Source organism: Melospiza georgiana, chromosome 19 (genome assembly GCF_028018845.1).
Source record: "Melospiza georgiana isolate bMelGeo1 chromosome 19, bMelGeo1.pri, whole genome shotgun sequence".
NCBI classification, from domain to species: Eukaryota; Metazoa; Chordata; class Aves; order Passeriformes; family Passerellidae; genus Melospiza; species Melospiza georgiana.
The window spans coordinates 7,485,937-7,547,650 of NC_080448.1; the positions used below are offsets into that span (position 1 = coordinate 7,485,937).

The 61,714-nt window shown below is 54.7% G+C and overlaps 4 protein-coding genes across 4 annotated transcripts in view; 2 read left to right on the forward strand and 2 right to left on the reverse strand.

Annotated features, from left to right (window-relative positions):
- Positions 1 to 21,547, reverse strand: part of SRRM3 (serine/arginine repetitive matrix 3) — a 31,149-nt gene extending 9,602 nt beyond the window's left edge. Inside the window, exons 1-11 of the mRNA XM_058037817.1 lie at positions 21,449 to 21,547; positions 11,741 to 11,970; positions 8,072 to 8,173; positions 4,533 to 4,667; positions 4,344 to 4,424; positions 3,948 to 3,977; positions 3,470 to 3,538; positions 3,138 to 3,173; positions 2,449 to 2,499; positions 2,246 to 2,350; positions 1,214 to 1,385 (exon numbers count right to left, since the gene is read on the reverse strand). Coding sequence (XP_057893800.1) covers positions 1,214 to 1,385; positions 2,246 to 2,350; positions 2,449 to 2,499; positions 3,138 to 3,173; positions 3,470 to 3,538; positions 3,948 to 3,977; positions 4,344 to 4,424; positions 4,533 to 4,667; positions 8,072 to 8,173; positions 11,741 to 11,964 — 1,005 coding nt within the window. The 5' untranslated portion in view covers positions 11,965 to 11,970; positions 21,449 to 21,547. The remainder of the gene's footprint in view (positions 1 to 1,213; positions 1,386 to 2,245; positions 2,351 to 2,448; positions 2,500 to 3,137; positions 3,174 to 3,469; positions 3,539 to 3,947; positions 3,978 to 4,343; positions 4,425 to 4,532; positions 4,668 to 8,071; positions 8,174 to 11,740; positions 11,971 to 21,448) is intronic.
- An 8,600-nt stretch (positions 21,548 to 30,147) lies between these two features.
- Positions 30,148 to 39,497, reverse strand: MDH2 (malate dehydrogenase 2). The gene is made up of 9 exons (XM_058037823.1): positions 39,357 to 39,497; positions 36,303 to 36,471; positions 35,484 to 35,567; positions 34,470 to 34,579; positions 33,820 to 33,945; positions 33,106 to 33,183; positions 31,950 to 32,049; positions 31,382 to 31,533; positions 30,148 to 30,448 (listed from the first exon to the last, which is right to left on the reverse strand). Exons 1-9 carry the CDS (start codon positions 39,414 to 39,416, stop codon positions 30,317 to 30,319), a joined length of 1,011 nt encoding a protein of 336 aa, XP_057893806.1. The 5' UTR covers positions 39,417 to 39,497; the 3' UTR covers positions 30,148 to 30,316.
- A 150-nt stretch (positions 39,498 to 39,647) lies between these two features.
- On the forward strand, positions 39,648 to 52,458 carry STYXL1 (serine/threonine/tyrosine interacting like 1). The gene is made up of 9 exons (XM_058037824.1): positions 39,648 to 39,772; positions 41,473 to 41,534; positions 41,969 to 42,122; positions 42,581 to 42,637; positions 43,505 to 43,650; positions 44,959 to 45,104; positions 46,114 to 46,208; positions 47,817 to 47,926; positions 51,721 to 52,458. The coding sequence occupies exons 1-9, from the start codon at positions 39,670 to 39,672 to the stop codon at positions 51,850 to 51,852; spliced, it is 1,005 nt and encodes a 334-aa protein (XP_057893807.1). The 5' UTR covers positions 39,648 to 39,669; the 3' UTR covers positions 51,853 to 52,458.
- Positions 52,459 to 53,319: 861 nt separating this feature from the next.
- TMEM120A (transmembrane protein 120A) lies at positions 53,320 to 60,566 on the forward strand. Its single transcript, XM_058037822.1, has 12 exons — positions 53,320 to 53,422; positions 55,601 to 55,719; positions 56,146 to 56,262; positions 56,645 to 56,704; positions 57,348 to 57,443; positions 57,683 to 57,772; positions 58,078 to 58,143; positions 58,254 to 58,315; positions 58,495 to 58,587; positions 59,207 to 59,271; positions 60,301 to 60,369; positions 60,449 to 60,566. The coding sequence occupies exons 1-12, from the start codon at positions 53,348 to 53,350 to the stop codon at positions 60,560 to 60,562; spliced, it is 1,026 nt and encodes a 341-aa protein (XP_057893805.1). The 5' UTR covers positions 53,320 to 53,347; the 3' UTR covers positions 60,563 to 60,566.
- Positions 60,567 to 61,714: the final 1,148 nt, after the last annotated feature.

The following is a 61,714-nucleotide window of genomic DNA, read 5'->3' on the forward strand; positions in this document are numbered from 1 at the left end:
GAAATGGAAGTGTATATTACCGTTTGGGTTTTTTTCAAATGGGAGGCTAAAGAAAAACACAGATGGGATTAAAAAGAAAAAAAAAATAAAAAATAGAAACCAGAGAGAGAAAGAAAGAGAGAGAGAGAGAGAGAGAGAAAGAGAGAAAGTTGTTGGAGAAAAGTCCCGCTGGTGCCGGGGAGCCAAGGGAGCTCGGCGGCCTGGGCGCTGCTGGGCTGGGCAGGGGAGAGCGGGGCCAGCCCGGCACCCGACCCGCCCCAGGCCGAGAAGAAAGCAGAGAGGTGCCCCGAGAGCCGGGCAGGGTGCTGCTGCTGCTGCTGGGGGTGCTGGGCTGGGGAGGGTGAAGGGCACGTGTGGATGGATGTGCACCCCGTTTGCTGGGGTGCACCCGGTCCTGCAGGTGTTGGGGTGTCGGTGTCGGTGCTGCCAGCCCCAGGATCTCAGCTGTGGGAATCAAGCTCTCTGGGGATCTGTGAGTGGAGTGTCCTGCTTTCACTCAGCCCCCCTCAGCCAAAGCAGGCTCCTCACCGTGCCAGCTCTGGTTAAACTGGGGCTGGCGCCTGGGTTAGGGCTTTGCAGCACTCAGCAAAGGAGCAGCCTCTAAGGTTTCACCAAGAGTTTCACCTCGGGATGCTGAGGCAGAGCTGGGGATGCTCAGCTCTGATGTCACCTGCCATGGGGACCTCAAGGTCCTAAAATCTGAGCATCCAGCATCAAATCCCCTCCAAACCCTAACTAGGCCAGAGTGGTTGAGCACTAGTGCTGGCCCTTGGCACTAGGGAGAGTTGGGGTTGGTGGGCAAACAAGAATTTTCCCGCTTTGGCCGTTCTTTGGCTGCTTGGGATCAATCTCAGGGAGGTGCTGAGCCCGGTGATGACCCTGGCAGGTGATGCTGGCCTGCCAAGCCATCATCCCGGGGGGAGTGACATCCGCAGGGCAACGTGTGGCTTTGGGGCAGGGATGACCTGTTGGCTGCCCTGATTTCTGCCCCAGGGCAACGGGCTGGCTTCCCCTAGGGAGATCGTGCACCCAGCGCGGGGTCGGTGAGTGCTGGGAGGGTGCAACCCGCACCCCACATCTCCCCCGTGTGCTCCGGTTGGGCAGGGCGGGGAGCAGAGCGAGTGGGGAAGGAGGGCAGAGGAGAGCAGGGGGGCAGTCCTGTGGAGGGAGGAGGGCAGGGAAGCGAAGAGTGATCCAAGAAAAGCCTACGTACATCCGAGGGCTCCGGGAGCGGGGCGCCGTGGCTGTGGCGGCCGTTCTGGGCGCTGCCCTTGTGCCCGTTCTGGTGCGGCGAGGCCGAGCGCTGGGGCGAGGGCGAGGACGGGCTGCGGCTGGAGCGGGCGCTGCTGCCCTTGGGGCCATCCTGCCGGCGCTTGGGGCTCACCCTGAGGGGAACAGCGCCGTCAGCTGCCGGCACCCCGGCCCCGAGCCCGGCCCCCCCTTGGCCCGGCTCTGGCAGAGCCGCCGGCTGCAGCGCCGGAGCCAGAAATGGGGTGAGAATTGGTGCTTTGTGCTGTTTTTAGCTAAAAATTGAAACCCCGGCTGGGGACCATGCTCCCGAACCTTCCAGAGATGCTGCAGCACCATCCTACTCCCCTCTATGGCTGTCTCAGGGGTGTCTCTGCCACCTGCCTTTACCCTCCATCCCCTGAGGTCTTCAGCGCTGGGACACCTCTGCCACCTGCCTCTGCCCTCCATCCCCCAGAGCCCCCATCCCTGGGACACCTTTGGCACCTGCCTTTACCCTCCATTCCCTGAGGTCTTCTCCCTTGGGACACCTCTGCCACCTGCCTCTGCCCTCCATCCTCCAAGGTCCCCATCCCTGGGACTCCTCTGTCACCCACCTTCCACCCTTCATCCTCCAAGGTCCCCATCTCTGGGACTCCTCTGCCTCCCACCTTCCACCCTTCGTCCTCCAAGGTCCCCATCCCTGGGACTCCTCTGTCACTCACCTTCCACCCTTCATCCTCCAAGGTCCCTATCCCTGGGACTCCTCTGTCACCCACCTTCCACCCTTCATCCTCCAAGGTCCCCATCTCTGGGACTCCTCTGCCTCCCACCTTCCACCCTTCATCCTCCAAGGTCCCCATCCCTGGGACACCTCTGCCTCCCACCTCCTGCCCTGTACCACATAAAGCTGCCATCCCAAGGACAACCCTGTCCCTGCCCTCTACCCCACAGTGTCCCATGGAGGAGTCTGGGGCTGGCTGTGCTGGTGGGGACGGAGGTCCCGGGCTGTCCCTACCTGCCCGGGGATTTAGAGCCGCTGTCGTCGGAGGAGAGCGAGGCGCTGTGGGAGCTGCAGGAGCTGCGGCGGTGCGAGCGCCAGGCCGGGGACTCGCTGCGGGACCTGCGGAGAGGGCGGCCGGGGCCGAGGGACAGCTGAGCGCCCGCGGGGACACGCAGGGACACAGAGAGCCCCACCGCCCCCGCCAGCCCGGCTCTCACCTCTTGCGCTCTTTGTTTTTCTCTTTCCGTTTGTTCTTGGGGCTTCGGGACCTGCGGGAAGAGCCGAAAGCTGCAGATGTGGGAGAGGGGGCAGCGCCTGGGGGTGGCTTTCCCAGCCCCACAGAGACACCCAGGCTGCGGGAGGAGCGAGGGGAAGGAGCTGCCTGGTCTGGAGCTGGGCTCCACTGGGGTTCAAAGCGTGGTGGGGATCCCAGATGGATTTGGGGGGACTGTGGGGTCAGGTGCAGGTTGGTGAGACCAGGCAGGAGAAAAGAGGGGGACTGGCTCTGCTCAGCATCTTCAGGGCTTGGGACTATTGTCACCCTCCCACCCTCCCTGCACCCTCCCTGGCATCCTTTGTCTGTTTTTCACACCTTTCACCCTAAAATACCAGTGTTGGCAGAGGGCATCATCAGAGAGCAGGGCAACAGTCAAGGTTTGCCCTGGCCATGACTGCCTGGGATCCCTTTTCCTCCCCCAGGGGACATTTGAGGTCCCACAGTCAGCCAGAGTGGCCTTGTGCCACATCCAAGGGCAGAGGACACACAGCAGTGTCCAGCTATGGGCTGGGGAGGTTCATCACGATGGGCAGAGGGGAGGGGGCAGCAGGAGGGGACAGCAGGGGTCCCTGGCAGGGGAAGCTGGCAGCTGGTGGCACTGGGGTCGCTCCTGGTGGCTGTCACTCTTACCTGTGTCTTCTCTTTTTTCGTGACCCCGACTCAGACCTGAGGGATGAAGAGGAGGCAGAGATGAAGGAAATACACTGATTTGGCCAGGGGGGAGCAAAGGCTGGGCAGTTTCCAGGCATGAGGAGAAGGACAGGGGGATGGCCCTGAGGTGGGCTGCTGGATGGGGCAGGTGACAGTGGCTGTGAGGAGGTGATGGCCCCATGAAAATCATCAGGATCCATCCCTATCCACTTCTAAACCCCACCCCAGCCCAAGGGCCTGAGCAGCCCCAACCAGCCCCTCTGTCCCCAGCCACCCCTGCTGTCCCCAGCCTGCTGTTGTGTCCATCCTACCTGTCACGTCTGTGTTTCTTTCCAGTCTTCTTTTTCTTTTCCTTGCGGATGGGTGAAGCGCTGTCACAGCTGGAGGGGAAGTGGGTGCCCTTGAGCAGGGAGCAAGGCACTCCCCAGTCTCTTTCCCCTGGCCCATGGGAGCCTGCTCCCCCCACCCCCAGCCACATTCCTTCCTCTGGACCACCCCATGGGATGCATGAACATCACATGGCAGTTATTTCCTGAAGGATTTGGGCTGGGGGACAGAAAGGGACTTTTGGCAGCAGGGCTCTCTGGCTGCCTTCAATTCTGGAATGCCCAAATCCTGCTGTGTCTCATTGCCACCTCGTGGGCTTTACTGCCTCCAGCAGGAGACAAGGTGGCCAATTCCCAGGGGGATTTCTGAGGGGGACAGTGGGTGGTAGAGGCCAGTCTGTGCCCAGTGGCCTTGCAAGCCCAGAGGGGACCCCAGAGCCCACCCAGCCCAGTGGTCACTCACCTGCGCTCTGAGCCGGGTTTCCTCTTTTTGCTGCCATGGGAAAGGCAGAGAAGAAAGGGACATTAGGGACAGCAGTGCTAAGTGTGAGCTTTTGGGCAGATGGACCCTTCACAGAGCCATACCCTGCCTGGTGCTGTGCCCTCTAGCAGCAAGCTCCTTCCCCACATGGACCAGGCAAGGTCCCAGCAGTGCATGCAGTAGGTGTGTGCACACATATGCGTGTGTTGCAGTATCAGTACATGCAGATGCATTGCACCTCTTAAGGGTGCACATTCAGGGATGTACTGCCCCCCAAAGTGGGGTGACTTGCCCCTCCAGAGGCTGGCAAAGGGCTGAGCTTGGAGGTGAGCTGCCCTCCAGAGAGAGGAGAGAGCACAGGGCCAGTGGGGCACTCACCGGCTCCGACGGTGACCTGATTTCTTCTTCTTTTTCTTCTTGGGTGGAGGAGAGGTGGAGCTGCTCGAGCGTCTTTTCAACCTGTGGGTGACAGCAGACAAGGCTGGGAAAAGAAGAAGGGCCAGGCCCCTGGGCTCTGTGTCCCTGGATGGGCACCCTGTGCCCAGCAGGTGCCCAAAGGCACCAGACCTGTACTCGCGGTGGCCGCTGTCCTCGCGGTAGCACTCGGCCGAGCAGTCGCACTGCAGCAGGCAGCCCTCTCCATAGGCAGGGTACTCCACCTCGTACTCCTCCCCGTCTGCCCCGTGGTGGTTCTCTATCACTCTGCCAAAGGAGGAAGAGCAGGATTAAATTGGGGATCCCCACTGCCTGTGTCCCACCAGAGCAGCTGGGGCAGCTACAGGGCGTGGGTGACATTGCCTCTGCCACAGCATCCCCAGGGAACCTTGGTCATGTCCCTTGATGTCCACACACAGCAAAGCCCCAGGGTGGAGGTCTGCTAAGGGTGTTCCTGTGGCTCCAATCCCTGCAGAGATCCCCACCAGGCTGGCACAGAGACACTGAGACACTCAGGCCACCATCTCCCCACAAGGCCCAGGCTCAGCCTCGTTTGAGCCCCTTTTGGCTTGGCTCAAGAGCTGGGGCTGAGCAGGAGGCTGGCTCAGCCCAGGTGGGTTGCAGGGCTGGATAAGGGTGAGAGGAGCTGGCAGAAGACCAGCAGTGGAAATTTAGGTGAGAACTGCCCAGGATGATCTGGGCTTCGAGGCCAGCACCCCACAGTGCCACCAGCTCAGCCCTGGAGCTTCAGGCAGGTAATGGTCAATGTCCCTCCTAGGAGCAGGTGAAGAAGGGGTGGGGGGACATCACGCCTAGAGCCATCAGGGTCTCTCTCTCTCTCCCCTGAGTGATTTCATCAGCATTAATTTTTCCCACTGCCATGGAAACCGGCATGAGGTTGCCATTGACTACCAGGGCTGTGGGCAGGGCTTGGTAGAGGCCTGGCAGCTGGACTAGGACAGTCTCAGGAGTCCCTGCCCAACCTCTTCCTGATGCCCCCACCTCCCTGGGCTGGCACTGCCATCAGGACAAAACCCACAGGGAGCCTCTCATTTGCTCTTGGGGGATGTAGGACATCTCACCCATGGAGGGACAAGGACATGCAGGTGCTCTGGAAGGAAAATTAAGAGATGGGGACAGGCATGGAGGGTGCCCAGCACCACAGCAACCTAGGTGTTTGCTTCCCAAGGGAGATCAGAAATGATGTGGGTCCTCTGCCCTTCCCAGCCTGGAGGTGAGCAGTCAGGGATGCTGGTGGAGAAGTGCAGCCCCACAGCACCAGTCCCTTGGCAGCCTGGCCATTGCCTGAGAAAAGCGAAGCTCCCAGTCCCAGACTGCAGATCTGACAGTGGCACGTGTTGGCATCCCTGGCCACAGGCAGGCCATGGGCTGTTTAACCTAATTAGAGATGCCCTGGACCGAAACTACGCACGAGGCACCCTCCCCTGACCATGGATGATCGCTCAAGCACGACTTGGGCTCCCTTCTGTGCCACCACCATGGCTGGCTGGGTCCTCTCCACATGACTCCTGCTTTGGCCATGTCCCAAAGGCAGAATCAGCCTTTCAACCACCCACCCAGCCGTGGGAAGGGGGAGAAAAGAGGCAAAGAGAGAAGGGAGAGAGGTTAATTCTCTGTGTGTGTCTCTGCTCTGTGAGCAGGCAATGCTCCCTGCCAGAGCCTGCTGCCAGCATCTCACCCATTAGCTGTGCTCAGCAGCTCAAGACCAGCCTTGTGCTGTTCCAATTATCCCTCCCTGCCCAGCACACGCTCGCCTTTGTCTGCAATCCCACCAGCCTGTCCATCAAACCCTTCTCCTTGGGGACTGGGCTGTACCGAGCTGTGCACACGGAGACGGGAGCTGGGAGAGCACAAAGAGCAAAGCCAGGGACTCAGGTGGTCACAGCTCTGCTCGATGCCTCACTTTTCCCTGGGGAGTTATGCAGATGATGCTGAGCCCTTGCATTGGCTCTGAAACAGGACCAGCTGGTTCAGGCTCATAGTCCCAGCAGCCAAGGACCGTGCAATAAAAGCCCAGAGCGGTGCTGGAGCAGGACCAGCCCACGAGATGTGCTGCTGAGCACTCTCCAAGCCACCACAAGGGCTGAGGTTCTTTATTTAAACCTTATTTAACTCCCTTGTCCAGCCTCTTCCTGCAGCAGAGACCTTTGGCACTCAGGATATCCTCCAGCAGCTCAGATCCCTGCTGCTTGAGGAGCCACCTCCTTTGGACCCAGCCTCCTCAAGCGCCTCTGGCTTTGCTCTCCTCCGAGCAATCCTTTGCTGTGAGACTGCTCCTTCCAGCTCAGCACTATTATTTATAGCCCTGGGGCTAATCTTTAATGATTACCCTTCGTTTTGCAAAACCAAGCCTGTAAAGGTGACAGCCAGGGCTGCCTGAGTAACTTTCAGGCACCTTTGGCTTCCCCGTGTGCTCGTTACAGTGCTGGCCCTAACGAGCCTGCCAGGAAGATGCCCTGGAGATGACTCCTGCCCCCACCAGCAAAGGCCACTTGTTAACACCTCAGGCATGATGCTCAGGGCAGGTTGGTTTCCCTCATGCCTTGTTTTTACCTGCCTGGAGCAGGATCATCCTGAATGTTTCATGCTGTCCCAAGCCCCCATGAGCCCCATGCAGGCAGGGCAGAGCCATGTCCCTGTGTCCCACCCTGCCTGGCGTGCCAGCAGAGTGGTGTGAGGGAGGCTCTCCCTGCTGCCATGGCTTCCCTGCCTCCCCCCTCGCCCTGATTTCCTGACCCTAATGAAGCATTAATATTCAGTGAACCTGAAGCATCTATTCCTGTCCCAAGTGACCTGGTTTCCAGGCTGATGGATGGTGCACGCCAGGCCAGCCATGCTGCCTGGGCCATTGAGCATTGCACTGATAAATCATCATCAAGCTGGGGTGGACCCTGGTGAGGCAGGGAACAGTCCAGTGCAGGGCAGGAGCAGCAACTGGCATGCCCCCAGCAGGAGCTGGGCTGCTTTGGTCACCAAGCTGAGCCCTAAGCCCCCTTCCAGGGCAGATGCAGCCCCCCAAGACCACGCGCTATGAGGAGTGATTAGAAGCAGAGGAACAGTACAGGATTTCCTTGGAGGAGCTTCTTCCATGGGGTTCCTGCCCCTGGCTGGTAGAGTGAGTCAAGCATTGAGGCCTTCTGTACTTGGGTTTCATCCTCTGGGACAGGAGCATTGCAATTCTGGCCTCTGCACAGCACCCAGAGGTCTCCAAATGACAGTGCAGGATAACCTTTAACCTCTCCAGAGGTAGGACACTGCCTTAGAGGGGCAATTCCTGCCTCCAGCTGACTGAACAGCCAACCAACCAACCAACCAACCATCAAATCAACCAACAAACCATCAAATCAACCAATCAACCACCAGACATCAAATCACCAAATCAACCAACCAACCAACCAACCATCAAATCAAACAAGCATCGACTCAAAACCAACACCCATCCATCCATCCATCCATCCATCCATCCATCCATCCATCCATCCATCCATCCATCTCTTCATACCCTCTCCATGTCCATCCAGCTATCCAGTCATGCCCAGATATACCCTCGCCCACTCACCCTCCAGCCCATTGGTGCTCAGAGGCCATCAGGGCCGTGTCTCTCTGGGATGAGACACACAGATGGACCAACTGGAAGCTGCCTGACTTACATTTGGCGCCCGTGCTGGTCCTCCCTGGTGAGCACTCCCTCCTTCTCCATCAGCATTTGCCGAAAGGTCCCCACTTTCTGTCGGATCTCCTCTTCGGAGTACCTGGATGGGCAAAGATGTGGTCAGGGCTCCATGCTGGAGCATGGGCTCCCCATGGACCTGCTGAGGAACTGTGCATCTTTGGAAGTGACACTTGGCCCAAGGGGCCAATCAAAAGGGGAGGTGGCATGGTGATAGTCATCAGGAGGACCTCTGCTCAGCCCCCAGCCACCACTCTGTCCTCCTCCTCTTCTCCCAGCAGTGCTTGGCAGAAGAAGGGACACCAAAAAAGAAAAGGATGACTATGAAGATGCCATTCCTGTGACCACCCCAGGCTTTGGGGAAAGTGCCCACCAAACCCTCTTGGCAGTGCCACCACTGCAACCAGTGATTCTGGGGTTCTCTCCCGCCATCTCTTGTCCCCTCATGAGCTCCCCCTGCTCATCCCCTGGTGCTCTGTGCCCTGAAAGCTGTGCCAGCTCTGCGCTGCCGCTGAGCTGACTCAGGCGCCGCAGGGTTATTAACGAGAGACACTAATCACTGTGTCCTGGCATCTGAGAACAGCCACTGCAAGCACGGCACTCCTGCCGTCCCTGAGGTGTCCCTGCGAAGGGACAGGTGACAGCCCTGGCCAGGTGGTCCTGTGCCACATCCCGTGGCTGCACAAGGGCACCTGGGCATCCTCCTCAACTAAAAACATCCCAGCAGAGGGATGGAGACCCACGATGCTTTTGGCATCATCCCAGGGGAGAGGGTGAGGGGAGAGGGACCTCATGTCACCACCACACTGCCACCCTGGAAGGGAAGAGCTCAGGCTCTGTGTGTGTCCCTATCCTCAGCCACAGCCTCTAGAGGGGCTGCTCATGTCTCACCCTTTCCATCACACCCCATCAGCATCACTGCCACGGGCCCAGAAAGCTGGATGCCAGAGCCAGGCCTAGCCCTGCAGTCCCCAAGGCTGGCACTTCACACAGCCCCTGCTGGGGACAGTGATGCCCCTTGCAGTGCTCTGGGTGCCCTGGGTGAAGAAGGGCACGTGGCACCACCCACCCCTCCTGCAGTGTCTGTGAAAGGGAACAGCGAGGAGAGGGGAATTAATATTAACGAACTCATTTGCACTGAAAGGCTCTCATTAACTCCCCAGCCACACTCCACACAGAAGGAAGGCTCATAACAGGGTTTGAGGCAGCCTGGCTGCTTCCCCTCACCTTGCACCTGGGCATGGGGAGCCCCAAAGCCAGGGCAGCACCCCCAAATGCTGCTCTGCTCCATTCCCTCGATGGCAGAGCACCCAGCTGGGCAGAGTGGGCATCCCAGGAGCACAGAGCTGACAGCCCTGGCCATGCCATGGACACCAGCCAGCCCACAGCAGCAGGAAGATGTCTGCCCGAGATCAGCTTTTGCTGCAGCACATTAAGAACAGGGCTGGTGCTGTTGGAGAGGGGACATGAGGCCAAACAGGAGGTGACAGATGGGCCACTGCGGCTGGGCCATTAGCAAATCTGTGGGGGGAGGCCAAGGGGAGGAACTCCCCAGCACCTCCAGGGATGGAGGCAGGAGCACCACCAGCCCTTTCCCTCCTGCATTCCCCTGGTGCTGCTTATAACCCTGTAGGAGGGAGCTGGTTTTGCATTTAACATATAGAATGGATTTGGGAAAGAAAGAAAATGTGCTGACACTTCTTTTCTGGACAAGGAATCCAGCCTGCAGGCAGGGAATAACAGGGAATAACACTCTGCAGGCAGCCTGGAGCGAGCTACAGCACAGGCAGGAGGAGCCATCCTCCTTTAAGGAAACAAGGGAGTGCTTAAATCCCTGCAGAATCCCCTCTGCTGACACTCACATCCATCCTGGAGCTCTGCCCTCATCAACAACTCCCCCAAGGCCATGGCCAGGAGGCTGCCCCTGGTCCAGGCAGAAACCTCAGGGGTGCAAATCCCTTCTCATGGAACCCCCCTGGAAAGCCCCTGTGTGCAGGGGAAGAGCAGGCAGAGGATTAAGCAGGTTGACCAAGATTATTACTGTAATTATATTATCATTTCGGCGTATCGCCATCATCAGTGTTATTAATAGCCTTAATAACAGCAAAGCAATTACAGCAATAACAACAATCCTGCTTGCAGTGTTGCTATTACCCATTGCAGTAATGCTACTACCAGTAGTAAGATCCCTACTAGGGCTTGGGAACCTGACAGGAGGCTCAGGGCTCCCCAAAGCGCTGGGTCAGCCTTATTTATTTCCATAATGACAAATTAGGCACAATCATTATTCCAGTCAGTGTGAGACAATTTAATTCTAGGTCACGCTTGCACTCTTAATGAAAGCCTTGGCGAAGCCTTCCCTCAATCCATTTTCCTTCTCCCCAGCTGATACCAGTCCCCACCTACCCAAGTGTGCCCAAGAATTTGCTCCATCCATCAGGTTTTAGAGAGCTGTCACAGGGATCAGGATGTTTGGCTGCTGCCAGAGACAGCACAGCCATACCCAGCAGGGATGGGGGGCTCCTTTCTGGCCCCCCAATCCCTTCTGCCCACCCAGGATGTTCCTCAGCCCCTTGGTTTTTTCCTTATCCCTTTGTTTCCCAACAAGAATAAAGGCTGGGGAGCAGCTTTCAGTGGCATTGGCAGGATGGGGACGGGGGGGCTGTCACCCCAAAACTGGGGAGGGGAGGGGAAGGAAAACAGGGCAAACTGGAGCCCCAAACTGGCCTCTCCAGTGACTAAACCCAGCTTTCCTCTGGGATCTCACATCCCAGGCATGTGGGGCACAGGATGGGTGGCACTGATGACTTGCACACCCATGAGCAACTTCACTCCTCTTTCCTGCTTCAGCTTTCCCTGCAGGACAAGCTGGGAGCCCAAACTTCCAAGCAGGGCAAGTGGATGAACTCCTAGGAAATTCCCACCACACACCAACCCACCAAAGCTGCTTGGTTCACCCAAAAATGGATTTACTTCCAAATGGTTCGCCCAAAAATGGATTTACTTCCAAATGGTTCGCCCAAAAATGGATGAACTCCTGGGAAATTCCCACCACAGACCAACCCACCAAAGTGGGTGAACTCCTGGGCATTTCCCACCACAGACCAACCCACCAAAGCTGCTTGGTTCACCCAAAAATGGATTTACTTCCAAACGGTTCACCCAAAAATGGATTTACTTCCAAATGGTTCACCCAAAAATGGATTTACTTCCAAATGGTTCGCCCAAAAATGGATGAACTCCTAGGCATTTCCCACCACAGACCAACCCACCAAAGTGGATGAACTCCTAGGCATTTCCCACCACAGACCAAGCCACCAAAGTGGATGAACTCCTAGGCATTTCCCACCACAGACCAAGCCACCAAAGTGGATGAACTCCTAGGCATTTCCCACCACAGACCAACCCACCAAAGTGGATGAACTCCTAGGCATTTCCCACTACAGACCAACCCATCAAAGCTGCTTGGTTCACCCAAAAATGGATTTACTTCCAAACGGTTCACCCAAAAATGGATTTACTTCCAAATGGTTCACCCCAAAAATGGATTTACTTCCAAACACTAACTACATTAATTTATTTTTTAAAAGGGAAGAACAAGGTGCAAACAGGTCAAAAGGATCCCATCCCCAACGTCCCCAGCACTCACCCCTGCTCCTCCATCATCTCCTGCAGCTCCATGCACTTCAGCTCCACGCGCCGCTTGCGCTCATGGTCCAGGATTTCCCGGTGAGCTTTCTTCACCATGCTGGGCTCCACCAGCCTCACCTCCTCCTCGCCCTTGTGCCACGTTCCTGAGGCTCCAGGCTGGGGGAAGCCGTTGGAGGCCTCCTGGGGCGAGGGCACGTCAGCCCCGTTGTTGTAGAGAGCCATGATTGCCTGGCAGGGAGAGGAAGAGAAGGGTCAGTGCCTGCCTTGCTTCCCCGTGAGAGTGAGGGCACCCTGTGAGGACCTGAGGGTAAAATCAGTCTTGAAAGCAGGTTGATGGAGACAGTGACTAGATGTCCCTCAAAAGCAAGGCTGGGGTGACTCATGTCACCGTGACAAGGCGGCTGGTTCCTGGCAAAGAGAGGAGGATGCTCTGCTCCAGCCTTGTACTGGAAAAACCTGGCCAAGGGTGGGTCTGTGGGGTCCAAGACAGCAGCAGGACATGGACCCCATGAACCCCATTGTCAGCCAGCGTGGGTTTGGAGCAGGGACAGCTATCCACCCTCACAGCCCTCTGTGTCCCCTTGCATTTCCCAGCTGCACTGGCTGGTTTGGTTGCAGTGGTGGGACATCCTCATGTCTGGCTCAGGCAGCAAACACTTGCTGATGCTGTTGGGCCATGGCCTGGCACCCTCTGGCATGGCCCAGTGTGGGCTCCAAGGGCAGATGAGGGTCCCCACCTGTCGGTTTCTCGGCTGTTTAGGTGGCCTGGAAAGGCCCAGGGTGGCCTTGGGCAGCCCGGCGCTTCAAAGGACAAGGAGAGACTTCAGATCTTTTCTCGGTCTCGGTGTTTATTAATTGTTTATCTAAAAGATTTTCTCTTGGCCCAACAGAGGTCTGCACAGCAGCCAGCCATGAGCACACTGAGAGCCCCCGGGGCGGTCACCTATCTTTATACCCGAAGTTACGTATACAATATTTATAATTTTTCCCCAATACCTTTTACCCTTATTGACCAGTGCACTTCTAGCAATAATCAATCCCAAAGTGCCACCATCACCACAGAAGACGGAGGCCAAGAAGAAGAAGAAGAAGGAGGACAGGACACGCCCCAATTCCTCCATCTTACTTCTTTAGACCCCCCTGTACAGAAATCCTAAACCCTGTGTTTCACACTCTAATTAACTTATCCCTTCACCATTCACCCAGTGAAATCCCCCCATCCTCATACAGGTGTCGTCTCCCGTGCAGGATCAAAGTCCAGCCACCAGACACTTCTGGCAACATTCCAGGACTCCCGAGCCCCCCAAGGGTGTTCTTGGCCACTCTGCACCTCCATCCTGAGGTGCTGAGATCCCACACCCACCAGTCTCTGCCCCTCTGCCTTCTCCCTGCTCCTTCACCTTCACGTGTCTCTGCCTCCTCTCTCACCACACAGCCAATGTGTCCTCACTTGGCTCCAAAAATAACCCCTGGAAGAGGACAACTGTTCCCAAGCAGCCCTGCCATGCTGAGGCTCTGGCTGATGCTCCCTGAGCCTGAGGGAGGAGATGCTCCCAAATCTCCTGGATCAAGCAGACAGACACAGCCCTGCCTCAGCACCCTGGGGCCATCGGCGCATGGCTGAGCACCCATTCCTGGCTGTCCCTGTTTGCCTCCCCTGCCCAGCACTCCAGCCCTCTCCTGAGCATGGGGTGCTCCCACTGGAGTTCTGCTGCCTTAACCACCAGCTCCACCAGGCTGCAGAGGCACCACCTGCCCTTTACAGGGGCCCTGCACAAAGATAAACGAGCAGGAGGAGAGGCAGAGCATCCTGCCTCACTCTCCAAGCTGGATTTGGGCTTGGAGAAGCAGCTTTGGCCAGAAAAAGCACTTCTCTGAGGTGTTTCTATCCCAGGGATCCTGCTGGAGAAGCTTTTCCAAGGATGGGTGATGCAGGAAGCAGCCAATGGAGGATGGGGCAAACCCTGGCCCAGGGAAGGAGGCATCCCTAAGGCCAGCAGAAGCAGGAAGGACAGATGGACCATGGACTGATCCACACTGTTTCATGCCCAGGAAAGGTTTGCCATTCCCAGTGTGCCATTCCACCAAGATACCAGAGCTCAGAGCTCTCCATGGCCAGGCCAGCTGGGACAGAGCCAGGGTGGGAATGCAGATCACCCCCAAGAGGCTTTGGTGAGGTTTCTTTGCTGTTTGAGAAGAGGAAATACCCTGGAGCCCTCCCTGGGGTGGTGGGGCCAGGAGGTGTCTCCCACCCCACAGCATCCCCCCAGGACATCCCTGACTCTGCTGCTGCCTCTGGCTGCCCCACACAGTCATTTATCTCCTGATGAGCCTGCCCAGGGAGGACAGCAGCTGAGTGCTTAATTACAAGGCTTTTTTTTTTCTTTTTTTCCCCCTCATTACTACCATGCAGAGAGCAGCCAGCAGCCTTTATCTCCACAGAGACATTGGTGCAGCAGGAGCAGCCAGGGCTCTGCACTCCTGGATGCTCATCCCTGGACCTGGAGGGTCCCCCCTTGCCTGCAGCACCCACATTTCAAACCCCATGACACTCCCTGCCCACCCTGAACCCTGCCCTCTCCATTTCCAGGGTGGCTCCAGGCTGGAGAACAGAGAGATGCTGCAGAAAAAGCTGCCTTGGGGGCTCCTCTCCCTCTTTCTCCCATCAGGACATGAAACCAAAAACCTGGAAGGAAGCTGGAGAAAGGGGGAAGCTCCCTGCTTAGAAATCTTTCTACACAGAGAGGCTCAGGGAAGGAGAGAGGAAAGGAGAGGATGATTTCTGCAGCAGCCTCTGCTTGCTTGTCCCCAGTGGGAATTCATTTTATCCTGAGCCCAGCAGTGGATAAATTCATTGCTGAAAAACCTTGAGAGTGTGTGGGATAGGGAGCTGGGCAGGTAGATGGAGACAAACTGGCAGCTGGATGGGTACCTGTGAGAGAAAGCTGCACGGTGGGGGAGGCATGCAGGAAATGCTCCCTGAAATGTTCCCATGAAAAGGAGAAATCCCTTTGCACCAGGTGGAGCTGGACTGGGGGAGGACATGGCTCTGCATCCCAGTGTCCCCTCAGCCTGGAGCAATGTCCTCACGGGAGCTGCCACCAGCCCCCTGCCTCAGCCACAGCACGGGCAGGGAAACAAAGGAACAGGAAAAAGCCACCCACAACCCTCCCCCAGCTCTCCAAAGGTGCCCCTGGGTGCCAAACAGAGCCAGCCCTGCCCTGCTGGTGACAATGGGGACAAAACATGAGACATCATGTCCCCCAGCTGGCTCTGTGTCCTCCCTGCCCCACAAGGAGAGCCCTGCACTCACAAGGGACAGCTCAGGGACACAGAGTGGCTGCCACCACCACACAGGGACCACCTGGCCCTGCCAGCACCAAAATCAGCACCAAAGCCATCAGCACAGCCCTGGCCAAGCAGCAGTGGTTTCCCACCAGGCTCGGAGCTACCCCGATAATAAAGATGATGGTTAAATATTTCATTATCTGCAGTAATTACCCACAAAACATCAATCACTGGCAGCCACTGCCTGCCTGCCTTGCCCAGAGGGAGAGGAGGCGTCCTGGGGTGAGCTCTGTGTCTCCACACACTCCCAAAGGCTGCAGGATGTAGCTGGGGACAACTGCTGGCATCCATTCCCATCCCAAATTCCCTCACTGCCACCCAGGAGGGCACAAACCCCCTGGCACCAAGGGCTGGAGCTGCTGGGGAGCTCCTGAGCAAATCCCTCTCTTCCCACATTAACCAGGGATTCACCCACGTATTTTGGGATCCTGATCCTCCTCCTACGTGCCACCTTGGGCCTTGGGGAGGTCAATCCAGCTTTTCTGCTTGCAGGTGCTTTCTGATACCTGGATTAGAGCTTTTGGAAGTGCTCAGAGATGTGCCATCCTCCATCCTCATCCTCCATCCCTATCTTCAACCTCATCCCCAAATTCCATCCTCATCCCCTTCCTCATCCTTCTCCCCATCCACCATCCTCATCCCCATTCTCCATATCCATCCCTCTTTTCCATTCTCTTCCTCCTCACCCTCCTCCACCATCCTCCATCCTCATCCTCCATCCCTATCTTCAACCTCATCCTCAAATTCCATCCTCATCCCCTTCCTCATCATCCTCCCCATCACCCATATCCATCTCTATTCTCCATTCTCCTCCTCATCCCCATATTCCATCTTCATCCCTCTTTGCCATTCTCCTCCTCCTCACCCTCCACACCATCCTCCATCCTCATCCTCCATCCCTATCTTCAATCTCATCCTCAAATTCCATCCTCATCCCCTTCCTCATCATGCTCCCCATCATCCATATCCATCTCTATTCTCCATTTTCCTCCTCATCCCCATATTCCATCTTCATCCCTCTTTGCCATTCTCCTCCTCCTCACCCTCACCCTCCACCACCATCCTCCATCCTCATCCTCCATCCCTATCTTCAACCTCATCCTCAAATTCCATCCTCATCCCCTTCCTCATCATCCTCCCCATCCACCATCCTCATCCCCATTCTCCATACTCATCCCTATTCTCCATTCTCCTCCTCATCCCCATATTCCATCTTCATCTCTCTTTTCCATTCTCCTCCTCCTCACCCTCCTCCACCATCCTCCATCCTCATCCTCCATCCCTATCTTCAATCTCATCCCCAAATTCCATCCTGATTAATTTCCACATCATCCTCCCCGTCCACCATCCTCATCCCCATTGTCCCTATCCATCCCTATTCACCATTCTCCTCCTCCATCTCATATTCCATCTTCATCTCTCTTTTCCACTCTCCTCCTCCTCACCCTTCCCCACCAGGTCTCTCCCTCCCTCCCCAGCCATGCTGAATCACACCCAGGCCGTGGAGGACCTGCACACCCACAATACCAGCTCAGAGACAGCCAGGACAGACAGAAGGACAGACACACTGCACACAGCCAGAACAGGGGGTGCAAGGCCCAGCCTCACAATCCTGCCAGGTTTTGGGGCTGCAGGTTTCCAGCCAAGCTCTGAATGAAGCTCATTCTCTGTGGGATGGGGTGGGATGGCCCAAGGATGTCCCCATGTCCCAGCTGGCCTTTGTCCAGCTCACAGGTCCAGCACTCCAGCCCGAAAATAAAGAAGCAAAATGATGGGGGAAAGAGCATTATTTCACCAAACTGCTTTGGCCCTTCCCAGCCGGCTGTGCTGAGATCTCCCCCCTCCCTGGGTCCCGCTGAGCCCCGGGCGCTGAGCAGCCGCCGCAGGGCCCTGCCACAGCCGTACTGCGGCTGGAGGCGCTGCCCGGGGGGAGCGGGCACGGCAGCGCGGAGCCGCCGGTGCCTGGATGCTCTCCCGGGGGCCGGGATGCTCTCCCGGTGGCCGGGATGCTCTCCCCGGTGCCGGGATGCTCTCCCGGGGGCCGGGATGTTCTCCCGGGGGCCTGGATGCTCTCCCCGGTGCCGGGATGCTCTCCTCGGTGCCGGGATGCTCTCCCCGGTGCCGGGATGCTCTCCCGGGGGCCTGGATGCTCTCCCGGGTGCCGGGATGCTCTCCCGGGGGCCTGGATGCTCTCCCGGGGGCCGGGATGCTCTCCCTGGTGCCAGGATGCTCTCCCTGGTGCCGGGATGCTCTCCCGGGGGCCGGGATGCTCTCCCGGGGGCCTGGATGCTCTCCCGGGTGCCGGGATGCTCTCCCCGGTGCCGGGATGCTCTCCCGGGGGCCGGGATGCTCTCCCCGGTGCCGGGATGCTCTCCCGGGGGCCGGGATGCTCTCCCGGGGGCCTGGATGCTCTCCCGGGTGCCGGGATGCTCTCCCGGGGGCCGGGATGCTCTCCCGGGGGCCGGGATGCTCTCCCCGGTGCCGGGATGCTCTCCCGGGGGCCGGGATGCTCTCCCGGGGGCCTGGATGCTCTCCCGGGTGCCGGGATGCTCTCCCCGGTGCCGGGATGCTCTCCCGGGGGCCGGGATGCTCTCCCCGGTGCCGGGATGCTTTCCCTGGTGCCGGGATGCTCTCCCCGGTGCCGGGATGCTCTCCCGGGGGCCGGGATGCTCTCCCGGGGGCCTGGATGCTCTCCCTGGTGCCGGGATGCTCTCCCTGGTGCCGGGATGCTCTCCCTGGTGCCGGGATGTTCTCCCGGTGTCCCTCCCTCGCTAGGGAAGGGCGGCAGCGGTCCCGGGCGTGCTGCCCCCTCCCCTGCCGTGCCTCGGTGCTAATTAAAGCCGCCTCCGGCCGGCGCTCCATTAATTCTCGCCACATCCAGCTGCACCAGCCGGGGCGGCCGTGAGTGAGCGCCGGGGATGCGGGCACGGGATGCGGGCACGGAGCCCAGCACGGAGGATCCCTGGACGGCTGAGCGCGCCAGAGCTCGGCCCCAACACGCCACAGACAGCCCAGATGGGGTGAGGATGCTCCGGTCGCTGCAGAGAGGCCGACAGGGGTGGTCCCCATGGTTCTGCTGCCTCTTGGGGTCTCATCAGGACTGCAGCCATCACCCTGACCCCAAGCAGGCACAGCCCCATCCCTGGCAGCTCCCTGTCTGTGCTCTGGCGACAGCGAGGAGAAAAATCTTTTTTTTTTTTTTCAGGACACAAAATATGCCAGAACAGCACGGCCAGGCAGGCAGCCTCCTCTGAACACCCAGCTGGAGTTACAAGGAGGAAAAGTCCGGGGTTGCTGCCATTAATTGGGCTGACCTTCTCCGGAGCTGCCTTCCAGTGCCAAAAACTGTGAGTCAGACCTTGAAGAACGAGGGAAAAAGGCAAATGTAGCTTTAAAAGTGCAGCCATTCTGGGGCTCGTTAGCGCTGCCCTCCAGCCCCAAGGCACGGGGATGATGCCCCTGGGAAGGGACAGTGGGAATGGTTTGCTGACAGCCGTCCCACTGCTTCCATCCCTATTTCCCCGAGCCCAGGGCATCTTTTCCTACAGCTGCCTCAACAGAATTTGACACCTCACAGACTTTAAAGCAATTAGTAAAGAATATACGGATGCTGGCTGGGGGGTCAGGAGCTGCAGATGCGTGTGCATACCTACGTCTGTGCAGATATATATAAATATATATATATATAAAAATACATATATATTTTAAAATAGATGAGGAGGCTGGTGGAGAAGCTAAACAGTTGCTAAGCAACTGGGCTCCTTCCTGGCTTGGGGATGTAGGGATGGGGGAGCCAGGATTGGGAACTGGTCCCACACTGGACAAGCATCACACAGGGGTGTGGGCACACAGATCCAGGGAAAAGGGCACAATGGAGGGTGAGGAGCCAGGATTTACTCCTGTCCCCAAAATGCTGCAGCTGAACCCCTTGGGCTGTTGGCTGTTGAGGAGCTCCATTCCCAGCTCTGGCTGGAGAGGAGCTGGTGGGAAAGGGGCCACCCCATAACAGGGAGGGAGCCCCACGCAGTGAGCCCGTTCCTGAATCAGGGATGAGGGAAAGGAGCAGCACATCCACGTGGCAACAGCGATCCCTCCATGCTGAGGGGAGAGGCAGCAGACCCAGCTGAGGGGTTTTCCTATGGGATCCCCAGCCCTGGACCCCTTTGGCCACGCTTCCCTCATCCCCCTGGGAATGCCCTGCCAGACCTTCCCCAAACAGGAGGTGCTGAAACAAGGAATGGGGATGGAGAGGGGGAGCAGCCACCCCAGGTTTGGCACCCTTGGGGCCATTTGCTTTGCTGGGCAAGGAGTCAGGAGGAGGCACAGTCAGCCCGAGGCCCATCACCCCCCTGAGGAAGGGGAGTAACAGCACTACTACAAATGAAAGCAATTATCGAGCACATGGAGGAGCAGGGGGATGACTGTCACAACGAGGTCACCTTCCCCAACGGGGACACCATCCTGGTGCACAGGCCCTGGAGCTGAGCACGGCAGGCACAGGGGGGTCACGGCCAGTGCAGGGGGAGCATGCAGCCGGGAATCCCCCCCCAGACCCCCCTGCCGTGCCTGCCGGGGTGGTTGTGTAACGGGAGGAGCTATTCCGGGGTTTGAGCACATTATATAAGCCACGGGCCACCTGGCCGGGGAAAACGGGAGCTGGGAGACAGGAAGGAGGAGGAGGAGGAGGAGGAGGAGGAGGAGGAGGAGGAGGAGGAAGGGCTCTGGGGATGGGGGACCCCCATATCCGGCAGACCCTCAGCACAAGCACCAAGCCCACAGGGTGATCTGCACCCCACAGGCATCCCCTGCCCAGACATGGGGTGAGCACCCTCTGCTCCCTCTTCCAGCAGCCTCAGGACCTGCTGCCACACACCCACCCACAAATGGATCTGGCCCTGGGGCACAAGACTCTTTGTCCAGGGGAAAAGCAGCATTTTCTTGGCACCAGAGACAAAGCCAACCAAGACCCCTGCACCCCTCTGCCTGGCAAAATCCCTGTTTGCCATTCCCACAGTGATCAAGGACCGAAGGTTCCCTTCAAACCTGCCCAATTTGTGGCTCTGAAAGCCCCCAATGTTCCCTGAATGTGCTGTCAGGATTAGTCCTGGGGCAGGGGGGGCAGGTGGGATGCCAGGGGGATTTTGGGGAAAGCAGGTGAGGCACAGAGGGTGGCACTGTGTGAGGCAGGGTGGGACAGAGCGATGACGATGTGTGTGTGTGTGGGGGGACACAAACACTGTCCCCAAAATCCCCCCACAGAGGGGGTGTCCCTGTGCTCCTGCCAGAGGAGAATCCACATGCCAGGGCAAGGAGACCAGCGAGCATCTGCACCCTCAAGGAAGGTCCTTGACATTTGTCATCAACCTGAGACACCCCCAAATGCTGCTGGCTCCCGGGTGATCCCCCCTACAGCACTGGGAGAGCAGGCAAACCAAGACACATCCAGTCTGAAACCTTGCTCTGGAGGGAATGAATGAACCTGTGTCCTCTGGAAGTCCCCCTGAGCCATCACCCCCAGCCCCCTGCATGGCACAGCCTGGACATCCCTGGGGACAAACCTGATGTGGGAAGGAGAAGCACAGAACACTCCCAAAAGACAAAAGTGGTTGAGTTGCTGCTGTGGCTTCCCGCTGCCAAGCCTTGCCCCCTTCTCCTTCCCTCGTGCAACACCCGCAGGGTTTGAAATCTCGTCAGCCAAACCCTCCCCAGCACAGCCCGGGGGTCCACGCAGCAGGAGGAGAGAGGGGCTTTGGGAACCTCGTCTCAGCCTTGTGTCCCACCTGCACCAGCATCTGCTGAGGGATCGTCCCCGTCCCGTCCTTCCCAGCCAGAAACACTGCTGGGGGTCACCCACCGTCCCAGTGCCATCCTGGCTTCCCCCAGCACGGAAAGAGGGATTTGGGTGCCCCCCCAGCACCAGAGAGCCCCCGGCACATCCCCGGCCCTGGAGGGACCCCCTGTACCCCAAAAAGCGCCTCATCTCCCAACTCCTCACCCATCCCACACCCCCAGCAGCATCAAACCCCACGGGGGACACCCCCAGCACACCCCTGCCGTGGGGTCCCCAGCTGTCCCAGCACCCCCAATACCCCGCACGCCTTCCCCGTCCCTTCCATCCATCGGGGTCCCTTTGCAGACCCCAATTCCCAGCCCCCCGCCCAGCACCGCGCCCCCAAATCCCCATCACGGGGGCCATCACCCGCCTGTGCCCAGCACCACCGCATGGGTGGGGGGGCTCCATCCTCCCTCATCCCCTGCACCCCCCAGAGCCCCCTCATGGCCCGGCGCGGCCCCGCCGCCCCCCGCCCCGCTGCGCTCCCTTCCCGGCCCCACAGCCCCGGGCCCGGCCGCGCCTCACCTCGCCCCGCCGTCCCGCTGGGCCCGGCCCCGCTGGGTGGCTGTGGGCCGCGGGGGGTGCCGGGGGTGCCGGTGGGTGCCGGTGGGTGCCGGTGGGTGCCGGGGGTGCCGGGGGTGCCGGGGGTCCCGCCGGCCGCGGCCCCTCGGCGCGGCCCCGGCGCGGCCCCTGCTGAAGTGCTGGACAGCTCCGGCACACGGAGCCGCCCGACACAGAGCGCCGCCGCCGCGGGGGAGCGCGCCGCCACCGCCCGCAGCGCCGCCTGCCGGCCGGAGGGCGCCCTGCACCGCCAGCGCTGCTCCGGGACCGCGGGGCTTGCACGGAGCCCGGGGCTTACACAGAGGCCGGTACTTACACAGAGCCCCCAGCATCCTTACACAGAGCCCGGCATCCTTACACAGAGCCCGGTGCTTACACAGAGCCCGGTATTACACAGAGCCCGGGGCTTACACAGAGCCCGGTATTACACAGAGCCCCCGGCATCCTTACACAGAGCCCGGTACTTACACAGAGCCCCCGGCATCCTTACACAGAGCCCGGTACTTACACAGAGCCCCCGGCATCCTTATACAGAGCCCGGTGCTTACGCAGAGCCCGGTGCTTACGCAGAGCCCGGTACTTACACAGAGCCCGGTGCTTACACAGAGCCCGGGGCTTACACAGAGCCCGGGGCTTACACAGAGCCCCCAGCATCCTTACACAGAGCCCGGTGCTTACACGGAGCCCGGGGCTTACACAGAGCCCGGTGCTTACACGGAGCCCGGTACTTACACAGAGCCCGGTACTTACACAGAGCCCCCGGCATCCTTACACAGAGCCCGGTACTTACACAGAGCCCGGTGCTTACACTGAGCCCGGTGCTTACACAGAGCCCGGTGCTTACACAGAGCCCCCGGCATCCTTACACAGAGCCCGGTGCTTACACGGAGCCCGGTACTTACACAGAGCCCGGTGCTTACACGGAGCCCCCGGCATCCTTACACAGAGCCCGGTACTTACACAGAGCCCCCGGCATCTTTACACAGAGCCCGGTACTTACACAGAGCCTGGTACTTACACAGAGCCCGGTACTTACACAGAGCCTGGTACTTACACAGAGCCCGGTACTTACACAGAGCCCGTTATCTTTACACAGAGCCCGGTACTTACACAGAGCCCGGTACTAACACGGATCCTTGTCCTTACACAGAGCCCCCGGCACTCCATGGATCCCTGTACTTCCACAGACCCCCGTCATCCTTACACAGAGCCCCCAGTCCTTCTACAGCCCCTTTGGTCCCTCCACAGCTCTCTCTCACTGCTCAGAGCACCCCATCCTTGCATAGTGCCCCCATCCTTGCAGAGACCCCCATCCTTACACAGCCCTCCTGTCCTTTCAGAGGCCCCCATCCTTCCACAGAGCTCTGCTTCCCTGTATCCCATCCCATTCCATATCCCACCCTTCATCCCATCCCATATCCCATCCTAAACCCCACTCTGCCTTTCATCCCATATTCCACGAAGTACCCCATCTCATACCCTACTCTGAATCACATCCCATCCCATATTCCACCCTGAATTCCATCCCACCCTTCACCTCCTCACCACGGTGCCCCCAGTGATCCCCCAGTGCCCCCAGTGATCCCCCAGTGCCCCCGGTCCTGCCCAGTTCCCAGCTGATTCCCCAGCCCTGCCTGGGAGCACCTGAACACCCTTTGGGATGGCTTTGGGATGGCTGGGGGCTTGTGGTGATTTGGGAGCTGTTGGGTCCCCAACAGGGACACTCCCCAGTGCTGCAGCTCAGGGAATGAGTCCGTGTTAATGAGCCCATAATTAATTTTCATTCCCTTCAGTGATGCTGAGCGCTCGCCCTCCTCAGCAGACAGGAAATGGTGAAACCAGAGAAGGGGAAAAGCTCCCAAATCTACCCCCAAACCACCTCAAAACAGCCCAGTGTGGTCATGGCCAGGGTTTAACCTCCCAAGACACTCTGAATTCACCCTGGCTGTCACCCAGGGACACCAAACACACCTGGCTGGGGACACCTGGTGCCACCCCTGGCTCAGTTTCCCCTGCACTGCCTGGGCTCTGCATCCCCTGTGACCACAGCTCCCAAGCAGGGCCCAACAAAAGCCCCTGGCCATCACTCCATGGGGGATTTGGCCCCAGAGCAGGATTTGGGCAGGGAGTTCCTGCAGAGACAGGGATGGGAAGCCAAAAATGGGGTCTAAGGGGAGCTTTCCTGGGGGCAGCCAAGGCTGGAGAGGCCTGTCCTGGTGGGGATGTCTCCACAGCTGATGGCAACAGGGTGGTGCTGCTTCCTGAGGAAGGACAGACCCAGGAATCAAAATGCTGCCAGCAACACCAGCCCTCCATCCCTCACCTTCCTCCCCATCCCTTTGCACAAGTTGGGGTGCCAGCAACACCAGCCCTCCATCCCTCACCTTCCTCCCCATCCCTTTGCACAAGTTGGGGTGCCAGCAACACCAGCCCTCCATCCCTCACCTTCCTCCCCATCCCTGTGCACAGGCTGAGGTGTCAGCAACACCAGCCCTTCATCCCTCCATCCCTCACCTTCCTCCCCATCCCTGTGCACAGGCTGAGGTGGCAGCAAACCATGGGGACAGGTCCAGCTGGGGATTCACAGATGTAAAAGGGTTGCAGGGCATGAGAATCCTCTTTCCACAAGGGTTAAACATCAGTTTTTGGGGTGGTTTGCTACATCTGCTGAGCAAAACCTGCATCCTGCATCCATTATCCGTGTCAGCACTACAGAAACAAGGGGCCATGTGCTGGACCTGGGTCTCTGTTAAACTCCATTAAAAAATTTGGGAGGTGCAGCCCCTGGAGCACGGCCAGGGCCGCTGCTGCCTCCCTCTGCTCCCACCTTTGTCCCTGCCATGTCCCCCCAGGGCTGACAGCAGATGTCACCTCCTAGGAGGAACCTCCTGCGTGGTCAGGACTATTCCTGGTTTAATGCTGGAGGGGAAATTCAGCCCATGACAGCAAATCCAGCACGGCCAGGGTGAGCCCGTGCCCTTTGCAGCACCGTTATCTTCCCCACACCCCGCAGTGCTGAATAATGCATCAGGCCCTGGGAAACAAAGAAATGAGGGATGGAAAAGCAGCACGGGGAGACCCTGGCATGGCAAGGACAGGAGCCCCGTGGGGTTTCCTGGTTTTGGCCAGCAGCCAGGGCTTTGTAGCAGGGTTTGACCAGTGGACCAGGACAACAGCAGTGGGAGATGGAGAATAACCCAGCTCAGGGTGCAGAATCCTTGGCATGGGCGGCAAACACAGCCAGAACCACACCTGGAATGGGATGGAGACAGGCAATATATTGAATTTTTCCCAGCCAGGTGGGGAAAAATTCAAGAAAAGCAGAGAGAAAAAGCAGCCAGGCAGGCAGGTGGGCAGGGTGAAGCCACGAGAGCAGCGAGGAGTGATGTGGCGGAGAACAAAAGGGGAGAGAGATGGAAGGAGCAGAAGGGTCGGTAATTGCCGGCAAACAGGCAGAGCCAGCCGCGGCTGGGGGGAGAGGAGGGGAATCATCACTTGAAAGAAAGCGAGGATTTAGGAAAGAGCAGGAAGAAAAAAAAGGCGATAAATAATTAAAGGAGATCAAACGAGGCAGGCAGCAGAACGGGCCTAATTGCGGGGATTTGCGCCGAGGATCGACATCTCCAGCAGCTCCTCCCGAAGCAGAAGAAAGCGGTGGCGGCGCCGGGCGGGAGGGACCGGCACAGGAGCAGCCCCTGATCAAAGCTGAGCTGCCTTTCATGGAGCTCAACAACCTCAACGAGCCGGGGAGGGGGGAGAAAATGCCAGAAAATACCAGAAGATAGCAGAAAATGGGGGGTGAAAGCAAAGGTATGAAGGGGATGGGGATGGGGCACTGCGGTCCTGTGAGAGCCCAGGATGGGATGGGCACAGGGCATGGGGACAGCCCTGCGTGTGCCCAGGGTGACCTTGGCCCATCGATTTGGGCTTGATCGTGTGGTCATGAGGCCCAGCTCAGTGCTGGGGTGTGTTTGATGGCTTTCCTGCTTCCTCAGGGTTCCCTAACCCTCCTAGGCCTTGGCAGAGGTTTTTCTTCCCTGTGGATTTATCAGGTTTAGAAGCCCTGGGAAATGTTCTGTACCCACACTGTGCTGCAGCAAGATGCCCATCACCCTCAGCTCATCCAGAACTCCTGCCTGCTGATCTCCTTGGCACCTCCTCACCCAGAGGTGACAAATCCAGGAGGAAAGAACACAATCCAGTTGCCCATCCAACCTGGAAGAGTCTCTGAGCAGTCATTCATCACCAGAGCCATCCTTTGCTTTTGCAAACTGTGAAAAATGCACGTATTTTATGATTGGCTTTTAGCAAATATTCAAATGAATATTATATGTGTTGTGCTAGAAAGTTACGCTGTATTAATTCTCCCAAGTAGTGTGTTAAATATAGTTTAGGTTATAAAAAAAATTAAAATAGAAACTATGCTATGTAGAATTTTTTTTTAAGAAAGGACTTGCAGCGAGATAGCAGCCACAGGACATCTACATCTTTCAGAGAAAAAGAATGTATTGCTCCCTTATCAGAAGAAATGAACTTCTTCGTGCCTCGAAGGCGCTGTTAGGATTCAGAGGAAGAAGCTGACACTGACCAGACAGAATCCTGTGTTTGAATGGAATTTATGCATCATGTATGAGGTGTATGAATATGCAACAGGCTATTGCTTTTAAGGATTAATCCTTTGTTAACTTTTAAGGGTTAATCCTTTTCCTGCTGCCCAGAAAAAGGTATCCGGACGTCCGTAACTCCTTGTCTCTATTGTCTAATATTGTCCTAATTCAAATTGTCCAAATTATTATTACTCTAATTGTATCACTATTTTTATAACCATTTTATTACTATTAAACTTTTACAATTTTAATAACAAGTGATTGGCGTTTTTCACACAAACCCTCCCAGAGCATCGCCCGGCATGGCAGAAGCAGAGAGCTGCCCCTGTCCCCGAGTCCCCAGCTGCATCCTGCCCTGTACCCGGTGCCCACACTCTCATCTGTGACCCCATCCAATCTGTGCCAGTGTCCCCACAGAGCCCCTGCAGGCAGCAGGTGCCAGGGAGGTGGCAGAGCTCAGCCTGAGCGTGCTAACCTCTCCTAACAGGCGATCGAATCCCTGCCCCGGCAGGACTCCCTGCATATTAATTGCACTGTGTTATCCAGCCATCTGTTCCCACAGCCAGGAAAAGAGCAGTCCCTTTGGTCTCCTTTATTAACAGGTTTCCCTGTAAATGCAAACAAACCCTCCTGCCTCGGTGCTGCTCTCCAGCTCTGCTTTGAGGCACCCAGGAGGGAGGTGGGAGCTCTGGGGCATTGCAGTGAATCGGGAGCAGGGAATGCAAAGGTGGTGATTTCACACTGCCCGTGGCCAGGAGGGAGAGCCAGGGGAGGGGCAGAGCTCTGTGCAAAGCCAAATCCGCAGCTCAGATGGTTTGTGATGCTCCTGGTCACGCTAAAACCCTTTGCCCTTGCCCTGTGAGGAAAGGAGGAAGCTGAGCTGGCTGTGGGGGAGATCTGCCTGTGCCCCCAGCTACACCCAGCCAAGCTCAGGGTGTGTTTCCACCTCTCCTTCCCCCATTCCTGGGCAGAGGATGAGCTGCCTGCACTGGACTGCCAGCCCCAGTGATGTGAGGCTGAGCACAGGTACCTCAGGTTGGTGGTGTACACATTGGGCTGCCCAGGGGAGGGAAAGGGCAGCAACAGCTCCCTGTCCTGGCAGCTTCTGTGGGGAGAAATCACTGGAGACTGTGAATTTTGGAGATTGGCTCCTGAGAGAGGGCAAAAGTTACCCAGCACCTTTCTGAAGCACCTCCAGCCCCTCCAGTCCTGCTCTCCTGCTGGAGCTGGGAAGGCAGCCAGCTTTGGCAAGGCAGAGGCTGCACTAAACTGTTGTTCTTCCTTCTGCTTCTCCTAAATATCACCGAAATGCCATGGATTGTCCTCAGGCTCAGCCACGCCTGCTGCAGCTGTACCAGCCTTACCCCAAGGAAAGAGGCTGCTGGCAGCACCCAGGGTGAGCTGGGGTTTGGGTGGGAGGTCTGTGCCCCCAGACCAAAGCACCAGCACAGAGTCAGGAAGGGAAAACAGATTTCCCAGGAATAACCAGCCTGCTCCTGTGGTCATCCCACCCCAACCCCCCAGGACAGTGATGATCAGGATGAGTTACACCTCTCAGCATTTGCTTTTCTCCTTGTTCCATCCTTTCCTGCATTTAACACGCTGCTGCAGCAGCACAGGAGCAGCAGGTGGGCTCCAGTGACCTGACATATGGCCATCTGGAGAATCTTTATTTATGACTCTCCACACACATCTCCTCTGTATCTTGACATCTGTGCTCGGGTGCAGGGCTGGGCTGCCCAAGGAGGTGGCAGCTCCATGTGCAGAAATGATGCTGCAGGGGAAGAGGTGCTCAGAGACCATAAGGCAAAAGTCTGCTCAGTGAAAAGGATGAAACCCAAGAGATGTGCATAGGGCAGGTTTTTCACCTCCTCCAGACCTGGTCACTCCCCTCCACAGGAGGTTAACACAAAGGCTGCCAGCCTGGAATGAGTGCTGTGACTCAGCAGAGCTTGGAGGAGAGAGGATGAAGGTCTCATGTCAGAGCCACAGCACCAGGAAACAACTGCCAGCACAGAGGGTTGGCTTATCTGGGCACACACAGCTGATTTCTGCTCTTCCCATATCTGGAATATGCCCCAGATCTCTTCCTCCTCCGGGGAATCTGCTCAGAGAGAAGGGTGGGATGACCCACACCTCTACAAACCATCCTCAGAGGGATTGTTACCCACCACAGCACTGCTCAGCCACAGGGAGCACTGACACATTTCTCACCTTTAGCCAGTGTCCTTCTGGCCTCTGATTTCATTGCAGAAAGCCACAAAAGGGTGTCTCCTCTCCTTTCCCAAAAGGGAGCAGGTTTCCAGCACAGGCGATAGCTGCAACTCCAAAAATGCAGCATGGGATTGGGGAGAAGAAGAAACAACCCCAAAATCCAAACAGAGCAGGGACTTTGTTAACATTCAGGAGATGTGAAGAAGACCTTGGAGAACCTAAAAGTCAGCAGGTGCTGAGACATAATCCTCTTCCACCTCAGCTCCACTTGCCCATGCTGTCCTTGAGTCCCTCCTGGTATAGGCAAAGCTTTCTGCTTGTCCCTGCAATTCCCCCAGACTCTGCTGGGTTTGGACTGCTGACACAAGAAAAGATTGAATAACCTAAGCCACACGATGAACCTCAAGCTCTGAAAAGTCTCCAATGCTCAGAAATGTGCTCTATCTGCTGTATTAAAAATAGCAGGACTGGAACAAAGGCGTGTTCCTGTCCTGCAGCCTCATGGAGCAGTGCCCCTGGACCACTTGGGCACCCAGACTGGACACACACCTCTGCAGGTGTGCACACACTGGTTTTCACACCCTGTGCTGCCTATTTCAGGTTTGAAATTGCTGACAAGTTAGAACAGTCTGCCACATGCTTTCCATTTCTTGTTTGGAACAGCCTCTACCACATTTACCAGGTCTGGCCTGTCACTCCTCCTCAGCGTCCTCCAGTTCCACATCCTCCCCTGCCCCCCTCCAACACCGTCTTTAATCCTATTAATACCACCTAATAATTACTTTGTTCCAAGCCTGCTGAGTAACGACTGCCAACGCTTCTATTTCATTACTATTCCTGTAAAGAAACCAAGCTTTGAACACGCTGGATTTCTGCAGAGGAGTGACAAGGACTGTGCTTGCTGTCCTCCTTGCCCACACCTTCCATGGGGCAGGAGAACAGCCAGGCACTTTACTCTCCATGCACCTACAACAGTCACAACTGTGTGAGATGTGGTTGAGAATGATGAGCTAATTAAAATCAAAAAAAATAAAACACAGTTAAGAGAAAAACATAAATGTGGGAGGAAGATAAAAGGCAGTGACCAAGGAGTATCTATGACTTAGGTATCTTCTAAGAACTACCCCATGTTCCCTGGCTCAAACCAACAGTTTGAGCTCACCTCAGTTCCTCCAGAGGTGCTGGGCTTTGGCTTTTCCTTCACTTATCAAAATAAAGTCTGTTCAACTTAGAATTCAACCTACACGGATGAGAGCAATTCAAAGCACCAGCGTAAGCAGCGCAGAGCACGGAGGAAGAGTGAATTAATAACTTCCTTCATTAAAGCTTACCTTCAAAGAAGTCAGCAACAGAACTCGTCATCACCATCTTCTTGCAGACATTTATTTTTATATTCACAAGAGGATGAATGTAAGAGAAATTTATGGAGATGCTAAATCAAGGCTTTTGTTCCTAACTAGAAAGAAGTCGCTCTCAGCAGTTTAATTATTGTCTTAGTGCAGGACTGACGTTTCAAACGCTGTGCTCTTTCACTAACTCCTTTAAAATCAAATTACATAAGAGATTAAGGTAACATGACGTAAGAGAAGTAATGCCACCTCCTGAAAAAACAACTTTTGCATAATTTCGCTCAGTTATCCCTACACCCATCCTGATCTGGTCACACCTGGTTCCCAGTGGCTGTGCTGAACAAGGAGCCCAAACCCAGGCAGCAGCAGAGCTGAAAATAATCAGTTCATCCCCTTTCCAAAGCCATTTCATCCCTGCTGAAACCAATCCCCTCTCAGAGACCTACAGCCTCCACCGTGCAAAGGACAAGCACATCAGGACACCTCCACATGGTACACTGAAAAAATGAGGCTGTTTTATTGATGATTAGACTGCACTGGCAACAAGCATCAAGCTAATACAGACAGACTTCAACCAAAGCATGAGCTTTGAATCAGAAGTCAATAAGTGACATGATGCCTTAATAAATTAAGGAAGTTAATTCCTCCCCGTTGTCAAATCTTCACTTGAAGTTCTTTGCAAATTCCTCTCCTTTCTTAATAGAGCCCTTCAGCTCAGACATGGCTGCAGCAACCATCTTCTCTTCAAAGGGGGAGAGCTTGCCAAGGCCTAGGTTCTTCTCAATTCCTTTTTTCTGAGGGAAAGAGGATTTAAGGATTAACCATTCATTGAATGACCTGAAGAGTAGCTTAACAGTTCTGACTGAGTATTATCCAGCTGAGACAGGGACCCAGCCTGGCACCTGTGTCATCTCTAGTCTGCCAACCTTGTGCTTCCTGGAAAGAAGCTTCTTACTATCTGTGGCAACTTCTAGAGCCCTCACCAACTTCTCATTCACTGTTCACATGTGTGAAACCAGAAGCCAACCCAGCAGCTCCTTCAAGAGGAGACTGTCACCAACTGACCCTTCCTAACTCCACACCCACCATGTGGCAAGAGGATCTCCTCTGGTGTGTGTCCTTTTCTTGCCATCTCAAACTGCCCCAGAGTGGCACTCCCACGTTTTCAAGATGTCTATATTCCCTCTTAATATCCCTCTGCTTCCACCCCCTCACCAGCAAACACCACCCTTTGCATCCCAGCAGCCATGACAGGGCTGCAGCATCACTGTTTTCCACTCCCCCGGGGTATGGGTGACAAAAGGAACACTGCTTTCAGAGTTCAGCAGAGGTCCTGAAAGCAAGCTGTTAATCCTAATCCACGCTGCAGCTCCCCATGTGCCTCAGTTTGTGAGGATTTGCTTGCAGCAGATCAAGCTGAGGAGACAGGATTGCTGACTCTGGTTAATCATAGGAAAGCCCAGAGTAAACAGGCCTGGCTTGAGGCAAATGTGACCTCTTAAGCCAAGTCTGAACCTCTGGTTACTCAGTGACCTGCACTCTAAGAGCAGATAAAAGCAGCAGCATCCTTGTCAAGCTGAGCTGTGTGCCTAAGTACCACACCCAAACACTGCAGACTCTTAAAGGCACACTCAGCAACAGCAGGCATGAGCTAAACTGAAACCCCTGAGTAAAACCCACATGAGGTTTCACTGCTGTTCTTAAGGCTTGTGATGTGAAGTACATACCCCAAGCTGCAGAGGTGTAGAGAAGTAGGGGACCTCTGTCACATCTGACCGAACAAAGGCACATTCAACAACCCCCTGCTTTCCACTCATGGCCTCCAACAGGGAGAATGCAAACCGAGCACCAGCATAGGCCATGGACAGGGTGGCAGATCCTGCAAGAGTTACACCACTTTCAGAACACAGCACACTGAAATTTGATACTTCCTTTAGCATCAAAGGTTTCCATACTAGTGTGCTGTCAGTAATAATGTGTCACTGACTTCAAGTTCATGGCCAGTCAGATAAAGCAGAAGCTTTTGGCCAGCTACATGTATCTAACTGATAAGATTTATAAAACAAACAGCTTAATTTGACAGAGAAAATTCTTTTAAAGCCATAGGTGGTGTGGGATCAGTTAATATTTAGTGTTACATACTGAGCTGTAGCACAGCCCAGGCAGCAGCTGACAGAAGAGCAGTGAGAATGACAACCAGCAGTTCCTAAGCTGTAAATAAGAATAAACTGCAGAGGACTGCAGCCCTACAGACAGTCAACAAGAATTACCTGGGAGCTTTACTCAAGAACCCACCTGCTCCTGCTTTAGCTTGGACAACTTCAGTCCCAGCTTCTTGAATTCTTGCTGTAAGCTTCTCCAGCTGATCCTGAGGAAACTCCACTTTTGGTGTGCACTGGATGGGAAAAAAGAAGTTACTACAAGTACCAGAACCCCTCCAGATTCAGCATAAACACACAACATTTTTGTACCACTGCAGTTGTTATCAATAATTCTCAACTGGGCAAAATGGGTTTTCCCAGCTTGTGTGACACTGAGCAACTGTAAAAGTCAGAGCTGGGGTTACTGCATGGCTGGAACAGGAACCCAGCCATGCCCAGATCCTCAGGAACAAACCACAGCTTCACAGCCAAACCAGGCCTTGCCATGGCTCCTCACACTGTGTAGTCCTGTGCATTACAGACACCCTCCAAGCTTTAGGAATTTCAGAAAGTCATCCTGTAAATATCTGGGTCACCGTGGCATTATGGAAGTCAAGCCTCATGGAAGATCCAGTTTCCCAGCAGTATTTAGGAATTCACTGAACCTTCAGCTACAGCCACACCAGCAGCTTAAGCACAGTTGTGTCTGTCCCAATGGACTGCTTAACTAAAGCACCTCTCAGCACTCAGCCCTTGCTCTTATTCCCAAGAAAATCCTTCTCTAAAGGATACTTTATTCCCCACTTAGAGCACAGCTTTCCTCCCTTTTTGACAGACTGCTCCTGGCCACATCCCAGCACCTCCCCATGAGACTGCACCTGCTTCAGAACTGCATCTCAGCCTGGCTGAAGGGCCAGACTAGCAGTCATGGCTGGAACAGGCTCCCTGCACAGCCTGAGCTGTGCTTTCAGTGCTTGAGCTTTGAGTGGGGTTTCCACCCCATCACAGCAAAATCAATTTTTCTCCTGTCATGAGATACCAGACAGGTATCTGTCAGGACACCTAAACACCCACACTACCCCTCAGTTCTTATCCCAAACTCTTTTAGAGGAAAGCTGGAACTGTTTATACTGCCCAGATGGGTTCAGATTTAGGCTGCTGCCTTGTACTTCATCCTGCACCCCATCCTAGAAGGAAAGCAGCCATGAGAGCAGGAAAACTCTCTGTGCTCTATCCTAGCACATCTCCTTTATATCAACCCTAACATGCTGCTGAGTGTGCTGCCACCCACAGCTGTCACCCTGACTCACCTGAGAGATCAGAGGGATGATGGTCTTCCCAGCATGGCCACCAATAACTGGCACAGCTACTCGAGCTGGATCCAAGCCCTGAAGGAAACACAAAACTTTCCAGCTTCTGAAGCACACAGGCAAGAAAAACAAGTGACTTCACTCCCTGTCCTGGATATCAGGACACACAGGGCAGGAGTTCCAGAGGAGCTGCACTCTAGGGACAAAGCCACATCCACAGAGCAGAACTCTGGGTGGCTCTGATCACTTCATACAGTTCCAGGATATTATTACTGCAGGGCTGGGTAAAGAGCAGCACAACATAAACACCAGCAGGGCTATTAAGAGCAGTAACCTGTCACAGCTCCTGATACTTTGCAGAGTATCCTGTGACACACAGCACAGAGTTTGACTTGCAAACACACACCACAGCTCAAGCCTCTCCTCTGGTTGCATGGCAGGGTTGGGAATGCCAAGGGAATTAAGGCCAACACTCAGCTCACTTGCAGGGCTCAGCTGTGAAAAGGAAAGGTCAAAGTCTCTCGAACCACATTTTGCAAGAAACCTTATCTTGAGGCTCCTCTAAATAAGGGAGACAGGGAATCACTGCCTTTGCCTCTAGCTGCACAGAAATCTGAGCTCCTTTGGCTCTCTGCAGTGATTTTGGAAGCACTTGATAGATCTGATGATCAAAGCAAGCAGCATCCCTCCCCCTGCACATTAACCATGACCTGCCTTGAGTTCAGCCACAAAAGTATTTGCTCTGACGATGTCCAGTGTTGTAACACCAAAGATTTTGTTGGGGTTGTACACACCATGCTTCTTGAAGACCTCTGAAGTTATTGGGATGGTTGAATTTACCTACAAGCAAGAAAAGGCCAGCACTGATTAAAAGCAGTTTAATAAAGAAGCCAATGCATGAACTTAACAGGCCAATTAGCAACCTGAACTATACTTCCAATTTGGAATCAACTGTAGCCAATTACTTTAATGCCTAAATTGAAAAGCAATTTACAGTCAGGCTGGAATAAAAATCATTAATTTTAAATAACCATTAAGACAATAAATTTGTTCATTCCCATTACAAAGGCTCCTCCCTTAGTGAGCTAAGGCTTTTATCCCAGCTAATACACCAGCTTGCATTATAACCAGTCACACAGACTTGGAGATATTAAGCACTTTTACATCCAAGTTTTCTCTGAATTAAAAACAGCCAAGAAAAATGGGTTAGTAGAACCAGGCTTTTCTGCAAATACACAGCAGACTTTATACATACTGGTCAAAATTAGTAGGAATTTGGATTACTCTAATATTTGGTATACTCTAGTATCTGGAATTTGGTGAGGTTTTTCCTCTACATTCCAAGGTCTCCAGAAAACACTTACTGGGTTAGAAATGATACAGATCATGGCTTCTGGACAGTGCTTTGCACAGGCAGTTGTCAAAGAGGCAACAATGCTGGCATTGGTGTTGAACAGGTCGTCACGGGTCATACCTAAAACACAGCCAGGGCAGGATTCCAGGTTACCCACAGTGACCATCACAGGCAGGAAATGCAGTCAAAATCCAAAATGAAAACTCTGCTCTGCACAGACACACATCTGGTCTCACAGATCAAGAACAAATTCTCCAGCTGCAGTAATGAAATGGCTCCACAGGCAACTCCTGTCACTAACAAAGAGATCAGCCCTTCCCAGGAGCAACCAGCCCAACAGAACCCACTGCACTGAGGCTGCCTGAGTGCACTGTGACCACACAGCCCACACCAGGTGCTCAGAGCAGCACAACTGCCCCCAGGATGAACTCTCCTTCCTCTTTTAAGTCACTTCCACCACTACAGTTTAAATGACAACTGCTGTGTGCTGGTTGTGCAAGTGCTACCCCCTATTGCTATTGCAGCAACTACTTTAACCATGAAAAATGAAGATTTAGAAAGAGCTAGGCTCTTTCTGAAGTCTAGAATATTGTTATGCTCCTAATAGGATACTGGAAAACAGATATGGAGGAGGTCAGAAATATTTCAGGAAGGTTTAACAGAATTTATTCAGAGATGCCCCAAGAAGTTGCTGTAAAATTGACACAAAACAAAATTGATTATTACTCTTCTGCTGAGAAATTAAACAAAGAATCAGCTTTTATTCCTTGAGCATTGCTCTGGGACAAGGAACACTAAGGGAGATTTAGGGTCACTTGCATGAGAAGCCTTTGCAGCTCAGGCCCAAGGAGGAACCCCAGGAATCAATTTAGCCCATTTCAGAAGGGAGAGTGTCAGAAAGGCTGAAAGAGCTGCCTGGTACCACCAGGAGCTCAGGGGCAGGAGCATGGACAGACCCCTGACACCCCACCAGACACAGCTCTGAGCAGCAGAACTGCAGAGATCCACAACAAACAGAACCTACCTGGTTTTCTCGGGACTCCTGCTGGAATAACAACAACATCACAGCCCTTCAGACATTCTGGCAACTGCTCAGGTCCCATGTAGCCTGAAATGGAAGACATTCAGGCATTATGTTTCTGACAGTTATGAAACAGTTGACACTTTGAAGTATAAAATCATGCCCAGAGGCATCCAAGTGTTTTTATAAAATTTAACCTTCAATTTAGACTTGATGCTGAAAAGCAAAGAAACACAACTAAGGATGGATCCCATTTGATGTTTTATTTTTATCCTTGTTTCAAAACTTACAGAATGAGAGTGGTGAGAATCTCACATTCACCTGTTTCCAAACTCTCAGTGTGGAGTGTATTTACTCTCCAAAAGCCTTGGCACTAGAACCAGTGCCCCCAAAGAACTGCAGATTGGCACATTCATGTGAAATGTCACCTTTTGGTGGTCAGATAAAAGAAAGATGAGCAGATTAAGTTTTGATTTCATCAGAATCTAAGAGAAAAGAAGCACATGGAATCCACCCAGGGAGTGCTACACCTATTTCTAGTCAAACTTTTAAATTCAGCACTCCTGAGATAATTTCACTGAATGCTTCCTGCCAGATGCCACAAATTCCCCTTCAACCCCAGCCCATATTTATCTCCATACACATCAACCTAATCAGCTAAACCTTAATTAATCATTCACTGCTTGAGGAAAAAGCTACTTAAATTGATCCTGGGCTTCAGGATCAGTGTGTGAGGACCTCCCCCCAGAGGCAACGAGCACTGAGGGTCGGAGCCACCCCTGTGGGAGGATCCCTTTGGCAGCCGGGCCATTCCCAGGGTACCTTTGACGCTGGCTTTGGTCTCGATGTGGCTCAGGTCGGCAGCCACGCCCGGCGTGTGAGCGATGTCGTAGAGGCTCAGCTTGCTCACCAGGGGGCTGTTCTTGAGCAGCAGCGACAGCGGCTGCCCGATGCCCCCCGAGGCCCCCAGCACGGCCACCTTGGCATGGTTCTGTGCAAAACAGACAGCAAACACGTTGGAGAGCTGCTCTGGCACTCACCCACCCTCCCCCAGCAGTGACCTTGGGGATTTCACCACTCTTTCTTTACTTTTAGTTCTGCTTCTCATTTTTTTTTTTTTTTTATCAAGCACTGTGCAAACTTGATGGTTTAAGGCTAAAGGAAATGACCCTCACAGCAGCCTGCCCGAGGTTTGTTGGTAGGACAGGTTGGAGGAAATGGTTACCTGTGATCTGAGCTCAAAAGGGAAGCAAGGCTAGGTTAAAGGAATCAAAAAAGGGTTAAAAGGAACCCAAAAAGGGTTAAAGGAGATGGTTACCTGTGACCTGAGCTCAAAAGGGGAAGCAAGGCTAGGTTAAAGGAGATGGTTACCTGTGATCTGAGCTCAAAAGGGAAGCAAGGCTCGGTTAAAGGAACCCAAAAAGGGTTAAAGGAGATGGTTACCTGTGATCTGAGCTCAAAAGGGAAGCAAGGCTAGGTTAAAGGAACCCAGAAAGGGTTAAAGGAACCAAAAAAGGGTTAAAGGAGATGGTTACCTGTGACCTGAGCTCAAAAGGGGAAGCAAGGCTAGGTTAAAGGAACCCAAAAAGGGTTAAAGGAGATGGTCACCTGTGATCTGAGCTCAAAAGGGAAGCAAGGCTAGGTTAAAGGAACCCAAAAAGGGTTAAAGGAACCCAAAAAGGGTTAAAGGAGATGGTTACCTGTGATCTGAGCTCAAAAGGGAAGCAAAGCTCAGTTAAAGGAACCAAAAAAGGGTTAAAGGAGATGGTTACCTGTGATCTGAGCTCAAAAGGGAAGCAAAGCTCAGTTAAAGGAACCCAAAAAGGGTTAAAGGAGATGGTTACCTGTGATCTGAGCTCAAAAGGGAAGCAAGGCTCGGTTAAAGGAACCCAAAAAGGGTTAAAGGAACCCAAAAATGGTTAAAGGAGATGGTTACCTGTGATCTGAGCTCAAAAGGGAAGCAAGGCTAGGTTAAAGGAACCCAAGGGATCTCTCCCCAAAAGAAATGCCTGCCTGACACTAACACCTGCCACTCTGTGGGACCAGGCCTGGTTTAGGGCAAATCTGCTTTGTAGTTTTTCTAATTTATGGTGCCAGTATAAAAGAAAATAAGCTTTCCATTTGGCAAATCAATACATTTAATGGAGTACAAGAAATGCAGTAGTATCTTGGATTTATATCGGGTCTAAACATGTTCTTCACATATATGCAGTGCATACATGTGAAGAACATGTTTAGACCTGATGTAAATCAAAAATAGCACCTGCAGATTGAGGACTGGGAATATTAAGTGACTACAATTTCCAGCTTTGATCACATGGCTGAGAATCAAGTTAAATCAACTCTGCTTGGTTGCCCCATGAACCAATTTTGTCCTCACTCAGGTGCTGACTGGCAGGGTGTGATTTCTCTCAAAAATGCCTGTTTGCAAAGTGTTGCTCCACAAAAGGAAAGCTTCTTCCAGGGGCCAGAACCTTAAAGTGCAACACTGCCAAAGTGATGGAAAACTCCTGTGGAGATGTAACAAGCAATTACTGCTGATAAAGCTATTCCTTATCACAATCTTTCCAGATAAAAGCCAGAACAGCTCCACGTCCCTTGATGAACAGCTTAATTACTGTGCTATGCAGGAAATAATCTACCCCAGATTAACCTCAACCCAGTTTTCTTGCTATTGTAACAAAGATAATTTTGCATGAAATTCTTGAAGAGGAAGCAAAGTCTGGCATGAGTCACTGCTGAGCCCCATCTGTGGGGTCAAAATCTCACTGCTAATCAATACAGTTTGCATGAAAAGACTTAGACAAGGCTCTCCTATATAACACATATTTATAGGTGCAATAATCAGTGTTTTACATTCCCCCAGGCCTATTGACACTGGACAGAGGTCGGTTTCTATCCGTGCAGCCACGCAGAGTGCTCTGGAGCCAGCACAGTGGATTTTGGCACATGAAGGATTACTGCTAAACCAACCACCAGCTTTAGCTCATAACACCTCCTTAACACAGGGGCATTTTTGCACTGGAGTGGGGAAGCACCAAACCCATCACTTTCTGCACACCATCAGAGCGAGTTCATACAGCATTGTCACACTCGCAGCCCGGCAGGGCCACGGCGCTGTCACCGGGCACAGCCAGCACCGAGACCCCGAGCCCTGTGTGCCTGAGGCTCCCAGCCCCTCTCCGAGGAGTTCTGGGCTGCACCCGAGCCCTGCAGGCCCTCACTGCGGAGCTACCGGGCTCCACAGACCCCTCACTGAGGCCCTGGGCTCCTTCCCGCAGACCGGCTCCAAGGAGGGTACCCCGAGCCCGAGGAGGATCTGAGCTCCACCGAGCCCGAGGAGAGGTCCGGGCTCCATCCGAGCCCAGCTCCGAGGAGGGTCCGGGCTCCACCCGAGCCCCTCAGCCCCGCTCCGAGGAGGATTCTGGGCTTTACCCTGAGCCCAAGGTGGGGTCCGGGCTCCACTCGATCCCCGCAGCCCCGCTCCGAGGATGGGTCTGGGCTCTATCTCAAGCCCGAGGAGGGTCCGGGCTCCACCCGAGCCCCGCAGCCCTCACCGAGCAGACCCAGGGCTCCACAGCCGAGGAGCATCCCTATCGAGGGTCTGCCTCCCAACCCCGCACCCCCATCGAGGGCCTGCGTTCCACCCGAGCCCCGCAGGAGGAACTGCGTCCAATTCCGGCCCTGCAGGCTCAGAACGGAGAACAACCCGCCCGCATCCCCGCTCCGCACCCCTCCACCGGGCAGCGCCGGTGCTGCACAGCCGCCTCACCGAGCAGCACCGCGGCTCCTCCCGCGCTTCCCCCTCGAGCTCCAGAGCGGAGGAGGAAGCGCGGGGCCGCACTGCGGGGGGCGGTGTGTGTGCACGGGCCGTACCTGGGCGGAGGTGGCGATGCCGCGGCGCAGGGCGGTGGCGGTGCTGAGGCGGGACAGCATGGCGGGCACGGCGGGCACGGCGAGCGGCGGCGGCTCCGGTGACTCCAACGACCTCCAGGGCCCGCGCTGCGCCTGCGCGGCCCCGCCCGCCGCTCTCGCGAGAGTGCCGCCCGCGGCGGAAAGGGAGGGGGGGGAAGTCTCGCGAGATCCCGCCTGAGGTAACCTTGGAGACCGGCCGGCGTCGCTGCGTGCGGCCGGGCGGGGCGGGGCAGCGCCGTGTCGCGATAGGCGGCGACAGCCGGGCCGATGGGGCATGGCGGGGGTGATGTTCTGCGAGCCCCGACACCTCTACAACATCATCAACCAGTACCGGTGGAGATCGCGGCTGGCCGAGCCCAACTACCTGTGCCTGCTGGGTGAGGCTGCGGCACAGGCCTGTCCCTACCTGTCCCTATCTGTGCCTGTCCCTGCCTGTCCCGGTCTGTCCCTGTCCCTGCCTTGCCTTGTCCCTGTCCCTGCCTGTCCCTGTCCGTGTCCCGGTCTGTCCCTGTCCCTGCCTTGCCTTGTCCCTGTCTGTCCCTGTCCCTACCTGTCCCTGTCTGTCCCTATCCCTGTCTGCCCCTGCCTTGCCTTGTCCCTGTCTGTCCCTGTCCCTGCCTGTCCCTGTCCGTGTCCCGGTCTGTCCCTGTCCCTGCCTTGCCTTGTCCCTGTCTGTCCCTGTCCCTGCCTGTCCCTGTCCGTGTCCCGGTCTGTCCCTGTCCCTGCCTTGCCTTGTCCTTCCCTCTCTTGCCCCTTCCTCTGCCTGTCCCCGTCCCTCCTCCCACCTGTGCATGGCCCTCCCTGTCCCTACCTGTCTCTGCCCTGTCTGCTCCTTCCCCGCCTGCTGCTTCTGCTCCTCCCTGTCCCTGTCCCTGTCTCTGTCCCTGCCAGCAGCCAGGCACTGTGCTCAGCCCAGACAGATATCCCAAGCCATCAGGGCTTGTGAGGAAAAGCACACACATCACTTCTCACCATTTCTGGGGCCTTTGGACCTCCCTCCCATCCCATTTCAGGTGCTGTGAGCCGGTGCTGTTTGGCTTTCCTCGTGTTCAGCTCTCCCTGCTCTCATCAATCCCGTGCACACACACTCTGCCCTGCTGCTCCCAGAGGTTTTGGAGCTGGACTGGATTTCTCAGCCATTACACAAAGATTCCTGAAAACCACATCCATTCTGCACAGTGCCAACAGCCCCAGAGGGGTGCCTGACATTGCAATGTCACTAAATGTTTTGGTGAGGGAGTTGGCCAGTTTGGGAGTGGGTCTGGGGTCTTTGCAGTGCCCCTCTCCCCAGCTCTGGAGCAGCAGAGGCAGAGCTGTGACCGTGTTCACAGGGGTTCTTGGGTGAGGGAAGAGACGAGGATCTGACTCCATGCTTCAGAAGGCTTGATTTATTATTTTATTATATACATTACATTAAAACTATACTAAAAGAATAGAAGAAAGGATTTCATCAGAAGGCTGGCTAAGTATAGAATAAGAAAGAATGATAACAAAGATTTGTGGCTCGGGTTCTCTGTCCGAGCCAGCTGACTGTAATTGGCCATTAATTACAAACAACCACATGAGACCAATCCCAGATGCACCTGTTGCATTCCACAGCAGCAGATAATCAATGTTTACATTTTGTTCCTGAGGCCTCACAGCTTCTCAGGAGGGAAAACCCTAAGGAAAGGATTTTTCATAAAAGATGTCTGTGACACAGAGCTGCTGGGCAGGTCAGGGCAGGCACAGGACTGAGGCTGGCAATGCTGCAGGAGCACACTTGGGGCAGCACTAACACTGCTGGTGTTACACACAGACTCACATCAGCCCTGGGGTTTGTTATATCCACACTAGAAACCATCAGATTCTAAAAAACACAAATCACAGAATCATCAAGGTTGGAAAACACCTTCAAGTCCACCCAACAGGTGACCCTGCAACCCTACAACCACCCCTAAACCATATCCCCAGCTGCCACATTTCCAAACCCCTTTCTCTGAGCGCTGCCTGAATTCCCACTGACAAAACACAAAGAGGATTCCACCTTTAAAATCCAATTGTTCTGTCTTTGTTGGTTTTGTTTTTTTTTTTTCAGATGCCCGTTCTCAGTATGAATTCGATGACAGCCACATTGTTACAGCCCAAAGGATTGTACTGGTGAGGGGATTGGTGTTTGAATTTAGCAATTAGCAGGAAGCCAGAAGTGCTTTGAAACCCGGGGGAAATGTCCCAGCCCTGCCCGGCCGTGCCCCGCGGCTGCCACTGGGGGGATGCATTCTGTCACAAAGCAGAGGTGGCTCCAGCAGCCCCAAGGATTGGCACACGGCGGCTGAAAATCAGGGAGAACATTGCTCAAGAGCTCCCCCAGCTCAGCCTTGCCCCACAAGGGCAGCGCTGGCATCTGCACCGCTGCTCCGGTGGAGCAATCAGCGGGGTTTGCATCATCCCTGACTCCTCACCGGGGCTCTCATTGTCCTGTCCACCCACACGTGCAAACACAACAAACCCAAGGCAGGGCTGCGGCTTGCAGGGTGTCAGGAGTGTTGATGGCAGCAGAGGAGAGTGATGGAATTGCTCTGTGATTCTGGCAGAGTCCTGCAGGGCAGTATGTGATCCCCAATCCCGAGGAGCTGGGCTATGTCAGATTCTGTGTGGTGTATGACCATGACACTGGATTTTTGACTGACACCGACAATCTGGAGGAGGAGGAGGAGAAGGAGGAGGAGGAGGAGGAGGAAGAAACAGGTATGTGTGACCCGTGTCAGTCCAGTCCTTGAGATCCTTCCCATTCCTCATTTAATGTTATGAGGAATAAACATGTTATGAGGTGGATTCCTTGGGAGGAGGAGGAGGAGGAGGAGCAGCCATCTCACATAATCTACTTCACTTTAAAACATTTGTGAAGAATTTAATTAAGACATTTCCTTTTTCTCCCCCGTTTTCCTAAAGCAGTTAAGAGCTTGTTGGAGGAGATGTAAATGTTTCCAGTTTTACATGAAAAACTGTGCCCTGCCTCTGTTTTTTTCACTGTGTTGTGTATGTTCTCAGGCTTCAAAAAGCCAGGTTTTATTTCAGAGCATCCTGGCAGCCCTGGTTTCCCATCTGTGGATGATCCTCTGAAGCTCCTTGTTGCATGTGAGGAATGGGTTCTTTATTTTGTCACGTTTCCCTGAGATTTGGCTTGTCCAACAATTGCCTTTCAGGGAGCAGCACTTCTTCAGAGACTGAAATCAGCAGCTCAGATTCCGTGTGTTCCCACAGTGAGTACTTTGAGGGTCACAAAAGGCTTTCACTTCATGATATTTAAAAAGATTTACCTTTAGTGGGGATGGTAATTTCATGGGGTTCACCAAGAAACGTGAAGTGCTGGAAACTTTTCCATGGCATTGTTCAGTTTTCCTTGAACCATGGAAGTGTTTGGCTTTCACACATCCTTCTGTGAGCAGAACCACTTCTGTTTGTTTGAGCTTTACAAAAGCTACAGAGTTTTAGCAAAGATTTACATCACTTTTTAAAGAAAACAAACAGTGGAGGTGTAAGGGGAATGAATAAAACAAGCAGGTTCCTAAATGCTCAGTGGTGAGGCAGTAGAGGGAAGGTGTGAAGAATCAGGATTTCTATTGTGCTGATCCATTTCTAAAGCAGACACAGCTAGAGGGAAGCAGGATGGATTCCTTGGGAGGAGGAGGAGCAGCCATCTCTCATAATCTACCTCACTGAGGGGGGTGTTTAAAACATTTGTGAAAAATTTAATTAAGACACTTCCTTTTTTTTCCCCTATTTGCCTAAAGCAGGCTAAAGAAAAGGGCCTCCATAAAACTAAGATTATTAAATTTAAATGAATACAACTTCCCTATTATGGGAACTCATTACAAGCATTTCCCAAAGAAAAATGGGGAGAAGAAAAGAAATCTGGTCCTAGAAAAGAAACCAGGAGAGGAATAAAAGATCAGGATGAGAGGGGGAAAGCAGCACCCCCTGTAACTGACCTGCAGCAACAAGTAAAGAATAAATTGAGCTTTTAACAAAGTTTTCTCCAGATGGAATGAAAAGGGATTTGCTGTGGACCCAGGGAGGCAGATGGAGACCCTGAACCTGCCCAGGCCAGCAGCTCTTTGGTCCTTTAGGTCCTGAGGAAAGAGGTGCCATCTTCCATGCCAGGAACTTGGAGCATTTCACCCGGCACCCCGTGCTGCTCCTGAAGGGAGGCTACAGGCGCTTTTCAGCTTGTTACCATTTCCTCAAGAGCCACAAGACACTGTGGATGCCCCAGGTGAGATGAGAATCATTTCCAAGCAGATGACATCAATATTCAGCTGCTGATGGCTGGTGAATTCAGGTTAGATGGTGCTGCAAACCTGGTATCACAGTAACTTCAGACGAAGGAACTGAATGTAATTTGAGTTACTGTGCTTGCTCTGAGCCTCACCACTGATACTTTTACAGCCACACTTCTTCCTCTTTTATTGCCTGAAAGGAAGTTCATGGAAACAAGCTGGGAATGTTCCCCTGATAAGCCCAAAACTGGCCCACGGAGAGCACAGATAACTGAACAAACAGTAGCAAGTGATGACAGGGAGCAGGCTGCTCTCTCACACGTGGTTATCTGGCATAGTACTCAGCAAATGTTTTCAAACAGAAGTACAATTCCTACCAAGCACTGGGATCCATGTCTTTTCATCAGGTAGGGTCACAAATGCCTTGTTTCAATAGGCCCAGGAAGAAAACAGCCATCCACTCAAACACTGTGTCCTGATTGCTTGGTTTCACCTATAAACATCAATCTCTTTAGCTTATGAGAAACAATTACCCTTTATTGCACATTTAGGACAGGCAGGGCAGGTTAAGAAGGTGCTGAACAATGGAGCATTTATTCCAAGGTGTATTTTGTTCCCATTGTTCCCATGTGGTTCCCAGGGAACAGCCCGTGACACGGTGCTAACCTGGGGATGCCACAGCACAGGAGAGAAAATAATTCATTTTGTGCTGCCCTGTGAAGGCCAGTTCACTGCTGAGCTTCCTGCTCACACTCAGCTGGACACAGGCACCTCCTTGAACTGAGAATTGAAGGTTTGAATTGTCAGGCTCCTCCTGTGTGCTCCTGGAGCAGCATCCAAGGCACATCCCCTCAGGGATGTGAGGCACTGCTGGCTGTCTGGGTGTTTTCCTCCTCTCCAGGAGGATGCAGCTGTGGGTTTGTGCTGTGCCACTCCAGGGCACCTGCGGCTCACCAGGTGGTAAATTATTTCATTTAGCCTTGTAAACAGTAACCAGGGAGAGCATCAAAGGGATCTGTCCTGCTGCAGCCCCTCCAGACAATGGGAAGAATGTATTCCACCTCCTGTTTGGTTGGGATTTGTTTCAAGTAATGCCACAGCAGCAGTGAGGCTGTTAATTATTTTCAGTAAAACTAGCAAAGACTTGAAAATACAGCAAATCCAGGTGATTGAATGAATCATTACACTAAAATATGTCATGGGCTGCTGACTAAGTGCCTGTTCAACTCTTCCCATGACTTCTGTTTAAGAACTTATCCAGCAAAGACACTCTCTAACCTGAGCTTGTGGTTTCTTTCTGGCAGGAGCTAGACACCTTCCAGCCATACCCTGTAGAAATACTGCCTGCCAAGCTATATATGGGCAATTTCAAGCAGGCCAGTGACAAACAAATCCAGAAAGATCTGAAGATCAAAGCACTGGTCAACGTCTCAGAACAGCCTGTGACTCTGTAAGTTAAACAGTTCAAGGCTCACCCTCACCAGTGTCTGTGATGTGAAAAATAGAGGTGACACAGAGTTTATTGGCAGAGGAGTCAGTGCCTGTGGCCTTCCAAGGAAACCTTTGCAGATTCCAGTGTCATTTCATGCTCAGTTTTCTAATTTCTGCTCTAGAGTTAGCACAACAGCAGCACAGTCCTGCAGCCCTTGACCATGCCACAGGTGAATTGGGTAAGAAGAGAACTGGGAAGCCCTTGGTATTTCAAGTCTATCACACATCACCACTCTTCAGGAAAAACCTGTATCTCTAAATATTTTTCAGAGTAAAATCTTACCAACACATGTGTGTAAAAGCTAAGTCACCAATATGTCACATTTTGGGTCTTCCTTCCTTACCTGCTCTGTCCATGAGCAGACAGCCTTGCTGGAAATGCAATTTCACACAGTGAAAAACCCAGTGGCATTTCTCAAGGTGGTGACCCAAACAAGGTAATAAATCCAGTTACCCACCCCAGGACATGTGCACCAGACATTTCTCATGCCTTTGGCTCTCTGTAGAGGAATGTCTCTGCACTGAGGGTGATATTCCCATGCCCTCTGCATGATGTGCTTCCACATTTTGGAAATTCCTCACCAATTTTTTGCCCCTCTGAGTCTGTGGAAGGAGGAGATGCTGCCATAGAAAACCTCATGAAGGGAACTGGGGGGCCCCACAAAACAGCCACCCCACACTCTGTGAAAGCACATCTGCTTTCAGTTCATCTGTTTTCACTTATCTATCTGTAGGTTAAGGCATCAATATTGATACCACTGAAATGGAAAATCAGTGATTAAACTGGTTCTGTGTTACAAACATCTCTGTGCCTCACCACAATAAATCCCTTATCATGTTAATGATGATGATGCTGATGATTAAAAACTCACAAATGTGACAGCAAACAAAATTATCACCTTGCCTCCAACAAGCACATCTTGTCGAGGCTGCTCCTGTGCTCCTTGTGGTCTGTGCTCTTTTTCCAGGTTTGCAGAAGAAGGTAAATCCCTCCATGTACCTGTTCCTGACTCACTGGAAGCAGATCTTTTTTCTTCCTTCCCCACCATTTCTCATTTCATAGGTGAGTGGATCCTGGTCTGGAATTCCTGAGCCCTTGCTCAGTGTGGGATATTAGATGGGAGTGACAGGAAGGCCAGGCAGGAGCACACCCACACCTGATGGATGCCAGAGCTGCCTCCCTAACCAGCCTGATGGGCAGAGAGGAGATTTTACAGAGCACCTGACCCTGATGTCCCTGCTCACCCTAAGGGATACCTCACTGATAACAGGGAGCTTTCCACCCAGATCTTTGCAGCAGGGGATCTACCAGGGCTGCACAGGATTCCCTCTTACTCCTGTGACTCTCAGCAGCCCAAATCCTCAGCCACGAGAGCTTTATTTGGAGCAGAGTGTGTCACATTAGAGAGCTCAGCATGAGGCATTGATAATCTTTGTGATTTGCAGCACAGACCCACTGTAGGGCCCAGGAGGACTTTCAGGTTGGACAGCATGAACCTGCCTTCAGCTGATTACATCAGATAGCACAAGAAAAACACTCTGCAGCTCAGGCTCCTGCAGCTCCATCCTGCTGCTGTCCAACCATGTTGTTATCTCTTATTGTGCTTATCAAATAACACCTGCCACAGACCAAGGCCCTGCCGAGCTGTTCTGGACAGAGCCAAAGCAAAGACCACCCTGTCCCCACAGAGCTTATTAACCCAAGTACAATATCAGACATGACAACACAAAGAAACAGCATTTGAGGATATAATTTTGTAGTCCTGAACTGAATTTCATTATTTGGTGTACCTGAATGTTGACATTCACTGACTTGCCTCTCATTGTGCCTCATGCTTTTCCCCAGCTGTGTTTCAGAAGTTTCCTTCTGACATTACACATGACTTGTGGCTGTTTCCAAGCCAGACTACAAGAGCGTATTAGCTGCACTTGTGGAAGTGTTCCACTGTTTACCTGATAGTGGAACTGTTTGTTTGGCAGTGGAGAGCAGATTACTCAAACCAGAACACGAGACTAAAGCTCTCCACATAGTCCAAGAGGAGTGTGCATGTCCTCATGCCAGGTGTGTGTTGGAGTGAGGCCAGTTCTACCCAGACAGAAGTAGTATCTCACAATAGAAATGGGTTTAAAAATGCTGGTTTAGTGCTTGGGGAAAAAAAACAAAAACATCTTGACAGCACTAAAAGAAAAGGTTTTGCTCTATGAATTCTGGAGTTCAGCTGCTGGTATTTCAAAAACATCATTCTGTCTAGAGAGGGAGGGAAAAGAATTAAAAAGTTATTAATTAAATATGCAACCTTCCAGGCAAAATAAAATTTCAGTACCTTTAGACCTGTCTGGGGAGAGTCTGTGATGCTGACCACAGCTGGTAGCTCATGAAAGATGACATCTCCTCAGATCCCTGATGTGAGGGTGACACTGATGTGTAATGAGGCATTGACTGGTCATTGTCATTGGTGCTGCTCTTCAAGGCCACGTTTTAACTGTGGATTTTTAGGAAAGGCAAAGGCTTACAGAAATGGGAGCTGGCAGTGCCCATCTGCTGCTGTCAGGGCTCCTGAGGGCTCCTGTCTCTCAGGCTGCAGCCCCCCTGCCAGCTGTCACCAAATTAGTGCCACGGGGGGCTCCGTTTCCCAGCTCAGTAATTTGTGACTGGCATTTCTTGGCTCAGATGCTCAGCTGGATGAGGGAGCAGTGCTGGTGTTCTCCAGCCTGGGGATCAGCCGGAGCAGCACGGCCACCATGGCCTATCTGATGCACTCGTGCCGCTTCTCCCTGCAGGTATGTCCCTGTGTCACAGTGCCACACCACTGCCTTTGCACCCCCCTTTCTCCCTGCAGGTATGTCCCTGTCACAGTGCCACACCACTGCCTCTGCACCCCCTCCTCCCTGCAGGTACATCCCTGTCACAGTGCCACACCACTGCCTCTGCACCCCCTTTCTCACTGCAGGTATGTCCCTGACACACCACTGCCTCTGCACCCCCCTTCTCACTGCAGGTATGTCCCTGTCACAGTGCCACACCACTGCCTCTGCACCCCCTCCTCACTGCAGGCATGTCCCTGTGTCACAGAGCCACACCACTGCCTCTGCACCCCCTTCTCCCTGCAGGTATGTCCCTGTCACAGTGCCACACCACTGCCTCTGCACCCCCTCCTCCCTGCAGGCATGTCCCTGTGTCACAGTGCCACACCACTGCCTCTGCCCTTCCCTTCCTCCCTGCAGGTATGTCCCTGTGTCACAGTGCCACACCACTGCCTCTGCACCCCCCTTTCTCACTGCAGGTACGTCCCTGTCACACTGCCACACCACTGCCTCTGCACCCCCCTTTCTCACTGCAGGTATGTCCCTGTCACAGAGCCACACCACTGCCTCTGCACCCCCCTTCTCACTGCAGGTATGTCCCTGTGTCACAGTGCCACACCACTGCCCCTCCTCCCTGCAGGTGTGTCCCTGTCACAGTGCCACACCACTGCCTCTGCACCCCCTTCTCCCTGCAGGTACATCCTGTCACACCACTGCCTCTGCACACACCTTAGTGTCTCACTATAGAAATGAGTTTAAAAATGCTGGCCTTAGTGCTTGGGGAAAAAAAGAACAAACAAAACATGGTCTGTCTGATGCACTCCTGCTGCTTCTCCCTGCAGGGATGTGTCTGTCACAGTGCCACAGCACTGCCTCTGCACTGCCCTTCTCCTCCTGAAACCCCATCTCTGTAGGAAAAATATTCTCTGTGATTTCATGCACAATATCCACCTGATGATGGGACTGATTGTATGATTTGAGATTGCATCTTTAGACCATTAAGGAGGTGGATTAGGTGTGATTTTGGGTCTGTGAGTCCTTACTCTAGAACTTGTGATATTTTTGTTTTCCCTACTTAACTAAAGGGCTAGAAAAGCCAAAAACTGCAGTAGCTTCCACTCTTTCCCTCAAATCCAGGAGATAAATGCCATGTTCTGTATCCACAGCTTTGCTTTAGTTAAGCAGGGAAAACAAAAATATCACAAGTTTTAGAGTAAGAACTCACAGACCCAAAATCACACCTAATCCTTAATGGTCCAAAAAAGATGCAATCTCAAATCCCAAATCATATAATCAGTTCCATCATCAGGTGGAGAGAATATTCTCTCTCTTAATTCCATGGTGTTAGACAAGTTCAGAACCCAGTGTTTGCAGGGCTCTCATTCACCACTGCCTTCAGCTCTGACCCCTTCCAAAATCCTTTTTTATTTCCTCCAGAAGCAATCCCCTCCCACAGACAGCCCTGTCACAGTGCCACACCACTGCCTCTGCACTGCCCTTCTCCTCCTGAAACCCCATCACTGCAGTAAAAAATATTCTCTCCACCTGATGATGGAACTGATTATATGATTTGGGATTTGAGATTGCATCTTTTTTGGACCATTAAGGATTAGGTGTGATTTTGGATCTGTGAGTTCTTACTCTAAAACTTGTGATATTTTTGTTTTCCCTACTTAACTAAAGGGCTAGAAAAGCCAAGCTGTGGTTGCAGAACATGGTATTTATCTCCTGGATTTGAGGGAAAGAGTGGAAACTGCTGCAGTTAATCCTCTCTCTCAATTCCATGGTGTTAGACAAGTTCAGAACCCAGTGTTTGCAGGGCTCTCATTCACCATTGACTTCTGCACTGAGAAGCAACCTTCTGCACCTTCCAAAATCCTTTTTTATTTCCTCCAGAAGCAATCCCCTCCCACAGACACCCCTGTATGGAAATCTGCAGTGGGATAACACCTGCCCAGAGGGGATGTGCAGGTCAGATGTCCAGTACAGGCTGTTCCATAGCTCTGAATAAGGAAAGAAATTAAAGAAGGGTGGCTGGGGATGGCCTGGTGGCCTCTCCCATGGTGCCATCCCTTTGCAGCATCTCCTGGTGCCTCCTGACAGGGAGCAGAGTTCCCATGGCAGCTGAGCAGCCTCTCCTTAAAAACCTCACCCTTGTTTGGAAAGTTCAGGAGCTTGAAGGGATTGATCCAAACTTCACTGAGGCTGGGTCTGTATCTGATAAGGGGATTGATTTTGTGCAAACATGTCCAGTGTAAGAGGAAAGCTCTTTCCATGGCTGTGTGCCAGTGGGTGATTAGAGGCTGAGGGTGCCAGCAGGGCTCAGACAGGGTTCAGCCCCTGCACTATCAGGGGTGTGATTGCTCCTGCAGGCTGATAACAGCCACTCACTCACTGAATCACAGAATGTGCTTCCAATGGCAGTGCAAAAGTCACAGCCTGAGCCTTGCCATTCCCCTCAGTTGGCATCAACAGGTTGGCCTCAGCATTTTGCTAAATGCCAAAAAAAAAAGAAAAAAAAGAAAAAGAAAATATTGACAGGGCAGTGCTTGCCCACTGTTGGCTTTCCTGAGGGATTACCCTGGCAGCCAAGTTTGTTTGTTGCAGACAAAAGCAGTGCAACAGATTTCTGTGTGATCCTCCAGCCAACCCAGGCAAAAATCTTTGAAAACTTCCAAAAAGGCAAAAGCAAGGCAGAGTTGGGATGTGCAGCCCCTGATTCTATTAGTGAGCAACGTGTGAGTAAATCCAGGGGAACCAGAGACACCCACACTGTGAACCCAGAGGAGTAAATATTGAAATATCAGCCTCAGAGCCTGCAGAATCAGCAAGATTAGAAAAACAAACCAATGGAGCACTATCTGCTGACCTTTGGTCTCATTTCCCTTAAGCAACCCTCCAAGTGCAGGGGTCAAGCTTTTTTATGAGCAGGAAGATGAGCACTGACAGGAAAACCCAGGGATGGAGCTGCAGTAATGCTGGGGGATCTGCCCTGTGTGTGTCAGAGTTTCTGGGTGATTACTTGGAGCTAACAAATAATTAAGATGGCTGTAATTAATAAAGTGGGATAAGTGCAAGGTCATAAATGCTCTGCCACATCAGGTCACATCAATTCAAAAATGTGATAACCTTCATTGCTTTATAACCTTTATGGCTGATACTTCACTGCTTTGCTCATCATCTGTGGAAGGAACAGCATTTTAGGGTGGAAAATCCAGGAATGCATCACTCCAGCAGGGTAGAATAACACTTAGTAGTGAAAACAGCCTGAGCTGTCCTCACATCCAGGAGAGCAGAGCATGAAAAGGGACAGGTTTCTCTCGGGGCCACATCTGGATCCAGCCTGTCCCCACTGTGGCACCAAAGGTTTCTCCCAGGTCACATCTGGATCCAGCCTGGCCCCACTGTGGCACCAAAGGTTTCTCTCAGTGTCACATCTGGATCCAGCCTGTCCCCACTGTGGCACCAAAGGTTTCTCTCAGTGTCACATCTGGATCCAGCCTGTCCCCACTGTGGCACCAAAGGTTTCTTTCAGGGCCACATCTGGATGCAGCCTGTCCCCACTGTGGCACCAAAGGTTTCTCCCAGGTCACATCTGGATCCAGCCTGTCCCCACTGTGGCACCAAACTCCTCTCTGCAGGTTCTTGCTGTCCAGCACAGGCAGCAAATGCAAAGCTGTGTTGACTGAAGCGTAGCTGCTTTGTGAAAATGCCCAAGAGTCACTTTCTGTTCAACTCCTAACACTTCTTTACTTTCCTTCTGTTTGCAGAGAGCTTGGAAATACCTTCTGAAATGCAAAATGAACATGAGACCAAACCGGGGCTTTGTGGAGCAGCTCTCAGCCTGGGAGACCCAAATCTATGGGTACCCAGTCACAGATGTGTCTGAACCAAATTACTGACAGAGAACACCCGTGGGCAAAGCCACTTCCCTCCCCCTCTCTGGGGAGAAAGTTACTTGAAAGCTGTGTGAAAAAAGACCCAAATGTGATGGAAAAGCTTTCCTCTAGCTCCATGTTCATTTTGAGTCAAGATCTGGAGCTCCCTGGGGAACTCAGCTGTGCTGGAGGAGGTGGAAGTTTGGGGAGTGCAAGTCCTGCAGGAAGTGGCCCATTAGACACAGCTCAACTCTTTTGTGAGCACAGGGGATAATAACCACAGCTGTGGGGCAGTCAGTGGGGTTATCACTGTGAGGGTTTGTTAGCCACGGTCTGGAATAGGAAATTTAGAGTCTGACAACGCCCACTTCCAGCCCAGAGAGGTGACAACAGAATTTCAGAATTTCTCCATGCCCTGTGAGTGCCTTCTCAGCCACCTCAGCCTCGCTGGCTGGCTTGTTGACAATCCACCCTTCCCATCTGCTGCCTTCTAATCCCACAGCCAAACCCCTGGGCAGAGGTGGTGATTTTAAACCCTCAGTGCTGTCACATGCAGCCTCGACCAGTACCTAAATCAGTCCGCCCTTTCTCTCAGAGCACTCTGCATTCTGTTCTTTGAATCACAAAATAAAACACGACAGAAAACCCTCCCTGCCTTTGCAGCACTCTGTGTTTGGGATTTAGGGGTGGGTTTGGGTTTCTCATTCTGACACGGGCGCCCAGGGCTGGGAGTGCACCTCGAAAGCTGGGAGTGAGCCCGGGGCAACAAGGGCTGAGATTCCAGGGAATTTCTGGTTTTCCAGGCTCTGATTTTGAGGGAATTTCTCATTTTCCAGGCTCCCATTTTGAGGGAATTTCTGGTTTTCCAGGCTCAGCTTTAGAGTGAATTTCTGGTTTTCCAGGCTCCAACTTAAGAGGGAATTTCTGGTTTTCCAGGGAATTTCTGGTTTTCCAGGCTCATTTTCAGAGGGAATTCAGGTTTTCCAGGGGAATCTCTCTTTTTCCAGGCTCGGTTACAGAGGGAATTTCTGGTTTTCCAGGGGAATTTCTGGTTCTCCAGGCTCTGCTTTAGAAGGAATTTCAGGTTTTCCAGGGGAATTTCTGGTTTTCCAGACTCTGCTTTAGAGGGAATTTCTGGTTTTCCAGGGGAATTTCTGCTTTTCCAGGGGAATTTCTGCTTTTCCAGGCTCCACTCTAAAGGGAATTTCTGGTTTTTCAGGCTCTGATCTAGAGGGAATTTCTGCTTTTCCAGGGGAATTTCTCATTTTCCAGGCTCCATTTTAGAGGGAATTTCTGGTTTTCCAGGGGAATTTCTCATTTTCCAGGCTCCATTTTAGAGGGAATTTCTGCTTTTCCAGGGGAATTTCTGTTTTGCCAGGCTCGGTTTCTGAGGGAAGCGCGGTCAGACGGAGGCCCCGCCCCCAGCCCCGCCCCGGGGCGTGTCCGGAAGGGGGCGTGGCCAGCGCCGCCCGTCGCCGCGGGCCGGGCCGGGCCGGTCGCCGCCGCCGCCATCGCCGCCATGGCCTGGGGCGCCTCGCTCGCCGAGTGCCTGCGCGAGTGGGAGGAGCTGCAGGACGGCTACCAGCGCATCCAGGTACCACCGGGCCCGGCACGGGCCGGGGCAGCGCTCCGGCCGAGCGCGGCACGCCGCGGTTACCGGCACCGGGGCTGGGGGATCCCCCGCCGGTGCCCCGCGGCATCCCCAGCGGGAGCCGGGCTGTCCCCGCCGTGCCCCGGCCCCTGTGTGCCTTGGGGCAGAGCGTTTGGGAGCAGGGCAGGGTGCGGGCTGTGCCGTGCTGTACCGGGCTGTGCCGGGCTGTGCTGGGCTCGGGACCACCGGGGTTCCCCGCTCTGATGCCCCAGCTCGCCGCGGACGTGGCGTGGAGAGCTCAGATCTCCCGGTTTTGCTGCTGGGAGCGGCGGTGCCCGGCGTGGTGCGCAGATGCTGTCCCAGCCCTTATCGCCGCTCTCGGGGCAGCCCGGAGCCCGGCAGCCCCGCGGGGACACCGGCCAGCGGAGCCAGCGCTCCCGGAACGCGGGCACGCTTCAGCCCGGTGCCGTGTCCCCAGTGCTGTCCCTGTCACCGCTCCGTGCCAGGAAGGTGACCGGTGTCAGAGGTGCTTCCACCTGCTTTGTGTAATCCCCAGGCGCTGCCTGCCTGCGTGCCGGGGAAGGAGTGGGCAGGGTTGAGCTCGCACAGGGTCACCCCAGGGGAAGGTTGGCCAGCCGTGTCCTGTCACCGGGCTGCAGCCGCAGCCGTTCCCTTTGGCCCTCCTTCCCCCCAGAGCGGGGTGAAGCGGATGTCGTGTCCCAGATCTGGGGCAAGGGAGGCTTTGAGAAACCTCCTCTTGCTCCATAGGGCTTGCGTGGATGTCCCGGGTCGCCCACTCCGAGCCCTGAGAGGCCGCTCAGCGCCGGCCCTTCCCCTGGGACAGCTCCTCCCCGCCCGGGTCACTCCTCGCACGGGCTGTCCCCGGGGCTGGCTCGGCTGAAGGACTGGTCACAAAAGCCCCTTGCTCACGGTTAACTCCACAGCCAGAGCGAGGTGACTCTAGGTGGCAGCAGGAAAGCTCCCTGGTCAAGCGGGGAATGTCCTGGGATAAATCAGGGACATAAATCACTGCTGTGGAACCGGGACTATCTGGGATCCGTTCCTTCCTTGCTTGTCACCAGAGGGAGAAGGGTTCTCTCCTCTGCTCTTGGTTTCACCTTTCTCCTTTGGGAACACCTTTTAAGATCTGGTGATCGAGTGGTTGATAAGAGCTACAGAGGTTAGAATTTGTTCGTGCCAAGGTCTAGTCCAAGGGTTGGAGCGAGCAGCGTGTGGAGGTGGCCCTCAGGCTGCTGTGGCCGAGGTGAGGCTCTTTTCCTGCTGATCTGGACAAGCAGCAGCAGCAGCAGCATTGATCCAGCAGCTCTCCCCTTTCCCTACTAAAAATAGTGGAGAAATGCAGGCAGCCTTATCCAGGTGTGGTTGGGTTACATTGGCTGCAGCCCTGCTGGGAGCCCTTCCTTTGTCCAGCTCATGGACAGGCTCCTTCCAGCTTCCCAGAGGAGCCCCAAAGCCACCAGCTGGGAGAGCTGAGGCACAAAGAGCTGCTCATCCTGTCCTCTGTGGCACCACAGTTGTACCCTGGCCCACGCAGGGTTAATTCCCAAGCCTTTCCTATCTGCTGTGTGCAGTCATTGGTGTCCCGAGCACGGGAACATCCTGTGCATGTCCTGCTTGGGATCGGGGCTGGGCATCCCCATGGAAGCAGGGCTGGCTGTCCCAAGCACACCTGGCCTTCTGCAGCCACCCCTCCTCTCACCCAGCAGCAGCACAGGTGAAATTAAGGACATTTTTTAACAAAAGCATCATAGAGGGCTCAAGCTCCTTCCAGCTTCCCAGGAGAGCTCAGGTGGAGCCCTAAAGCCATGAGCTGGGAGAGCTGGTGGCACAGAGAGCTGCTCATCCTATCCCAGAACTCAAAGCCAACTGTGGCACCACAGTTGTCCCGCCCTGGGTTTATTCCCAAGCCTTTCCTATCTGCTGTGTGCAGTCATTGGTGTCCCGAGCACAGGAACATCCTGTGCACGTCCTGCTTGGGATTGGGGCTGGGCATCCCCATGGGAGCAGGGCTGGCTGTCCCCAAACACACCTGGCCACCCCTCCTCTCACCCAGCAGCCACACAGGTGAAATCAAGGACATTTTTCACAGAGAGCCCAAGGACAGGGGTGTCTGGGCTGGCAGCTCTAACGTGTGCTGGTCTCTCTCTCTCTCCTTCCCAGGACAACCACAAGCTATACAAGCAGAAACTCGAGGAGCTGACCAAGCTGCAGGATGGCATCTCCAGCTCCATCGCCCGGCAGAAGAAGCGCCTGAAGGAGCTGTCCCTGTCCCTCAAAAAGTGAGTCAGTGCTTGTGACAGCACAGGAGGGGACAGCAGGCAGGACTGAGCTCCCCTCATGCCTCAAATGCAAACCTCTCTGCAGCCAGGGGCTGTGGGCAGGCTGCTCTTCCCCAGCCCCCCTTTCCTGTGTCCTGTTTGCAGCTGAGAGCTTGCAGGGGTTTTGCAGGTACCATGAACTGCCCCGCTCCTGCACAAAGCTCTCCCCATCCTTGCTGAGGGTGGGAGACCCACCTGGCCTCACCTTGAGCACCACCACGGCCTGACAGAGGAGCTCACCCTGCAGATGGAGTTGTGGACTTGCCTCCCATGCCCCTTCCCCGTCCTTGGGGTGTCCCTGCCCCATCAGTCACTTGTGCAGTGCCAGCTTGTGCTGCTCACGTCCCAGAGGCTCTGCTGGTGCCAGTGCCTGTGTTTGCTCCCCAGATGCAGAGCCCAGGCGAGTCCCGAGCAGCAAGCATCCATCCAAGAGACCCAGAGCCTGATTAAAGAGAGGCAGAACGTGTTCTTTGAGATGGAGGCCTATCTGCCAAAGAAGAACGGGTGAGAAGGCGCCTCAGCTCTGCCTGGGCCACCCTCCACATCCCTGTGGCCGTAAGGGACAGACCCCAGCGCTGCCACCCTGCACCCAGCGGTGTCACGGCTGTGCTGCTCCCCTTGGGCTCCCCAGGGACACCAGCAGTGCTGCCCTCACTCCTCTGCCTGCTCATGGCCATCACCCACCCTTGCCCGGTGGCTGTGCCCGAGGAGAAGCCCTGGTGCACACCCCAGGGCTGTGGGAGGTGGGCTGTGTGCTCCCCACCCACGGGAGGGGGTTCCAGAGGGTTTGTGGAAGCACCTGGGGCTCACCCCTGGTCTCATTGGTGGCACAGGAGGGGACAGCTGCACGGGCAGGCCCTGTGCTAACGCTCTGCTCTCTCCCCAGGTTGTACCTGAGTCTGGTGCTCGGCAATGTGAACGTGACCCTGCTCAGCAAACAGGCCAAGTACGGCCCCCCCTCGCTGCTCCTCTGATTCTCCTGCCTTGGGATCCCCTTGGCACCAGGAACAGCAGCTCCTCCCAGGCAGACACGGGGCTGCCTTGGCTCACCTGCTGTAGATTCCCTTCCCAGGAATCAGCCAAATCCTTGGCTCCCCCTCACGTTCCTGCTGCTGGGCTGGGCTGGACCATTAGCTCTGACAAGTTAATGGGATCCTCCACTGAAGCCACGTCCGTGTTTCCACTGTGCCAGGAACTTCCAGGAAAGACAGACAGTGGATAGTCCCCTTCTCTTCCCTTGGGGAAGCACCAGGAGTTGGTTTTGGCCCCTTGGAGCCTTTCCCTTGCCAGAGATGCCCAGCCAGGAGCCACTCCCCTCTCCCTCTGCTCCCCAGTCCTCCCCTTGGAGATGTGTGCCCATCCCAGTGTGCCCATCTCCCCCACCAGGGCCACCCCCAGGCTGGGGTGGTTTGGGGAGCTCAGATGTGTCCCAGCTGTGTGGGAGCAGCCTGATGATGTGCTCTGCTCTCAGAAATACCCCCAAGGCAAGGTTCTCCCAGAAACATCACTTTACCCAGCCAGATGGGACGGGAGGACACAGATTTCCAGCAGCCCCCTTGCTCCAAGCCTGTCCCTGTGCTTCCCTGCAGGTTTGCATATAAAGATGAGTACGAGAAGTTCAAGCTCTACCTCACCATCATCCTCCTCATTGTCTCCTTCTCCTGTCGGTTCCTCCTCAACTCCAGGTGAGTCTGGCTTGGTGCTGGGCAGAGATCTCCTCCCTGCCCTTTGCTCCCATCCTGGAATATCCAGAGCTGAACAGGAGATGCTGCCAAAGCACCTGGAGGTGGGGTGGCCTTTGTGGCTGTGTGGCCATGGTGGGTGGTGGGGAGCAGGTCCCTTCCCTTGGGGTGGGTGTCCCGGGGGCTGTCACCGTGCCTGTGCCCCCAGGACGTGCCTTGACACCCTGCTCTGTGTGACACAGGGTGACAGACGCCGTCTTCAACTTCCTCCTGGTGTGGTACTACTGCACCCTCACCATCCGCGAGAGCATCCTCATCAACAACGGCTCCAAGTGAGTGCCCCGGGCCTGGGGAGGGGCTGGGCCATCCCTGCCACGGGGGAGCAGCTCCCTCCCACTCAGGGTGTGTGCAAACCCTGCTGGAGCTGCAGGAGGAACCTCCCGTTCCGCGTGGGCAGGTGGAGCCGGCAGGGCCCTGGTGCTGCCCAGCCCCGAGGCCCCGGGTCCTGCTCTGAGGCATTTCCCCACCAGCCCTGGGAGCTGGGGATGGCTGGGCTGGGCTGCTGCACTCTCCAGGCTGCCTTTGGCTCTGGGTCCATGCTCCAGATGTGATGGTGCTTCTCTGTGTCTGCCTCCAGGATCAAAGGCTGGTGGGTTTTCCATCACTACATCTCCACCTTCCTCTCAGGTGTCATGCTGACGTGGTGAGTGTCTGTCCCTTGTCCCATGGAGGGCCTGCCTGGGCTCTGGGACAGGCAGGGCTGGCTGTCCCCTCGCAGCCCCACGTCCCCCAGCCAGCACTGTCTCTCCACAGGCCAGATGGGCTCATGTACCAGATGTTCAGGAACCAGTTTCTGTCCTTCTCCATGTACCAGAGTAAGTGCTGCCCTGTGTGCCGGGCCAGGGAACTAACCCAGGTGCTCTGCACATGGAGACCTGGCTGCAGCTGCTCAGCTCTCAGCTCACCTGGTGCTTCCCTTGGCCTCGTGGGGTGCTGCTGAGGCTGGAAGGTGATCCCTGAGCAGCTCCTGACAGCAGCCCTGCTCTCCTTGCAGGCTTTGTGCAGTTCCTGCAGTATTACTACCAGAGCGGGTGCTTGTACCGGCTGCGGGCGCTGGGGGAGAGGCACAACATGGACCTGACTGTGGGTGAGTGGGGTGTGCCCTGTGCTGCTCAGCTCGCTGGGAGCTGTGGGTTGTGCTGGAGGAAACGGTGGCACTTGGATTTGAGGTCACTCTCATCAGTGGCAGGAACAGTAAAAGCTACAAGTCAAACAAACCAAAGCTCCCAGAGCAGCATCTCCTATGGGGCAGCACCACCCCACAGGATGATTGTCCCCCTCCTCCTGCTCTGCTGGGACCACCAGCCCGCAGCTGGCTCCCTCAGGATGTGAGGTGTGGCTCTGGGCATTCCTGGGCTCCCTCAGGATGTGGGGTGGCAGTGGATGTGGCTCTGGGCATCCCAGGTTTGCCCCTCCAGACGTGGCACACCCCTCAAACGCCAGGCACTGTGGGCTGTCACCTCCCCAGCTCCTGTGACACCGACAGCAGGAGCTGGGGACCAGAGCCCTGTGCTGGATTAGGGGTCCCTGCCTCTGTGCCCCCTGCCTGTGCCCACAGTGAGGCTGGAATGGAATGGAATGGCAGCACCTCCTCAGGCAGGCACGTGTGGCACTGAGCCTCCCTGCCCTCATGTCTGGGGGAGCTGGGCCCCATCCCCTGTCCACAGCCCATTCCAGCTCCTCACAGAAACCTTCCTCCTTTGCAGAGGGCTTCCAGTCCTGGATGTGGAGAGGCCTCACGTTCCTGCTTCCCTTCCTCTTCTTTGGGCAGGTGAGGCTGCCCCAGTCCCTGCAGGATGTCAGAGCCTGGCTGGGAGTGGGATGTGCCCCATTCCCAGCCGTGCTCATGCCCTGGACGTGGCACAGACCCCACAGGCTGCCACAGCAGGGACGTGCTCCCAGCAAATGCTGAGCCTCTCCCTCCAAAGCAGCCGCCACAGCTGGGGAGGAGCTGGGGTGGTTCTGCTGGGTGAGAACCCTTCCAAAGCCTTTCCAAAGCCCTTCCGAGCTCCAGCTTTGAGCTGCTGATGAAAGGATTGAGCCCTTCCTCGGTCAGTTTGTTGAGGCTGATGGCCAAAGGCTGCTCTGAGGCTTCCTGGGGCCCTTGGGCTCCAGCTGGCCTGAAACAGGGGGGATGTCCCAGCTGGGGTCCTCTGGGAATGAGCCTGGATGGGGTTTCACTGCCCCCACACGAGGCCCAGAGGGAGCAGTGGGTGTGGGGTTTATACCCAGAGGCAGCAGCTGTGTGGGGTTTATACCCAGAGGCAGCAGCTGTGTGGGGTTTATACCCAGAGACAGCAGCTGTGTGGGGTTTGTACCCAGAGGCAGCAGCTGTGTGGGGTTTGTACCCAGGGGGAGCAGCTGTGTGGGGTTTGTACCCAGGGGGAGCAGCTGTGTGGGGTTTGTACCCAGAGGCAGCAGCTGTGTGGGGTTTATGCCCAGAGGGAGCAATGGGTGTGGGGTTTGTACCCAGAGGCAGCAGCTGTGTGGGGTTTATGCCCAGAGGGAGCAATGGGTGTGGGGTTTGTACCCAGAGGGAGCAGCTGGTGTGGGGTTTATACCCAGGGGGAGCAGTGGGTGTGGGGTTTATACCCAGAGGCAGCAGTGGGTGTGGGGTTTGTACCCAGAGGCAGCAGCTGTGTGGGGTTTATACCCAGAGGGAGCAGCTGGTGTGGGGTTTGTACCCAGAGACAGCAGCTGTGTGGGGTTTATACCCAGGGGAGCAGCTGGACAGGCTGGGGCCTGGGCTGAGCCTGTGGCAGCAGCAGCAGCAGCTCTCCTGAATCTCCTCTCCCCTCAGTTCTGGCAGCTGTACAACGCCATCACCCTGTTCCGCATGCTGCAGCACCCCGAGTGCAAGGAGTGGCAGGTAAGGAGGCTCCTAGAAGGGCCCTGGAGGGGGATCCCAGGTAGGTCTGTGCTCCTGACCCCATCCTCTCCTCCCACAGGTCCTCATGTGCGGCCTCCCCTTCTCCATCCTCTTCCTGGGCAACTTCTTCACCACGCTGCGTGTCGTCCACCAGAAGATCCAGAACAAGAACCAGGACACGAAGGAGAACTGAAGTGGGGCCCTGTGGGGGCCTGGACTGTTTCTCCATCCCCTGTCCCCATCTCCTCAATTCCGTCCAGACTCTGGGGTCTCACCCCATCCCTTGGAGGCCTGGCTGTGGGACAGAGCTTGGGGCCTGCTCCTGGGCAGTCCCTGTGGGGCTGGATCCCTGCTGGAGTCACTCACCTGCAGCCAGGGGCACCCTGCACCTCCTGTCCTGGCTGCCTTCCCCATCCAGACAGCAGGGGACAGCCACTGCCCTTCCTGGCACTGGCATGTCCTCTGGATGCTGCTGCTCCCCACTGGGACAGGGCAGTGCCCAGGGACTGCCTCCCACAGCTCCTGGGGTGCTGCAGGATCCCCCTCTGCCCCCCAGCCCTGCACCCACGGCAGCTGGGGCCGTGCACAGCTCTGATTCCAGGGCTGCCCCAGCTCCTCCCTCACCTCCAACCCACAGGGAATGGGGCGGGAGCAGCAGGAGCTGGGGCTGGGCAATGCAAGCAGCAGCCTGGGCTGGCAGCTCCTGAGGCTGCAGATGTGAAAATAAAGGGAAGGAGCTGCCCTGGCTCAGTCTGGGAACTGCTCCCACACTCTGCTCTGTGGCTTTGGTTCATCAGGATGTGGGTCCTGGCACAGCCTCCCTGAAAAGAGGGTGGAGGTGGGGGGCAAGAGGAAAATTGTCACAATAGGACAAGAGGAAACAGCCTCAGCTTCCACCAGGTTTAGATCAGATATTAAGGAAAATGTCTTCACAAAAAAGGGTTGTCCAGCCCTGACAGAGGCTGCCCCAAGCAGTTGTGGAGTCACCATCCCTGCAGGGATCTAAAAGCCATGTAGCTGTGGCAGCTGGGGACCTGGTTGAGTGGTGGGTTTGGTAGTGCTGGGTTAAGGGTTGGACTCTGTGATTTGGAGGGGCTTTCCAGCCTAAACGAGCCCAGGATTTTATGAAAAGTCATCTCCCTGTGCCCTTCCACCAGCCTGAGCTGCAGGGAGTGCTCCTTCCCACGGCATCCCAAGGAGCCCAGCAGGACCTCAGTGTCCCTGGAGGTGGGGAAGAGTCACCCTGCACCAGCTGCACCAGCACTGGGAGCTCTGGAAGAACCAAAGAGCAGGTTGGGCACAGCTGCACCCCAGTCCAGAGCCTCCCCTGCCATCCTCCCTCCCC

Coding starts and splice junctions, on each gene's coding strand:
- MDH2 (XM_058037823.1), bottom strand. CDS start 39,416: ATGCTGTCCCGCCTCAGCACCGCCACCGCCCTGCGCCGCGGCATCGCC. Junction 34,580..35,483: donor AGGAGTCCCGAGAAAACCAG/GTAGGTTCTGTT, acceptor GCTGTGTTTTAG/GTATGACCCGTGACGACCTG. Junction 30,449..31,381: donor CTACACCTCTGCAGCTTGGG/GTATGTACTTCA, acceptor TCTTTCCCTCAG/AAAAAAGGAATTGAGAAGAA.
- STYXL1 (XM_058037824.1), top strand. CDS start 39,670: ATGGCGGGGGTGATGTTCTGCGAGCCCCGACACCTCTACAACATCATC. Junction 42,638..43,504: donor AGATTCCGTGTGTTCCCACA/GTGAGTACTTTG, acceptor TTGGTCCTTTAG/GTCCTGAGGAAAGAGGTGCC. Junction 45,105..46,113: donor TCAGAACAGCCTGTGACTCT/GTAAGTTAAACA, acceptor CTCTTTTTCCAG/GTTTGCAGAAGAAGGTAAAT.
- TMEM120A (XM_058037822.1), top strand. CDS start 53,348: ATGGCCTGGGGCGCCTCGCTCGCCGAGTGCCTGCGCGAGTGGGAGGAG. Junction 55,720..56,145: donor CTGTCCCTGTCCCTCAAAAA/GTGAGTCAGTGC, acceptor TTTGCTCCCCAG/ATGCAGAGCCCAGGCGAGTC. Junction 56,705..57,347: donor CTGCTCAGCAAACAGGCCAA/GTACGGCCCCCC, acceptor GCTTCCCTGCAG/GTTTGCATATAAAGATGAGT.